Here is a 72,089-nt window from a genome sequence, read left to right as displayed (position 1 = left end):
CAGCGGTGTGTCCACAGAGTCCAGCTGGGCCTCTGAGTGTGACTGAGCCGCAGTAATAATTCTAGTTGAAGCAGCGTTGTTGGTGTGAAACAAGGAGTTTAGTCTTGTAGATGAAGTGTGTGGCTCTTAAAAGAGCCGTTGTGTTGGCTGCTTGGTGATGGTGGTTGTGTTCACTTGGAGCTGGTGTACTTGGTGACAGCCTTGGTGCCCTCGGACACGGCGTGCTTGGCCAGCTCGCCGGGCAGCAGGAGCCTGACGGCGGTCTGGATCTCCCTGGAGGTGATGGTGGAGCGCTTGTTGTAGTGAGCCAGACGAGACGCCTCGGCGGCGATGCGCTCGAAGATGTCACTGACAAACGAGTTCATGATGCTCATGGCCTTGGAGGAGATCCCGGTGTCGGGGTGGACCTGTTTGAGCACCTTGTACACGTAGATGGCGTAGCTCTCCCTCCTGGTCTTCCTCCTCTTCTTGCCTCCTTTGCCGGCGGTCTTGGTTACGGCCTTCTTGGAGCCCTTCTTGGGCGCTGACTTGGCTGGCTCAGGCATCTCGGATCTGATACTGAGTTGTTTGCAGAATGAACTGAGGAGGGGGAGACTGCATTTATACAGGCTGCATGCAAATTAGACTGTGTGGCTGCTCCTCTGTGATTGGCTAAACCGCTCAGCGCCGCTGTGTAGTGTTTCTTTTCTCATCTTATTTTACACAAATTTGCAAAATCTGCAGAGGGAAAAAACCTGAAAAATCACCTGAATAATCAGCTCAACACCTGTAATATAGCATTAACCCTAACCCTATAAAATACGTTAAAATGCCAAAAATCATATCTTTAATTCTTTAATTATGTCAAGGACAAGTGTCATGTACAGAATCTAACCAGCTTTATTCCCAATGTGTTTAATGATTTGTTAAACTAAACGTGATTAAGATGTTCAAATAAAACGGCAGTATTCGTTTGCTATATACTCTTGTCCATACAAACAAAACCATGCAAATAAAAGGAGGTGATTGTGGAAGATAAATCGTGGTTGAAACATTTTCATCGTGGAATCGTGAAATGAAGACTCTAGGCCATGAAGTGGTTTTGTTTACAACAAACAAGTCATCTGAATGGATTGAGGAGTCCAAGCGGCGTTTGTTTAATGTGTGCTCGATTATTACGCAACGCTGCGTTGCGTTGCCCACAAAGGCCATGAGACATGAGGTTTTTCTGCTTTTTACACTAACTGAAGTCTCCCTTAATAGCGGATATGTGGAACACAACATGAAGGCCGTCCTATTAGAAACGGATGTTACCATAAAGAGTTTGAGACCTGCTAACGAAGGACATGAGCTCTTAGTGAGTATGTGTGCGGCTCTTAAAAGAGCCTTTGTGTTGTTGCAGTTGGTGGGAGCGTGTTTATCCTCCGAAGCCGTACAGAGTTCGGCCCTGCCTCTTCAGAGCGTACACCACGTCCATGGCGGTCACCGTCTTCCTCTTAGCGTGCTCGGTGTAGGTGACGGCGTCCCGGATAACGTTCTCCAGGAAGACCTTCAGCACACCGCGGGTCTCCTCGTAGATCAGACCGGAGATTCGCTTCACTCCGCCGCGACGAGCCAGACGGCGGATGGCGGGTTTAGTGATTCCCTGGATGTTATCACGGAGAACTTTACGGTGACGCTTAGCGCCTCCTTTACCGAGTCCCTTTCCTCCTTTGCCTCTGCCGCTCATTTTCACTGTCTGCTAGAAAACCTACAGAATGATTTCAACTGCGGGAAGCGCGAGTAATCGAAGGCTGACTGAGAACGTGAAAGAAGACAGGGGCTGAACGACTCTTCTTTGCTGCTTCATTGTCTCTGACGAGGAACCTTTAGCGCCACCATCTCATTTCTTCATGCTGACACTCATTTCAGTCTTCAACAACGAGGAAAGGCTAAAGTTTTTGTTTGTTTTGCCCCCCCAAGTAAAAGATTTTGTTTCATCAGCCTTAATTGAGAGGGAATTTGCAGAGAAGGTCGACTCCATTGTGTCTGAGGCCCTCAGTAGGTCGGCTGTTTTTGTAAGTGGCTCGGTGTCCAACGTCAGGTCCCTGTGTCTAATGGTGTCTCACGTGTCCAAATGTCTAAGAAGATGTTTGAACAAGGTGAAATTCCTGTGCCTGTGATAGTGTTGGCATCCAAAAGTCACATCACATGAGAAAGCCCTTGTGTCGCCACTAGAGATCCCATAAATCAAGGAACAGAAGTATTGTGACTCACTGCTGAGTGTAAAGTAAAAGATTTCTGTCTGCTCCGCCACTGAAGCTGTAACCAACATTTTACTTAAATGGTCCAGTGAAAACCAAGATACAGCAGAAGAGCACAAAAACTCTCCCCTGTCTGACGTCACTCTGGATGCTCAGGATGCAGCATCTGATATAGTCAAACTGATAATAGAAGACCTCCATTATGGCAGCGTTGACTATGTTGCTGGATGCAGCCAGAAGACCAGTTCACCCAGACATCATTTTAATTTGAAGCCAATTTTGTACAGGGTCAGAGAATTTTTCCTTTCACAGGCCAAACCTTCAGAGAACATCACCAACAGATTTTCTTTCTTTGCCAAGAAGCAGTATAAGGAAATGATGGCAGAGCTGAAGAAAAAAAAAAAAATAAGACAGAAAACTCACAGTTCCTGGTTAGTCTCACACAGGATTCAGGGTCCCCTCACTTTAGAACCAGCCGAACACCTGAACCCAACCGTCCATTCAGCAGGATGGAACTCATCAGCGTAGGATCAAAACCCTCCAAAGTAGGTGCTAAGGCTATCAAATCTGATGTGGACAGCTTGTTTGAGACATTACACCAAACAAAGAATCCTCAGGCTCAGCAAGACACTGGAAGACATCAAGTCCAGCAGAGAGCTCAAGAAATTTTCAAAAGAACTAGTAGATAAAATGTACTCTCATCTGGCAGCTGGGCAGACAGATGACATGCCCATTCTTTCAGTGGGCAGCCATCTTTCTAATTCGGTCATTAACCAGTAACAGCGACGCCGCCCTGCCAAAGTTTTCACGCTGTGGAAAAGTTCTTACAGAAGGTGCTTCTCTGGGTGGACAGAGAAGAATCTGATAAGAACAGCTACAGTGAGGAAGTGTCAAGTGTACTCAATGAGATCGTAGATGTCATTGCAGAAATGCTGTCCACATCAGGAGAGGAGGACGAGCTGGAAACAACACAGACACCACGTCCTTGTGAGGCAGCACCATCTAAATCTGTCTGTGTTGCGATGTTGAACAAAGGGGTTGATGGTCATGAGGTGACCTTACAGAGAGTATCTCCTGACAAAGTCTACGAGCTTGCATCTGTTTCTCACCACAGTCCTGATGGGTGTGGCCCCCATTTGGGTTTGAGACCTGAGGAAGCAGCACAGTCAACTGAGCTCTTCTTCTGTAAGGACATGACTGACATCTTCATGACTTCTTTTCCTGAGGCTTCCAACAAAAGTGCCCAAACTAACCAACGTCATAGATGTTGTGTTCCTGTTGTCTAGTTGTGTATTTATTATGAGATAAAGTACATATATGTATTTAGGTCTTGTTTGATTTTCGCATCATTACGTCAAGAAGAGCTGGACTGTAGATGTAGGTCTGTATTTTGCCAACTTAACCAGACAACATAGTGTATTTTCTTTTGCCCAAGGTTTGGAAAGAAAAGAAGCAACAGTTTTTACACACAAGATAACAATCCCCTTGGCACCACAAGATAATTCACAAGGCCTAACGATTTACATGGCATCTCCAGAGAAAGTCACCATGCTACCTGTTAATCTGTAAAGAGAGATGTCTGTCTCTGTCCTCAGACACACATTCCTGCAGCCCAGGGACACATTTCTGACCTCCAAGTCAAAGTTACAAAAGTTTAAAGTCATAAACTTAATGAGTTATATAATGATTTACTGAATGAGTTTCATGGTCCATAAAAAGCACATAAAGTACATATTATTATTTTTCTATCAATTACACAATAAATTGAGTGTTCAGTATTTTGATACAAACCCTGTTCTCTTTAATGAATTTGTCTCAAGTATTCAGAAATCAGGTAGTTTATTTGGAGTTTCTTGATTCCCTTTTAGGACCAATAAGTAAAATGAAAGTGTCGAAGTGAATGATAATATTTTCTCATGTGATCACTGATCACACGAGAGACTAAATTTGTTTATGCTGTAGGACAGAAGGATCCAGAAAATCATTCATTCCCACTGCCATCAGACTTTACAATTCATGAACGATTAGAAGATAAGATACCAAACAGCAGAATTTCTCTCCGAGGATTAATCATCTCTGTTAGAACACTATTGTGTATTTCAATGTATGTGCAGTATGGGACTGAGAGAATAAAACAGTATAACAAATATCTACACATTCATAAAATGGGATGCAGAAAAGGGCAGAACCAGCAGATGAAGCTGTTTGAATATTTCTATCACATGGTGATGAAATCGAAAGGCCATCTGGATCCTCTCTGATTATGACAGAATAACATCATACAGTATGTGAACGCCATCTTATCTCCAGATGTTTGTGATATTTCTTCTGTCAACACATCATATAATATTGACATAAAATATGCGTGCCTCCATGCAGGACACTGTCAATATCACTCACCGCAGATACTCACCGTTTATGACTGATCAATATCGATAGACAGTATGTTTGCTATCAGTGGAGGAAACTCTCAGATTGGACTACTAGTCATGTTTGGGATATTCCTGGAGTTGAATGAGTGTAAATTCTCCCTGATTTTAACACGTTCCCATATTCACCTCTGTTCAAACATGTAGTTTATTGATTTGTAATTCTGTTCTGAATGTCACACACAGCATTTTTACAAACACTTGTTCTTGTTATTGATGTTAAGACCCAGAAATTGAAGAAAACAATTGAAGATGATCAGTGTTTACAGCTCATAATCTAATCAGCCATTGGAAGGCGCTGATTGTGAAATGTACTGAAACTGTCTTCTGCAGTTGAAACTTGTCCATTTTCAGGCTGGACATCTTATCATTCTGAGGACCAGCTTGTCTGTAGATTTTATACATCTCATTGGAGTACAACAAAGTACTCTGAGTATTTTGTTACCCACAGTATACATGACATCTACGCAGCAATACTTCCACTTGCTTAAGACTTGCTGCTATTAACCACAATAAAATAAATCTAGTGTAACCTTTCCCTCAGTCTTCCTGAGTTCCTTCTGGATTAGCAAGATTCGGGAAAGGAGATTGGCAGTAGTATTCAACATGAGAGCGATTGACCCCCCAGCCCACAGTAACACACAGGACACAGAATGGTGCATGACTGTGTATAATCAAATATTACACAACAGAAAATTTTCAGCTTTATACACATCAAAATAATAATGCGGTTATTCTTACATGATAGAAATGAAAAATATTTGCTGAACCAGGTAAGTATCAGTACAGAATAAAAAAAAAAAAATAAAAATAATAATAATATATATATATATATATATATATATATATATATATATATATATATATATATATATATATATCTCAATTGTCCTTCAGCGTCCTCCAGGGAAAAACGTCCCTATCCTTAAGCCTACTACACTGAGTGGCAACGGGTGATGCAGGTTGCGTCAACCGGGAGCGTCTGTACAGCAGAGGCGGCAAAATGGGTCACAACTGAACTGAAGAATTCGTCCCTCAAAAAAACAAAAAAACTAAACAAAACAACAACAACAACAACAAAAACATACTGCACAACATGCAGCGCAATTATTCAACAGTTCTGTTTAAATTACTATTTTCTTTCACAGTGCAGTACATTACATGGAACATAAACATGCAACACACCCGGAACACAATAAAATATGAGAAACACACGTGAAACAATATATCAGTTGCTATCTGAGCTACAGTGACAGCGTGGAGCTGTGCTCGGGCCTGCTAGGAGCCACGGCTGAGCTAATAGCTCGGAAGACTGCCAACTGCTAGTCACAATAAAACACAATGACATATTATGACCATATCACATAAAACATGTTCCGATTATTCTGACTGGCTTTTGTTTACTGGTTGAATCAGTATGATCCTGCTAATCGTGCTAGCCGAATAGCTAACTCACCAGAATAGTTCAGAAGTTCGCGAAACGTGGTCAGTGTCGCGTGACCAATTCCGGATACGGTGGGTAAGTACTTCTCCGTGTCCACTTAAAACAACAGTTCTTTGCAGTTTCTAACGATTAATAATCACTTAGGATCGACACAAGGATACCTAGCTCAGCAGCAGTTCTTTCTCCTCTCTATCCCTGTTGGCCATCGCTCACCTTCACACACCGAGAGCTGCAGGTGGTGCGTTCAGGTGAGTTCGGCAAAAACTGTAGTGCCTTCAAGGCGGTTTGTACTTTACATTTGTACGGAAACTAACAAGGGTTACACAAGCAGAACATTAACTCCAGACTCTCTAGAATCATTTATGTTTAAAAATTTTGGCTATTCCAATCACAGACAGAGAAATTAGGTTAAAACATATTAATGGAAAGACAATTTGTTTTCATTAGGTCTCAGTTAATTCAATAAAGCAAGACTTCTAAAAGACATTGAAAATCTGCAAAAATGGCCCTTTATCCCACTTTTATGTAATAAAATCCAATTTTAAGTTTTCTATATATTAAACTCATGATCATACCTGGGCTAAATATGTTTTGTCCTAAATGGCCTTCTGTAACAATCATTAGTCAGACAGAAGGAAGTGATCTTCATAGTAATGATCACATGTACGATTTTCTTCCATAGGAAGTGAACGCAGCAGGAGCCTTGTCCTCAGAGCAGGAAACTAGACTTTCTGCATTCAGAGTAGAGACATACAGAGACACTGCCGTTGTGAACTAAAGGTAAGCGCACATGCTTTCACTCATATGAGTTGAACTTCAGGAAGAGTATCAAGCTTATTGTTCTGCTGCAAAATTTACCTGTGTTTCCAGGATACAGCTCCATTCTTTACCAGCTCAGAGAAAAAAGTAATTGAAGTGACATATCACCTTGTAATCCTGCAGTAGAAGTACATCGATTAAAAAGAGTTGATTATTGTATTTGTTTCTGTACAGTTTTAAGCGCCCCTCCCCTGACTTTTCTTCACAAACAAAAACTGAACTCTTGGTGGACTTGAAGTCGCTGACTGTGGTTTATTATCTGACTGACCCAGTTGAACTCACGCTAATGTGCAGTGGACTGATAACGCTGAGGAGCTGATGAGTGCCAGTCCCTGTCCAACGTGCAGCTGATTCACCATCACAAAGACAATATGAGTCAACTGCATGTGCTGTGTGTTTATATTGTGAAACTACCTTTTTTTTTTTTTTTTAGTCGGACGGAATTGTGACTTTTGATATGAATAATCAAACAGCTACCAAAAACACACATACTTCACAGGGTGCCCCAGATATAGCTGAATACACTTCAATAAAAAAACAAAAAACAAAAAACAAACATCTTGAACTATTAATATAATATTCATAGGCGAGTAAAACTGAATAGAAACCATTTAGATGTTCATTATTCCTAATCTGGATAATCTAAACTTAATCTAGAAGTATACATTTGATTCAGTCATTGTGGTAGCAGCAACACCGTATCCACTGTGATGTGTGAAGCGCCTCTTTTCAAATTTTTGCTACCAAACCACCAGGACTTTTTAACTGTAATATGTCTTCTTTCATTCAGCTATATCCCATATTGCCAATTCTCTTGTACATATCTGCTGGTATTGTACATATCGAAAGGCCTTGTACATAGCTGCTGGTAACTATTTCTTTATATGTTCTATCCCTGTGTGCTATATTCTTTCCCACATATGGTCAATACTGCTGTGACATCAGCATCAAAATGTGGCGTCCATACTTCCTGCTGGCAGTGTTCACTGGATGTGTGGACTTAGTTGCAGGCTTCAGTAATGGGAAGGTGAGTGCAGCCTGTGGAGACATGGTTCCTCAGCATGGCCATGATCCCAGCCCAGACCCCCCACCTTACAGCATCACTGTGGACAAACCCACCTTCAGGCCTGGGGAGAACATCACAGGTGGGCTGTGGAAGTTTAGTTTTACAGGCCATGCTTTGACAAATTATCTCTCATCCTCATCTCCACCTTCCTTTCATCCACAGTATCTCTGCAGGTGTCCTCCACTGACTCCATGTATTTCAGGGGGTTTCTAATAGAAGCTCGGGATGCTGGGAACCTGGACTCCCCGGATTTGGGAGTCTTCATCCTAACTGACCCTAATGAATCCCGGCTGTTACAGTGTGGCCACACTCAGGTATAAATGATTTATCATGAAGGAGCTGGAAGGGCACTTGCCCCAGACTCCCAGGGGAAAATTTACATGATGCATTCAAACTTTAGTTGACCTGCTTCAAACTTTAGTTGACCTGCTTCAAACTGATGGGTCAGTTGAGGCCGACTGACCTCTCAGTGGTTATTCTTGCCATTCCTTTGGGTACATTACAGTAGCTTCAGACTGCTTTACTTTTTGCACACATTATTGTGTTGCTGATTTAATTATAAAATGATATGTTTATATATTTTGCCAGTGTTTTTCAACAGATTTGTGATGCTGGTGAAAACCAGAACCAGAGGGATTATATTTTTTTTTGTCTGGCTGTTATTAGGATACAGGATGGATTGGTTAGATCATGAAATCATGACAACATATCTGGACATGATGTAACACTGTAACTTAAGAAAAAGAGATTGTGGCTGTATTCATTAAGACTTGACTGGTTGCTGAAGGCAAACAACTGCAAAGCTGGAATTCAATTTACACAATTAGGTGTACAAACAAAACAAATGCAACAGGTTCTGGCTGGAATGAATCTCTATCTGTAAAGAGAATTAGACTCTAATTTTAAATAGGCCTATTTTGGTAACACAAAGGACACATCTACCCTTGTATAATATATGTTTTTATAAAATTCTAGAAATGAAATTAGTTTGGAAAAGAAAAGAAAATGCGTTTTCACACTGGGTGTCCCAAAGAATAAAATGCTGCCTTTCAACTGTTATTGCACATTATTATTGTGCAGATATGACCTATAACAGCAGGTGCTGCAAACAGAGGCATCTCACTGGAGCAACATTATCTCTTTTTTTAATGAGGTTGTTCTTTATGTGTATATGTTTGTGTGTGCACGTGTGTGTTTGGTGCTGTGAATCTTTGCCTTTTCAAGGGATCTGGGGTGAGTCACAGGAGAGCCTCACGAAAGACTCAGGTTGAGGCTGTGTGGGAGTCACCAAAGAGCCCTCCACAACAAGTCCAATTTCTGTGAGTGGGAATTACACTGTGCGGATTTGAGTGCAACTACAGGCCCACACACAAAATCAAACTGTAGTCTCAAATGTATTGACAGGTGTATGGTTCACACTTGTGGAGATGGAGATGCTGTTTCATGCCATGTCTCAATATGTGTGTCATTTATTGTTGCAGCGTGACAGTGGTGCATGAGTATAAGGTGTACTGGGTGAAGATTGCAGGGCCTGTGGTGTCGCTGAGAGGAGCGACTGCTGCTCCACACACTGTTGTTCCTGTTCAAACCACAATTCCCACCGCTCTGTCCACACCGGTCAGTGTCTGACATCAGCACCCATGACTAAGAATGTTGATTAGAGAGTGGTTATGCTTTTCTATTTTATTTGCTCGCCTACCTGACTTTACAGTGATGATAAAATACAACTCCAAGTAATAAAAACTACAGCCACAGCCTCATTTGTCATTCACATAGTTGTAGCTTCGTCTGCCCACATTTACTCTCTCTATTATTTCTGCCTGGATGGAATTTAGTTAAAGGCACATACAGCTCTTAAATAATCCATCATATTTTTTCAGAAACCATGTCCCTATTACTACAGCAACAGCCACACTACAAACAATATCCAAATTTATTACATCATGGCCATTAGGAATATGAATAACAACTCTATGAACTGAACGTTATACTTCTTTCTCCTCAGTTTAGCTCAGCGGGGTGTGGCCACAATAAATCTTGCCTCAGAGACCCAGTGGGCTGTCAACCAGAGTCAGACCCCCACTGTTTCTTCCTGTCATTTAGCAATGATGAAGCAGGATCAAGTGTGATGTTTGAGCTCAGCGGGCCTGCTCAAGGTTACATATCCTTTGCCCTGTCTCTGGATAAATGGATGGTGAGTTTCATTTGATTTACATTTTTTCAAACACTAACTGTAGAACATCTGCCTCTGAAATGGCAGAATTATTACCTGAAACGCCAGCAAGTCCATATTTGTGTTGATGCGTCATGCTGAAAGCAAAATTAGAGCTTGTGCTTGATATCCCAGTACTGCTCATAGACTGATTTATTTCTCATTTCAATGTAACAACATGGAAGCAAAATTGCATTTCACAGACACACTGGCAATGAAAAGAAAAATAAATTGCTGCAAAAATCCAATAAATAAATATGATAATAAATCCAGACCATACAGTTACATAAAAATGAAGTGCATTCAAAGTGTGTTGATGTGCAGTGGTGTTAGGGGCGGACAGGCAGCACATGTGCCTCATTTAACAGTCTGATTGCACAGGGATTAAAAGATAGGTATTAGCTAGCTATTAAAAGCAAGGTGTGTGGTTCTGGTCCTGATAATCCAGTACCTTTTACCTGAAGATAAAGGGGAGAGAGGCTTTGAGAAGGGTGGGTAGGGTCCTTGGCTATGTTGCAGCCCCTGCGGATGCACCTCTGTAGGTGAGGCAGTGACGCCCCAATGATCTTCTTTGCTGTTCTTACTTTTCTGTCGAGCCTCTGCCTCTCCTCCCCTCTGCTGTTGCCGCAGTGATACAGCACCTGAGGAGGCTCTCTATTGTACCATAGTAAAAGACTGTCATTGCTCGGGGGGAGAGGTCCACTTGTGTGTTGCTGGGCTACGGCTGAAGTGTTGTCTGTGGAGGTCAAGTTATCAGTAATATGGAATCCCAGGAACTTGGTGCGTTTGACACAGCAAACCCCAGAGATGATCATTGCGGTGTGTTTGTTTGGTCTGCCCTCCAGAGATCCACAATCATCTATTATGTCTTATCTGTGTTAGGTTTGAAGTTGTGATTTGTGCACCAAGTTACCAGCTGCTCCACCTCCTTCCAGTATGCAGACCTGTCCTCGTTGTTTATGAGGCCCGTCACTGTTGTGTCATCTGCAAATTTGAGGATGTCGTTGGTATTGTGACATGCCGAGCAGTCGTTTATGATGTTTATACTTTATCCATCAATCGCTGTGGCTGCACTGTGTTGAACGCTGAACTGAAATCAATCAGCAGGATCCGGCCGCAGGCATTCCTCTCTTCCAGATGGGTCATGGTGAGGTGAAGCAGGGTGGGCATTGCATCCACTCTAGACCGATTTGCTCTGAATGGAAGCTGAAGAGGATCCAGGCTGGCAGGGAGACGTGATTTAGTGTGCTCCATAATTAGCCGCTCAAAACACTTCATGGTGATTGGAGTGAGAGCGACTACACGGTAATCATTCAGACAGTAGTGGGTAGATGTTTTGGGCACAGGCACAATGGTGGCACTCTTAGGCAAGTTGGTACAGTGGCTTGGCAGAGAGGTGATGAAGATATCAGGCATGAGCTGACAACAATTGATAAATGAAACACTTTATAAAAAAAGGTTAAAAATAACAACAACAACAAAACTATGAATATAATCTGGCCAGTCATTGCTAAGAGTTACTTAAATGGTATATGAACATAATTTCTAAACAGCGTGAGTGTGTGCATGTAAATGTGTCTGTGCTTTTAGGGAAATGATGTCGTCTATTTGTGTGTGAATAATGGTGGCAGAGTTACCATTAACGCAGCAATTGTGTCTGGAAGAACACCCCCAGAGCTGGCAACAGAGGTACGCTCGGGCCTTCATCGTCGTCATCATCCTCATCATCACCACCATTAACAACGGGCAGAAAAAGTGTCTGAGAGGTTTTAGAAAGTTGTTTCTGCTGTACCTTTGTTTCCAGGATGCTCTGTGGGGTCAGGCCTGGACGCTAGCAGATGGGATTATCCAGTGTCGTTTCCATAGGAACATCGTTCTCCACGAGAGATTTAACCTAAACCAGAGCTACTTCCTGTTTCTAGCACATGGTAGATCTCACCAAGGTAAAAAAAAAAATGTTAGCCTTTTTCAGAGTGCACCCCCCACCTTTATGTGGAAAAAGTTTTGTTCCACAATATCTGTTAACATGGCATTGGTACGTGTGTGTGAGTGTGTGTGTGTGTGTGTGTATCTGTATATAAATTAGGGGTAAGTAGGGGGGTTCGGTCCGAATACACACATGTACAGCATGTACCAAAAATATTACCATGCTAAAGCAAAACGGAACTCCTTGCCACTCCTAGTTTGAGCTTGAGCTACCCAAGCAAACCATTTTAGCACGTACCATTACCACAGAGGAGCATGAGGCTCGTATAGGGAATGTAAGGCCACATGTTATTTTTGAAATAATTGAGCAGTTTGAATGTGAAATTGAAAATGCTTACATTATTTTATACATGCCACAATTGAATTGAGCGCTATTGTTATTGCCAGGCAGAGGATCATGTGTGTTTTCGGCTGACTTTCTATCTCACTTGCGACAGTCACATGACTAGGAATAGTATAGATTATTTCCCCTCATCGGCCACTGGAATAGATCAGGTCATACCTTAACCCTAACTGTGTTTCTCATAGGTTTGATCCACAGGCACGATCGTCAGCCTCTCATCTCGACTGATCAGAAAGTGATTACTGGGCGTCCAGAGGATCTAAGTGGCTCTCGCTCCCCGCTGCTCATCAAGTTCCATGGTTGGTTGGCAGACATTTTCCAGCATATTTTTTACAGTCCTACAGGCCCATGTAAAAAGAAAGAATTTCACTTTCACACAGAGTTTATAAATTCATTATTTTAAACATCTTTTGATTGTCTAGAATCCATTATCTCTAATGAATAGGCCTGAATAGAAAGGTTCACTTTTTGATTTAAATTACCAAAATAGGTTATCAGGTATCCACTCTATTCTAATGTATGCATCTTTATGTTTAATTGGTTGATTTAATTTGATTTATACATTGTTTTCAGTGAGCATATATTTAATTTTTTTTTTTTGTATGTTTGTTTTGAAATATAATACCCAAGTATTTGGTTGCACCCCTGTCTCAGCTGTGACCAAGGCATTCTTATTTTATTTAGTCTCCAACACAAACAGAAGTGGGAAACTCAAAATGTTGTTTTTTAACCTGGTGTCAGGCAGGATTAGAGGTGAAACTGCTGGATTTAAGCTTTATATAATTTCATTCCAAGCAGTGAGTCAACATCTACAAGGTCTACTCCTGTTTTCCTTTATGGTTTTAAAACAGAATATTATGAATCACAGACTAAATTGATAAATATCATAACAAATTATGTTAAAAAAAGCGTAGTGTCACTGAATTTGTGAGAAAATATATAAAGTAAAGACTTCGTACAAACGAACATGGCAGTTGACTATCCATCCGTCTTCTACTGCTTTTCCGTTTCTGGGTCATGGGGGTGCTGGAGCCAATCCCAGCCAACGTTCCAGGCAAGGGGTGGGGTACACCCTGGACAGGTCACCAGTCCATCGCAGTCCGCACAAAGACAAACAGAGATGAACAACAACTCACACTCACACTCAGACCTACAGACAATTTAGAGTTGCATGCATGTCTTTGGATAGTGGGAGGAAACCAGAGGAAACACACGCAGGCACGGGAAGAACATGCAAACTATGCACAGAAAGCAACCAGGCCTGCAACCAAACCTGCAACCTTCTTATTGTGGGACGACACTACGCCGCCGTGCTGTCCCCACTTAGGCAAAATACGAAGGCTGTATACAGTAGGCACTCATGAATCATGAATGAGTTGCCTTTCAGTATTTAGAAATCAGTTCCTGTTCCTGTGCTCTGTCCTCTCAGGAGCATTGATGCTGGCTGCTTGGATGTGGACAGTGAGCACGGCCATCTTCATTGCTCGTCACTTCAAACACCATTGGCCTGATGTGACTCTGCTGGGACAAAGGCTCTGGTTTCAGGCGAGTGCAGCCATATATTTCTGAAATATTTTATTGATCAATCCAGTCTTGATGTTATGTGTTATTTGAACAGCCGTCTTTCTTTCTCTCCATGTAGCTCCATCGAACCATGATGGTCTTGGCTGTGGTCCTAACGAGTGTAGCCTTCATGCTGCCTTTCATATACAGGGGGGGATGGAGCAAGGTAAGTGTGTGTTATGTGCATGCTTGTGTTTGTGCCCCCTCCATGCTCGCCCACCTGTTCCTCCATCTGTCTGAGTGGCTCTTAGCATTTCTAAATCTTAAGCTGTGCATCTTTGTGTCAGCCCCACACACGTTTCCACAACAACTTATTGTGGCATCCTGGCTTGTTGCTTTTCCATTTTCCAGTGCCAGAGATGTTTCCTGCTGGGATAAAAAAAAAAAAAAACTCTTCTTGACTTTTTTTGTGAACTCCTACCCATTTCCCATAGAGCCTCGCTCTGACCAAAATGTCAGCCTTGCAGGTTCCATCTTACTATTCAATAGTTAATGTCTGCTCTGTACATGCAGTTCTGAAAGGAGATGAACCCATTTCGCCTTTCCTTCCTGCAGCTCCACTGTTACTTTGGTAACAACCTTTTCACACATACCGATTCAAAAAGGCAGCTGAGTAGTTGTTTACAAATTCAGCTTTGATTGCATATTTTCTCACATGTAGCACAAAATGAATTAAATGTAATGGCAATGTGGTTTCACGCATCAGTTCTTATTCGCAATGATTCACAGCCTAACTTACTCCACTGATTGAGTCCCTGTTTGTCAAATTATTAATGTGCTTTTTGCTTTTATTATGAAACAGAACATTTTACAAATGTTATTCTATTTTTCTCTGAGAAGAAATATTATGGTGTTAACATTATTATATGATAAAATATACTGCTCTGTCAGGGTGCACTTTCGAAGTGGGTGGGTTGGGATAGAAAGGGTTGTTGTTTACTGTGGATATGTTGGCAGTTGGTTGGTAATAAGGTAAAGTTTTGTTTCATATTGAAGGATAAAAATGGAAGTAAAGGCATCATAAGAAAAAGCACAAAATCGGAATACAACAAATATATCGGTGGAGTGGTTTTGGTTTTGGCTAATTTCAAACAATCTGAGCAGCACAGTGGCTAACAACATTCTGCACTGTTTATCTTTAACTCTACACACCTCTAGTTGACCAGCTCCTGCACATCGAACTTAGGCAAATGAGAATGGCATTATTTGCTTTTCACTTATTATTTTAGTTATTCATGAAAGTTTGAACAAATGTCCATGGCTGTGTCAGTCATATTCTGTGCGTCTTAAGATTTTAATTGCGCTGCAGTTAGCAGTTAGCAACACCAATCTGTGTGTGATAATTACAATGAAATGATATGATTATATATTATGTTTGTATAGTGTGAGTCAGAACAAAGTCTAAATCCAATGTCATTTCTCATGAAGCCTGTTGCTGTGAGTCAGTTTTCCCTGCTGTATGTGGAGTGTTAGTATGTGCTCGTTGAGTCTCAAATGTGATTTGTATGTGTGTGAATGACTCAGCTACGTTAATCACACACTGTTCTGCTTTGTGGGTGACACAGCTTCAAACCCATTCCAGCGTTTATTTGTCCTGACTCAGTACCAAGGCATCATAAATGTGATGAAAGCGTTTTAGATATAGAAGCGTATGGTGCCACTCCTGTGAAGGTGTTGGCTGGAAAGCAGACAGACAGAGGAAGAGGAACACAGCAGGAACACAGACTGAAGAATCTAGAGGCAGGTTCACAGAGGGGTCACATCAAGTTAAATTTAAAGTTAAAGTTTAAAGTTAAAGTTCTGTATGAGTGAAGAGCAGTTCAGTTTTCAGATATTAAGTATAACATAGTTGACTCAAAATGCTGGAGAAATTTTATAAGAGCAGCAACCTCCCCCAAAAGACGTTTTTCTACATTAAGGAAATATTTATTTCTATACAATCATCATAACTTGCTGTTTATATTTAATGGCGGACAACACTCCATCAAATGGAAATATATTTCAGATAGTTGTAGATGATACACGGTGTCTATGTGATCTGGATAAATTTGGGCCTGCATTTTAAGATTCATAAGAATTACAGTGAGAATGACACTAAATGGTCAAATGCCGTTCTCCTTTTCTTATTATTGTTTGAACTATTTCTACATTTACAGCTGCAATTAACGCATCAAATCTACAGCCTTCTTTAATATAAGGTTATGCAAATCAGCATTAAATAATCAAAAATCTGTAAACCACTTAAAAAAACTTTCCGTTCAATGAGAAAACAGTGAAAATGTGATCATTTGCAGCTCATTATCTTCAGGTGCCAGTTCAGGAGAGGACAGCAGTTGAAAATCAAGGGCAACTCTTCTCTGTAATTCTAACTTTTTGCTTCAGCCAACATACTTTTTGTTATGATCGCTGTGATATATTTTGCCTTCTTAGCTCCAGTTTAGAATTATCTGCTGATCACTGACTTAAGACACCTGGAGCCATCCCAAATCCGAAAAGTGCTCTCAATCAAGATAAATTTGCTCTATGAGAAGTAAAATCAAAGGCTTAAACCAGAATTTCACTGGTAACAGGCAGGCACACAAAATGGTTTATTTTCAGCTATCCCACATTGATGTTGTTTACCCATAATTCTGCCCCCAACCCTGTTGAATTTTTGCAGTGGCCCCTAGAGGTCTACCTTTCCCTGCTATATGACATCAGGACATAAAGACTGGATCTAAAAGCAGTGAAGTGTAAATATTACTATACAATACAACTATGCATGGACAAAGTGACCACTGCATTACTTATATCTTAACAGAATGTGGATACTATGTGTGTATGAGACTGTTGGTTAATCATGTTGCTGTGGTGTGTCTGTCTCTGGAGCAGAGACATTAATTTTAAATGTGCGTCACACATAGTGTTACTACACTTTTCCCTTCCACATTACATCACCTTCGCTGTCTGACGACATCCATCTGAAAATATTCCAACTGTGTGTGTGTGTGTGTGTGTATAAAAATAAATAAATCTGTTTTTTTTTTTTTTTAATTGGAGGGGGGACTATTAGATAAGTGAATTAATTAAAGCTGTTCATTGAATTAATTAATTTAATGAGTTTTTACTCACAAGCTAAGCTAACCGCTGCTTCTGTGCAATGAGAAATTATTATTAACATTTCGGATGTGTACAATGGAAGTTTCACCTCCTCAAAATGGTCTGGGTACACAACATGTCTGATGATTATTACACCTGATTGAAGAGTTTTAATGAGTCCAAATCACCCTAATTCATGTAGAAGTGAATGTAGACACTGTCAGACAGACTATAGCTGTTTCCTCCCCCCTCAGCATGCAGGCTCCCACCCTTACATAGGCTGCGTTGTCATGGCTCTGTCTGTCATCCAGCCAATTATGGCAATGCTCAGACCAGTCCCAGAATCTCCCAGGTAAGACCAATCTCAGACCAAATTCGGATAACTTTCTGTGTTGCCCATCCACTCTGTTAACTGAACTTATGCCAGGTCCTGTGTCAATTCTTCTGCAGGAGGATCATCTTCAACTGGCTCCACTTTGGAGCAGGCACAGCAGGCCAGATACTTGCTGGTAAGAAGAATGAGCAGAGTGTGTGTTTTGGGAGAAATAAATGCAATTGATGCAAGATGCTACGGTGTGAAATGTTGATAATGATGTGAAGGCTGGTATCATATCTACACTGACAGCAGTGGTCAGGGTGGACTGACTAAAACCAAAACTGAAATTTGAAGGATGATGCTGGTGTCATTTGATACTCTTGTTCTGTCTACAGTTTCCACAAAATAACAATGTTAATCTGTCTCTCCAGACCATTTCTACGAACATTTCACGTGTTTTGTTTCCCTAACCCTGCTAATCACTGATATATTTCACATCTTATTGACAATCTAAAGTTTGCATTACTTACTGTTTCCAGCAGCAGGACATAGGCTGTGGATAGGTGGAGGAATAGGGTTTTTGAAGCATCACTTTACTTTTGGTATTATAATTTAGTTGATGATTAAATATTTAGGAATCCATGTTCACTCAGCATGAGAGTGTATTTCCAACTTGAGCACTGATTGGCCCTCTGGTTCTCCCTTCCTCACAGTGGCCTGTGTGTTCCTGGGATCTACTCAACAGGCGCTGCTGTTACCCAGCCCCTGGTCTACCGCAGTGCTGACTGCTTGGCTGCTGTGGATCATGCTGGCGGATCTCCTGATATTAATCCACTCCTGGAGCTTCAGATGTAGAGGTAGTAAAGGCCATTAATGCAGAATGACAGACTGAGTTGGACTTTGTTTTTTCTTTACCCGCTTCATGGCGGTGATTCCGCTTTAATCACCAGCTTGACTGGTCTTCAACGCGATGGTGTCTCAACTGAATAAAGATGGAAAAAAGGTCCAAAAAGGTCAAAGAGTTGGGCCATCTTTGCAGCCAAGATTTTGCTGCATACACCTGGCAAGCTTATCCAAAGGACCAACACCTCCAAATGGTGTACAGTTTAGTTTTAGGAAATAAGCTGTAGAGATCAAAGCAAAACATTTTTTTTTCTGCTACAAAGTTGGACATTTTAACATCGGGATTTGTTTGCTTGCAGAGTCAAATTCAAGAGGCTTTGTTTTTAAACCTCATCGGTTGATGTCAGTGTTCAAGCACCCCGATTAGCCATTAGGACTCACTAGCACAGCAGCATGAATCCTCGCTGATGCCCCACTCAGTGTGCCAACTGTGTTCATCAAATGCACACTTGCCACTGTGGTATACTCTATGCGTGCTTTCAATTTTCTCCTGTTATCTGTGAATTAATTCTTATTGCCTGAAGTAAACAGTTGGTATTACCTGTTTGTTTCATTTAGCAGTGAGTGCTGTTGCCTGCAACAAGACAATCAATTGTTCTGTCTCTCAACACATTATAACCAAAGCCAAAAGAATTGTTAGCGTGCGTGTGTCAGGGGTGGGTGTATTTATGTGGGTGTGAGTGAATGTGAATGCCAAACAGCTTGGAAATGTCAGCCATCTGTATTCTCTTTTAATAAAATACCTAAAATGAACCCACACGTAATTTCAAAGGACAGCCATGGGAAAGCTGTTCAGACACGTTGCAATAATGCTCCAGGTTTCCACATTGGAGTGTTCTCGAAATAGATTTATTTTTACTAAAACCATATGTACTGTTTTGTATTTTTGTATTTTCTGCTTAACAAACATGTCTGAGTCTTTCCACAGGAAACAGCAACAGTGATGACAGAAAGACTTTTTTGTTGGCTCAGTATGACAAGTGGCCACATGGAGAGGTGAGATCTGCCTTTATTTTATTTTTTACTTTTGTTGTTTTTGGTATACACACACACACATTTATATTTATATATGTGTTTGTATATATCTCATACAAAAGAAAATGTATATAAAGCTTACTCTCTCCATTGACTCTTCAATATTTATTTTGAGTATTATTTCTTTCAGATTCCCAAAGTGAAGATGATCGTGTTAGCGGTCTTCCTAATAGGGAATACAACGTTCCTGGCTGAATTTCTAAAAGCTATTGCAAGTTTGTAACATAATGAGAGGTAATCATCTGTGAGAATATTTTATTTGTTCCATAAAGTGTATACATATACATGTATGTGTATATTATTAAATGATTGGTTTGGGGTGGAGCAGCAATGGAGGAGCAATCCTCAACAAGGAAAGAGAGAAACCCATTAGTAATCTGATTTAACATAAAAGGGATAGTAAACTTGGAATGAGAGCAAACTAGGATTAGGTTGGGTATCAAACACAAGTAGATTTAACAAGATGCACTGGTTTCAGTTCTATGCATCAGTGAATGTTGGTGCATTCTTGAGAAATTTTCATTCAAATATTGGACCAATAATATGGCTTAAAGTCTGTGCTTCTGTTTTCTTTGGTAGATACCTTCCACTAATTTTTAAATAAATTGTCGCACTCATTAGCAGGTGTCAACATACTTGTTTTGTTTTTTTGCTTTTTTTTAGCTTCATTAAGTGTTACACTTCAAACAAAATGCCAAGAACTATTAATGTTAATGGGGTGCTTGCCACAGTTATTCAACCATCATTTGCTGAAGTCTCCAGCTCTTTGCCCATTTTTGTATTAGGTGAGGGTTGGACTGAATCATGCGCTGCCAAGATGGCGAGGGTGACCTTCAAAAGCACTTTTCAGAAAACTGGTTGACATCATGAAGGCTATGGTCAACTTTACTTTGGATTATTTCACATAACACATAAGCAAAAGTTGTCAATAAAAATACCTAATCAAATAACTAACATTAACCCCCCTCCAAGAAAAATATAATAGGGCAAAATCTTATTAATATTGTTAACACAAAACTAATAAGATAGTAAACTGAAATTGAGATTATCAATTCAATAAGCAGAACTGTATTTGGAATCATTACATTTAATTTATACTGAATCGTAAAGTGACACTATTTAAAATAAAAATGAGTCTCTAAACATAGTCACTTCAATTCTCATCAAATGACCAAATTATAGTCCGAAAGTAATTAATTGAGTAAGTCATTACGATGATTACGATGCTCATCCACATTATTCTGAGGATCCACTGACTTTTTTTTTTTTTATTCTAGTACAACCATCAGTTCAAACCTTCCTCTGACACATGACACAGGTGTTTTGTTTTTTTTTGTTTTTTTTTTTTTCATATAATGTCCAGACTATTCTAAATTTGGCAATGGATGTTCATGATTCCAGACAATCCATAAGGAAAAATTTTACTTTTGAGGACCTCTTAATCTTTTATCTTGCACTTGTACATTGAACATTGTGTGCAGACACTGATTATATGTATAGACATGGTGAGCCATCTCCATTTTAGACAATCCAGCAGCTTCTTTCAATACTGCCATCTGCAGGCTTAGATGCCAAAATTTGAACACACATTGCATGCATGTTACAGTATATCCAACAAATAAAGCAAGCCAACGTTCTTTATATGGATCTTTTATTGTTGCACTAATCTCCTCAGAACTTGCATGAGTGAGCAAAGTGAAAAGCTCCGGCACGTTTCATCACAGAGAGCCAGATAAACCGCAAGTATCTACGGCAGAGGCTTTTCACAGAATGTTTAAGCGCCAGCAAGTAATCCTTGGGACTTGTAAGCTTATACTTTAACAAGGAAGCATACAAACATGAAATGTAAAACAATGCTGTTTAAGGTCAGTTGAATCTAAGGTCAAGAAAGTACCAAGCTATTATAAGCTGCTTTTCAGAGTAGCTGGAATTATCAATGCTTTGTAAATAATACCAAACATTTCTTTATTAAAATCAGCAGATATTGGTGTTATAGTTAAGAAAATCTCTTTTGAAAGTGTGTTGTTTTTTGGTTTTTGTTTTTTGTCATGCAATTCACAATAAAGGGAACCACGAAGAAAAGTGCTTTAAAATGAATACTGACCTACAAATGCCCTGTTACAGAAAAACTCAATTACTAAATGTTTGAAAGACAGAATTTCAACATGTACAAGAAGTGTACATAAGTATAGTGCCGCCTCACTTTGCAGTTAATATTTATTTATAGTGCTATTGTATAAAGAATAAAATACTTAAATCTCTGGAAACATATTTTATTATGTGGAATTTCTAAAGATGTTAGACATTCAAGTTCCACATTGTCTCATTAGTTTTCAAGTACAGAAATACCTGTAGATATTGGATTGTCCCGTCATAGGTCCGACATAGTGATGTGGAGCATGTTCAGGCGCACAACTCAAACGGTTCTTGGTCCTGTATCACTCAGGGGAGTGACAACACTGAGATGTGCATTTATGTTTATTCTCACTAAAATCTTGAAATTCATAGAGTTAGGTGTACAACTTATGTATGTTGTGCTGATTTATGGCCATCCAGCTCACCCTGAAATATCATCTGCAGCAAAAAAGCATAGTACGAAAATACATTTAATATACACTGAGCAACGTAGCATTAGCTTCATCAAGACGTACGATAACATCAAAATTATGTTTTCAAATCGGATCTACATTTATAATGTGCAGAAAAGGTTAGCAAAGAGTGGACTCAACAGTACATTTATTTAACACTTAGGCATCTTAGCAAAAAAGCTTGCAAACACTTTCAGTTTACTGTCAGCAAATCATTGTATTTTATATAAAGTAGAAATCCAAATACAATCGTCAGGTTGTCCTCTAATGTGGGAGTTTTTGATGGCTGTAATCATACTTTGTAGACATACTGGCCATTTTCCTAACAGCCAAAGTAATTATTATTATGGAAAATATTATTTATAGTCATTGCAATTTCCCCCAGCTGTTCATTAGCATCTTTCAGATCATTGTTTTGGTTTGGTTCTTCTCAGAGGTCTCAACAACTGACTATCCAGTAGCACAGAGCAGCTGTTTTCAGTGAAAACATTTTCATAAATCCAGTGCACGCAACCAATGTGAGAGTTGCATTTAGCCCATATTCACCTCAACAATTGGTAGAGACAAAACCAGAGTTAAGAGGATGAATATTTATCTCCCAGTGAATAATTATGGCGTTCATTTCATCCGATACGTAACACTTTGAAGAAAAATAAATAGTATTATGTTGGCAACAAATCGATCACTTCATTCATCTCACTGCAGAAGCATCACTTTTTGATTAAAGTGACCAATAACTCTCTCACTCTTTTGCAGGGCATGTGAGCACTGTATTAAGCTTTATTAAAGGGCGAATCAGGTACCAGAGAATAATGAAAATCAATTTTCATCCAGCAGGAGGGTTCTGAGCTGCTTTCACTCCTGGACTGGCCTTTTTAAAGAGTTCTTCAGTATACCAGAAGCAGGTATGCAGTTATTGAATATTATTGCATGACATAGTTATTTGTGATACCTGCACTGATCAGAGGATTATCCCATTTACACCGCAGCCACTTCCTGCGGTTCAAAGTTATCCACTATTAGTTTAGAAAGTTTTTGTCAAACAGTAGCAGCTCTAGCCTCGAAAGAGCTGAAACCAGCAGCCTCCAGCTTTTCAGGTTCAGGGTCACTGTTGACTCAGATATAATAAGGACATGGCAGAAGTGTGTGGGTATCTGTAAATAATACACACCCTCTGGCCAAGATGAACGATGTCTCTGGTATAATACGCTGTGCTATCTAGTCCTTTAGAACTGTAACCTGGCCACAAACGCTTTCATTGTCTTTTGCTATTTTTGCCCGAAGCATCACAGAAGCAGAGAGTTTAGGTTATGTCACAACATGAAACAAACAATTGCAATGCTGAATCTAACTTGAATGACAGTAACGTTGACAATCAATGCCCTTATATGGCAAACTGCTGACTTCTCAGCTCCTCCTCAGTCATTTTTCGTGAACTCGCCCGCCTCCCATCGCAGAGCCATGGCACTCTTGCGTCGTCCTCCTATGTAGGCCTCTGGAAACTGACAAAAACAGCTAACTGTTGACCTGCTGTCAAAGCACTTCCTCCTCCTCCTTCACCACCACCTCCCCTTCCACCTCCTCTTTCAGGTTTTTAGACTGAAGGCGGAACAAGCAAATCAGTTTTGCATGGAAACATTGCATTGCTGTTCACACTGACCAAGCTATCATTTTTTGCCTTTTTCTAGATAGATGCATCTAAATCTACGTCTATAACACAAAGCAAAAAGCATAAGAAATATTTGGATTTGGGATCGTGTCTGTAAATTAAGCGTTTGAGCAAGAACTTACTCTGTGGTCACAGGATAAAGCAGAGTGATCCATCCTGTAGGGTGTTTTCATTGGCGATGAGGGAGAGGACTTGCATTTCAACGGTACATCAGCTAAGATGAAGACCGAAAGTCATTGTTAGAACACATCTACACATCTATACACACACACGTAAATGCAGAAAAATGGCATCCAGTGTTGTAAATTATGTTCAGCTCACATACCTGAATTGTCAAACGCCAAAGTGTCCATGTGATTTGAGAGCACCCTGTCTGTATTGAATCTGTCTTTGTGGTACAGGTTTGCTCTCTCTTTCCTCAGCTCTTCCTCCCTCTGTTTCACCATCTTAATCTCCTCATCCACCAACGATATTGTGCTTCTTGAACGCAGCTTGAAAAAGGGGTTGTTCAGGAACATTTTTTCCTGGGGCTGCTCGCAAGCTTTGTTGAGGGAAAACTCTGAGGCACTGCGAATAATCAGATTGGATGTTTCTAGGATGATGATACTGGAGCTGTTGTCCCCAGAGCGCCACTCGCTGGACTGAGCTTCTGCGCTATCTTTGTTGTGTCTTGGGCTAGAAGTAAAGTCATTGCTGGGATCCAGTATAATAACATTGTTTGCTGACACCTCGTGTTTGAGTTGTTCTTTAGTGGGCGAGGAGGTGATGATGAATGATGGCGTCAAGGGCGTGCTTATGGATCTGGGGATACTTCTCGATGGAGCACAGTCGGTTGATTTGCCCATCCTGGAGAGACTCCTTTCTCTCCTGAAGTTTTCCTCCCTCTCCATTGATATGCGAATCTCCCTTTCAACTGGTGTTTCTGGGTCATCGTAAGGAGACCTGTAGCTGGAGTCATCCAGGCCAGAGTCCTCTGAGCAAGGGCTGAACTGGGTATGGGGATAATCCCTGATCAGATTCAAATTCTCCAGATCGTGTGCTTTCTTCGGAGTTCTTTCAATGTTGCGGACCGGTGTGTACATGAAACTGTGGCTGCCGTGGAAGCTTGGCTGCTTGGTAGTAGGCAAGACAATCTTATTTTTGGTTTGCTCCTCCATTTCCCGCCATTGTTTCCGAGCCAGCTGGAAGTCCACATGCTCTGTGCTAACGTTCTCACTCTTGGTCTCCTGTATAACACAGAAGTCCTTGGGTAGCTTCTTGTTCTGATCTGCATTGATGTGCTGTTGATGGGTGTTCTGGTTATGACTGGTGTCTCTTCCATTTTCACTCTCGTCTTCAGAGATTTTGGACAAACCTTGAAGGCTTAAAGGGTTATGTTTCACCTCCTGTAGAGGTGCAGAAAAGGAAATTACATCCTCAGGCTGTTCAAGAACATCTTCCACTTGTGGAATCCCGAAACAGACCTCTTCACAGTTATTGTCTTGCTCTTCATAGTCTTCTACGTCAACCTTTTGTACAAAAAGTTCTTGGGCACTCAGCTGAAGACTGTCCAAATAGGAATCATCATCTTCTTTGTTTATTGAAGAGGAGAAAATTGCTCTCCACTTTTCATCCGTGTCACTATCTGAGGACGCTGCTGCAATTTCGACTCTCAGACATTCCTCCATTTCATCAGGGTCAAGATCGTGGCAGGATTCATTGGAAACATCAGACATTGCCTCCTCTCTAATGCAGTGCTCTAATATTGACTCCTCTGTAATGGGTGGCTCAAACAGAGTCTGTGGGTCTTCCTCACTGTCTACTGGTAAACTATTATAAGCCTCATTTTTAGGATTTAACTCAAGTTCCTCAGCCTCAGACTCTGGCGCTGGGTATAACTCTAGCTCAGGGTCTTGCTCTGGCTCAGGATATAATTCTAGCTCAGGGTCTTGTTCTGGCTCAGGATATAACTCCAGCTCAGGTTCCTGCATTGGCTCTGGGTATAACTCTAGCTCTGGATCTTGTTGTGGCTCAGGATAAAAGTCAAGGTCAGGATCTTGCTCCGGCTCTGGGTACAGCCCTGGCTCAGGGAATGGCTCTGGGACAAGATCTTGCTCTGGCTCAGGGCACTGGCCCACTTCAAGGTTGTACTCAGGCTCAGGGTATTGCTCTGGATCAGGGTGCTTTATTGGCTCGGGGTATTGCTCGGGTTCAAGGTTTAGCACCGACTCACGGACTTGTTCTCGCTCAGGATCTTGTTCTGGAATGTCCTGCCTCTCACAGTGAGCGTCGGTATCATAAACACTATCAGCGCTGCACAGTGTGTCAGACACGGATAAAGCGATCAACTCATTTCTGTTGAGCTCTTCATGCTCTGGTTCTGGTATCAAACCTTTCTTTTGATCCTGGAAAGGCATTTCAGCGCAAATACTGGTCTCAGAACAGTCAGGGATGTCAGTCCCAGTGGTTCCAGTTGACAGGTCACTTAATATTGTGCCAGGCTTCACCTTAGCCCCAGGGGAATCTGATGAGTCTGTCTCTGAACAAACATGCTCCTCATCTGGACTGAAATCCGTCCTCTGCTCAGATGAATCAGCCACAGCAACCTCCACTTCACAGTCCATCAGCAGCTCTGATTGTTCAGTGGTTTCCATGGCGACAGAGAAGGAATTGTGATTCTCAGTGGTGCTGCAACCTTCGCTCAGCTCTTTTCCATCTGCCTCTATATCCACCAAGGTAGCTTTCTGAGAAAAGAGAAGAAAACGAGACACTCATTGCTTGGGTTGGAGAGGTGATTGCAGTATATACTTCATTCATTCTACTATTATCTGCAAAATTCTTTCATCTTCCAGTGTCCCCCTGTATGTAGCATGTGTTAGATTTTACATACGAAGAATACATTCTTTGCTTTCGTCTGTGTGCTGATGCCCAAAATATCCAGAAATGATATTATCAGCTGACAAGCTCGGGCCATTATTTGGACAAACTGTTAAATTTTCCACTCAATAAAACCCAGAATAATCAGCCAGTTGTAGCTTGACCACATACTGATACTTATTGTGATTTAAATACAAAATAACATCAAGACACATTTGTTTTGTATATAAAAAAAAAATAAAAAAATAAAGACTCTGTATTGCTAGATTGATGACCTTAATTGTCAGAGTTAAAAAAAAGTATTAATGTAGAACTCACAACAGTTATCATCATCATCATCATCGTCGTCGTCAACCCAATACAGGAAGGGTTTAATAATAGTTCAGATTGTTATTGTGACAGACCCTCGGCTAAAGTCATCCACGGGCAACACTTCAGTGAGCCAGGCGGAGAAACACTCTGAGATCTGACCGCCGTAGGAGGGGTAGTGCACATGACAGTGGTGATGTGTGCGTTTGTGTGTTAGGAGATGAGGACAGGGGAGGGGAAGCGAACAGCGATGTTTCTATGTTGCTTGTCCTTGATGTTGCTTCACTGAGCGAATGTGTCCCTAAGCGGGTTATGTGCAAAAAGAGCAGCAAAATTAGACGCCATTATATCTGTTCTTATGTAAGACTGCGGGACTGGGTCTGCCTCCCACACACTGCTGAAGTGTCCCTGCAAGATGATTAGCTGAGCTCTGCAATTCCTGTGCTTGGACGGACACACACACACACACACACACACACACACAGATTTACTTGCCAAGACAATACTACTGACCTCAGTAAGTAATATGTTTACTGATCATAATACTCAGTGAGATTTGTTTCTACGTTTTAAGATATAAGAATAAGAATATGACTGACTTTCCATTCAGCTCATGGTGACTAACTGACCTGAAAAACACACTGTTCTTACAATGAGACTTATGATGCACCTCATCATAATGTTGAAATGTTTTTTAGTCTCCATAGATCCCTGAGGGAGCTTTTTTTTTTTTTTTTAGCTTTAGCCAATGGAGTCTGTAGAAGGGTTATGCAAAATATAAATATAGTTAAAAAATTATCAAATCTCAAAACTTCAAATAATGAAATTCAAATTGTGACATTTATAGTGCTGCTGCATTTGTTGGGGAATATTATCAGTGGTAGATTAATCCACAGTTGTCAGTGTTAGGGGGCAGTGGGACAATATGTGTAAGTTTGAGTGAACTAAAACTGTGTGTGCGTACAGATTGTACGAGCAAGCAAGCCTAAACCTGCCAAAGAGTCCTGAGGATGCTATTTATTTTCTGATCTATGTTGGACTCTGTTCCTCAATACGGACAGACTGAATCAACACAATACAAGAAGAAACCCTTGACAATCAATGGAGTAGTTCCTCTGCTTCCCACAATGAGTCGAATTACACAATGAAAGAAAAGCTCTGAGCAGAAAGAGCAGCACAAAAGATCATAGAGGTGCAACACTGGCTACCTGCTTCAAAGTTCAAAATGTCAAAAATACCACCTGTTGACACAAACACAAAAAAATATTTCATTTGCTGTACTTTGCTACAGAAGCACAATATGAATAGGTTCTTGATTACTCACTGGCTCTCTGTCACACTGGGAATTCATGGAGAAGATGCTACCACACAAAATAATTCATATATATATATATATATATGAATTATTTTGTAGTGATGTATTTGGTTCATTCAAGCATATTTAGCTCCATTTCTGTATCAAACAACCTGTAAGTCCCACAACATAACACAATGAATAGATATTTATTCATGCATTCATCACAAAACACATATTCAAATTGCAGCCTAGTTGTCCTCAAATACATTACAACAGTTCACAAATGTTTTAATTCTGGGGGGAAAAAAAGGAAAAGAAACAGCTAAATGAAAGCTCTGGCCACATGACAATAACAATCATGCATTGTGTTTTGCAAGTTTTGCATTGTGTGCGCATAATAAAATGATCTGCAGCACCAGTCGGGGAAGTGGTCTTACTAATGATCAGATGACGATAGATAGAAATCTCTGCTAGAAACAACCCAAACATATATTATGTGTCACCTTCTGCGTTTTCTGCGCCCCCCCTCTTGTTTTTACCATCACCTTTAACGGGGAACAGAAGTCACTTTGTGATGTAAATAATTAACTGTGTTTGTGCTGTGGAGCACTTGGCGACAGTCTTGACCAGGCCCTGTGAAGTGTATAGTGCAATGTGAAAAATTAGTTTGAAATTACGATTGAAATTAATTTACATTGAATTAACAATATTTTTTTATCTCTCACAGTACAGACCAAAAGTTTGGACACACTTTCCTACTCATTTGAATGAGAAGGTGTGTCCAAACTTTTGGCCTGTACCGTAAATTCACAAACGGACATAAAATATAAATAAAAAACACGTACATTTGTTTAAACATTGAACCAAAAATAGCTTGAATTAAATAATGAAGCAAACCTTATTCCAAATTAGCTATCAGCTTGATTACCATTGTCATCATTACTGTCATGGCTGAAAATAGATTTTAGATTTTTTTCTGTTTTATGCTGCTCCAGGGCTCTTCTGCTGGTGTCTGAGCTAATGTCACAAAAGAACTGCTACTGCACTCCGAACCCATCTAGACATGACCTGGAGAAGCTGCATGTATGAGCACACATGTCTGAATCAGACTGGACATTAAACTTTAACCTGCACTTTAAACAGACTTGAACCTGTCAGCGCTCCAATACAGAGCAATGTAATGCCTGAGTGAACCCAACTAGCAGCAAACGCATTGGGGTGAGAAGGATGTTTATGACACATGGCAGCCAAGGGGAGAAGAAGAAGAAGAATCCTTTCTATGAGGAGACCAACATAAATGTCTACATGGCATTGGTCTTGGTAAGGAAACTGTCGGATATATTCAAGAACAGAGGTGTTGTAAATGAAATGCTGTGATTTCCACTACACACTTCATGCTTCATGCCTAAGTGACAACCCTGCATGATGTCAGCTGCTGTTTTGAAACATGTTGCCGAAGCTGTAGCTGTTGTCATGCTGGTATTTTTTTGTAACCAAAAGAAACCACATTTTGGTAGAGACCTCCTGCATTTATCCTGATGGTGTGGTACAGTCTGTCAATCATACGGTAGCCTCACCCCAATCCTTCCCCTGCTTTATGGTCTGTTCTCTTCTAAATGGGACCGTCGTTAGACACAGAGACTATAAACTTATCGGGAAAATGTTCACTGAGCTAATAAACTAGGTGAGAAGTACAGATGTTTTCCAATAGACTTAAATAAAATCTGATTTTATTTTATTTTACAACCACTTCATCAGTTGTCCCCTGATGTTCTTTGCATGGAACGCAGATCGGGATCACTTTGATTTCCAGTCTTTGGTCATGTCCTGTCCTCCCCTCCCTAAACCGAACACAGTATATCTGTTACGACAAAAATGACACACACAATCTCCAGCTGGGTGGTGCATCTGTGACTCTCCAGACACTGGCCAGCGCTCCTTTTAGTAAACGATTTAAAAAATATATACTTTTCTCTCTTGACACTTAGTGAGTACCTGTTGCTGTAACACTTTACGTATCATTCATGGGCAGCCTTACTTTATAACGACATTTTCGGGTGTGGAAATAGTTTGAGATCAATAGTGCTGTCAGCGCAAAAAGAAAAAGAAAAAAAAAAAAAAATGCTTTAAAACAGATTCATGAATCCGTCGTCACCATGAACAGTGCTAGATATTTATTATTCTACTCAACCCACGTTTTCTGAACCAGTCTACAGATTATATGACAGACTGTGACTGACTGGTGCACTAAGTAGAGACTAGAGTGGCTGTGCCTTGGAAATTTTGCTTAAATACTGAATATATTCAATTGAGACAGAAATTGCATGTTTGTGTTTTGCCTCACGGTTGCTTTTTCCCCCCACTCCATGGAAGGCTCTGGTTGAATCCACATTACGCTGCAGTTGAAGTCACATGTCCTCACTGCCATACGGCGTGCCAGCAGCTCACCAAACCCTGTGGGGCCTTTTCACTTTGAAAGCTCAGAGCATTTAATAGGATACCCACAGTTGCTGACTGCAAACATCACACTGTGCCAGCGCTGCTCCACTCCCAACCAAGTTTCTAATCCTTTTGGCCTCGTCTTTAGTCACATCTCTCTTTGGAACAAATATAGTAGGCACATTCCTTTCATCAAATCCCACTCCCCAGAGACTGGTATCAGTGTTTGAGCTGCAGTGACTATGCTTTACTTGCCGAACAATCAATAAAATCATTTTAGTGTAGCAGAATGAAACAAAGCAGAGTGAGCTGCTCTCTGTGCAAACTGGCAGTACGTCTGGGAACTATCGGAATTTCCATCTAAATGTACCACCCATCATTTATGCAATTTGCACAGAGCCCAACATCTCATTTTCTACTCAGGATAACACTCTAATTTCCCACATGTATCTATAGTCTGGAAGAGAATCTCTTCCCCAAACCCCAAATAAAGAAAAAGTGAGAAGTGGAAATTTCCTTTACTGCTTTGTCCATCAGTTTTACTTTGGCCCTGAATTTGAGATTATTAATACAAGTGCACAGAACAACGTGATGAATGTCACCTGTTCATGAAGGTGTGTGTGTGTTCCATTATTACTCTGCTAACAGCAGAGTTGAAACGCAATGCGCAAATGTTTCTGCACTATTCACCCGTGACATTCACCAACAATAATTTGACCAATCAAATCAAAATGATTTATATAGTGCCAAATCATAACAAAGTTACATCAAAACACTTTACACCTCGACAGGCTTGTGTAGTTGAAAAAAAGTCAAGCATTAAGCCCTTTTGGCAGCTACCAGCAGACAAACAGATCAGCAGTCAGACGTAATTTTAGATCATTAGAGCAAGAACAATGTGTCATGAGACACATGCTTCCCTGTAGCTTCAGTGTCTTGGTTTCATATATTCCGCACCAGATCTGGACTACCTGTGATTTTATCATTCAGTCAAGTGCGGTTCTGACATGAAGTCCACTTTCTCTGTATTTCTCACACGGTCAGCCTGCCAAATCTTTTCCATCTACATTTTAAATTAACAAATAAAATAATAAATAAATAAAAAACAGAGAAAAGCAACAGGTAAGGGCTGGTTTCTGTGTCTTGTTGTACTTTACTGAGCTACTTTTTATGACCCATTTCTGTTTGTTGTTGAGCCTCCTCCTGTAGCCTGTGAGTCAGCATCAGTCAGCTCAGTAAGACAACAAGCCACCTTCAAGTGGCTGTGGAACATATGATGGGAGCAAGGGAGGAAGTCATTTGATGTTGATATAGGACCGGAAAGTCTGCTTACGGAGTTAAACTAGGGCCTCATGGACATATGATGAGCATGACTCACAATCTCAAGAGCTCACTTTACAAATTAGAGCAGATGCAAACATTTTTCAGCTCAGGTTGAGGAAGGTTCATGATAAAATGATCAAGCTAATTCAGCCACAATAAGGTAAGTATCCTTCTCCACATTAAAGAGTACTGGGGAAATAGTGAAACCTTTACATCCCTTCCTTCAGTGCCCCTTTTGAAATTCGCATTGAGGCATTGTCAAGGCAACCAAGTGAAAACTAGACTATTTTTTTCATACCAGAAGCAAAACAAAGCTTTGCAACAACAGGGAAGGTAGCGTGACCAACCAAACAAATAACTCATGTGAGCCAGCAAAATCTTTTTTTCTTATGTCTTCATGGCTATTGATCCGTCTGCACAACAGACATTGCAGTTGATGATGTTGCGCTAACAAGCATAGAGGACTAGACAGTCTCCCATAGCCAGCACATGCCCTGCAGACATCTCTGATGCTGCTGCCAACGGTTTGGACAAGAAAGGAAGACAAATGTCCACAGGCAAGAAGTTACAAGTGACCGGACACACAAATGTGACACTGGTTCCTGCTTTAGCCATCACGAACAAAAGGGACACTGAAATATTTGCAGAGCTAACTTTACCTTTGTGTCAAGATGAAACAGAATAAACATGTCTGTCTTCATGACCTTCAACTTTCTGAGGTCATCTCCAATACCTTCAGTCGGAAACGTTTTTTAAAAACATTTCCCCCTGTGATGTTGGTGTCTTTATCCGTGACTGTGTCCATATGAACTGACAGCCTCATTAATCTTACTACATTTCTAAATGTTCTTCTTCTGACCCTTTCCTCTTTTGGCATTCATCTGCCATCCTCCATTCCTAACATTGTAGTGCAATTTTGTGTGATGGATGGCTAGAGCAGTCCTTTTTCTTCCCCAGGTAATCCTTAAATAACCCCATAAACATAGATAATCGTCATGTGCAGAGAGTGGAGTGTGTGTGTCTGTCTCCTCATTTTCAGCCCTCCCCTTTCCTGCAGGTGAGAATTGGAAGATTGGCTGCCACCTGTGGGCTCCAAGAGGGCAGAGGATTGGTTCACACATTGACCAGTTAGCCAACTGGGGATGAAGGAAGCTCTTTAAAACAAAGGCCTTTCAAGCTCTTGGAGGTGGAGGCCTATCCTTTTTTTTGTCTGTGGAACAGAGAATGCTAGTGAAGGTTTGTGGAGGGGAGGTAGAGCTGAGATAGGACCGGGGCACCCTATACATTCTGCACACACATGTAGGAAGTAATTGTTATGTCCACTAGGTTATGGGTTGGTGCCACCGTTGTAACTTTTGTCTTCTGTTTTCATGTTCTGGTAGTTAGGCCCGTTGATTTTCCTTTCATTCTCAGGAAGTGCTGAGCTAGGCCCGGTTTTGTTATATTTTGTTTCCTTTGTTTGGCACAACCCCCACGGCTCCTCCTCCCCTGAAACTTTGCATTCCTTCATTTTTTGATTTGTGTATTTTACAAATGATTGTAAATAAACACCCCTGACCGAGACCTCCTTGATTCATCTTTATTGGTTGTCAGCGTTACTGTTTGTTCCCTTCTGGCAGAAACGTAACATAATGAATGGATGAATGATCAGCACACAGTTAGCAGACCACGAGGAGACAAAATTAGACAAAATTAGACAAAAAATGTACTCCACTTTTTGAGAGATCAATAAAAGCATTGTCTCCATCTCTTTTCATCCAGAAACAGCCACTGGCACCACATTGCTCATCTGTGAATGATTTTAATAACACATACACGCACGTATCTACCATAAAGCCAAGAATAAGAAAATGAACCATCAATAGGTTGAAGCTGACTGCAAGCATGAATGGACAAACTGCATAAATGCAGCAGCGATCAGCTAAAAGGTTTGACGAGTGTGGGTGTCACAGACAAGGGAAAACAGTTATTATGGGCTACGGCTTGATAAGAACTCAATAATCAATGTTTACCTTTGCTAAAATCAGCTATATATATATATATATATATATATATATAAAACCCCTCCATTATCTTTGCCACTTACCCACAGAGAGGGCAGAAAAACCTAAACCTGTTGCCCGTCTATCACAGCACTTACATATAGAGACAAATGATCAGACATTCTAGCATTAGCACCTACAGGCAATTTCAAAAGGTGATCATTTGATGTAAACGTGCAGGTCTTTGTACTGTGGGAGTACAACGGAGTACTTAGAGGGAAGCCACATGGGACTAGGGAGGAGATGAAACATTACAAAGAAAGGCAAAATAGTAGAGCACAGAATATATTATATTTATGCAGAGAGACTAATGAGCAACACCCTCCGCGAATTACAGAAGGGAGAGAAACAGACGCTTTAGGACTTAATACTGCAAGGCCAACTGTTTCTGAGTTTCCAATCTAATGCTTAGAGAGGCTAAATCCAACCAGGACTGCACCGTCCACACTTTATCTCTTTTTTTGAATGAATTCATCCCCTAATCTGTCAAACTGCCGCTTTAATTACATGAACAACACAGCTGTCTGAACGCTGTGGCAACATTCAACTATGTTACTTTCCAATTTCTTTAAAATATGAACTGAAGTACTGAGGCGATCATCAGGAGACTCAGTACAAACCATTTGTTGCCATCGCCACCACCTGACAGTGAAACATCACACAAAAGACTCACAATACACCCTTGGACATCAACAAATCCATCAGTGCCAAGTCCTTTATATTATCAACATAGTCAATGATTTATGTCTGCAGCAAAGAGAGTTTTTAAAGGCCCTGTATCATTAAAAAAAGATCAACAGTTGTTTGTGAGATTGAAATAGTCCCACCCATTATATTTTCTTGCACTGTAGTGCAAGTATTGTGAGCAATATTCATGACAACAACTAAACTTCCTCCTTCCCTGAAGATTCACACTGACAAGTTGAGCATTTTCCAGGTACAAGTGGCTCTTTGCAAACCTGACTCCCTGCAGTGTTGAGTCATGGCCAACTTTCATTCATTACAACGCTTAAGTGAACGTCCATCATTATTAGCATCGGATGTCTGACCAAGTTTTTGTCATTATTATCGCTCTCTCTGTCGTTTGATGTCAGTTTCATGCTTTTGTTGCAGATTAGACAGGGAAAAAAACTTAGTCTAAATGCAGTGAGTATTTTCTACAGTCTGCAGGCTTTAGATTCTTCTTTTTTGTGTTCAAATGGCTCTAGATTCATAAATATTCTGAGAAGATTAAACCTTAAGTTGGACTGATTCCTATCCCAAAAGTACCACAATTGTAGCGCAACAAATGCGCAAAAAGTTCTTTATTCCTGAAAGTTTTAAAGTGTCTCTAAATCAGTTATGAATTATTAACTCACAATGTGAAGAGCTGGTCATCTTCCTCTCATCCACTGAGCTGAATTGTTTCCTGAATTGATTGAGGCAAACTGATGCACTGAGCTCATTCATCTTTAACAAACACACTGTATTATAGTTTATTTTGACTTAACTGTCACATCATTTATATTAATCTGCCCCTAAATATAGTTCCCCCAGCACAGTCCACTCCTGTTCGAAGAAAAGCTATTTTTGGTTACATATTGATACTATTTATTTATTCATAAATGTGGTATTTCACACTGCATGTAGTGGAGATTCAATTGAGGTTCAGTCAGCAACCTCAGATCTTGTTTGCATTTATCACTGCATCATTTTTTTCCAAAGTGTGCTGTAATTTTCTTATATAATTTTATGCAATCATAAGTTCTTCAAATATTTTCATTCATTCAAGATCATTCTTTCTAAATTAAAAAAAATCTTCATCATCTCCATTAAATGTTACTTTGCTGTCATCTTAATGTTGTATTTTTAAGGTATTCCATGTCTCTGTGACGCACTTTGACCTGCCTTGTGATTTGCTGGTTCGATATAAACTTATTTTATTGAACAGCTGATATCAAGAGAAACAGGCTTTAACTGATAAAAACTGGTAAAAACAGTAATATATCATTAGGAAAGAAAATAATCATTAGGTTTTGGAAATGGATGAATTGTACCTTTAACTCACATAGTCAATCCTCTTCTCCTCTAACAAACATGCCACAGAGCTAATTCCCACCTACCGTCATCAAGCAGTACATCATCCACACAGAAATCATGTCCAGAAAACAGTGTCTGAATATGCAGGAAAACTGAAACTATCTACACACACAGCTACTACATGTGCTACTGTCTGCCCAGTGGAGTGCTAATTCATTGAAAGCAAACTTTGATCGTGTTCGATGATGGACACACACAGTCACAAAAACACAGGAGTATTGACAGAACTGTCATTAAGATGAGCCCGAGAGTTGGGATGAGGCTCCCTGCGGCTGTTTCCTAATGACACGGAAACACTGTGACTCCAATCCAAACAAAAGTGCGTGTTGGTAGTGAAAGTCATGACTAAACTAAAACTAAAAACTTTGGAGAACAGCATCAAACAGTGATAAATCAATTACTTTCAAATCATTATCAGCACTGGTGGCAATGATTGTTGATGTCATTCATAATATAACTCTATTATTTCCCTCATTACATAAAGATTCATGTGTTTCCTGATCAGTGGTTGAGATTTTAATCAAAAGTTTAAAAAGCTTTATTTGATTTAACTTCATTCAATGCAATTAATTAAAGAGAAAGCACACAACCAAAATAAGGACAGGAGGCAGCATACAGACTTCATTACATGCTCCCCTGGAGTCCATCAAAGACTCTGCTCTGGGAAAAACACCCAGTGCATAGTTTAAAATCTTTAACGCATCATTGCATCTTCTGTCTGTACTGAAGTTAAAAAAGTTAAAATCAGTTAAAGTCATTTAGGTGTGTAATCAGATTTACAGAAAGGTGGCACAGGTAGAGCAGTGTCGCCTCAGAGTGAGAAGGTTCGGGGTCCAGACCCCAGGCCTGAGGACTCTGAATGTTTTCCCTGTGCCTGCATGGGTTCCCTCTGGGTGCTAGAGTGCAAAGACATCATGTTTGGGTTAACTGGTGACTCTAAATTGTCCGAAGGTCTGAATGTGAGTGTGAGTGGTTGTTGGTCTCTGTCTGCGTCTGTGTGTTGGCCCTGTGATGGACTGCTGACCTGTCCAGGACGTACCCCCCCCCGTGACCCGGAAATGGAAAAGCTGTATATGATGAATGAATGAATGAAAGACAAAAGCCCAAGACTGACATCCGTTCAACCACTGTGTCACTGTCATCACCGCTGCTCTTTGGAAACACTACATTGGAGAATGACATGACTGTTAGAGGTTTTCTGTCAGTGGAAACAGATTTGAGCAAACTGATGCTGGTTGCTTGCATGGTGAAGTGAATTTCAGCCTCCTGTCATCATCGTGATCCTGCATTTGAGGGCCAATGTACAAGATCACTGAAATCACAGAAGTCAACCCACTCTGGGGACAGTCCTTTTCCTCTTTCTTCAGCGAGGAGCAGCAAAGACATTTATCTTTCCCTAAACTGTCACATTGTGGTTGTGAGACTGGAAATGTGCTGGCTTGAGCAGGAGGCTCTGAATCTTTTTAAAAATGGGAGAAAAGGGGACCTTGGAATGAAATTCCAGCATCTTTTACCAGTGATGCGGAGAACAGTCGGGGGATGGAGGATTGGCATCTTAATGTGCACGAACACATGAAAGGAGCATCTTTGAGCTTTTTTCTGCTGGATCCTGCAATGTACCGGGAGAATAGACTGTCGAGTCTGCACTCACTGCCTCTGCACAGTGATCATATCAGACAACTACCAAGTTCTCAGTCCACACAAAATCTATTCCATCATTAAAACTCAATGGATTTATGATTCAAGAGTGTGTTTTTCCCTTCCACACAGACTTTAACCTGTCAATAACGCAATGAAAAGACGTGGACTATCTGTTCTACTTCAAAGAAGCAGAAAACTGAGTGCCCTCTCACTCTCTCTCACACACACACAGTTAACAGATCAAGGCAGAAACTTTTGCAATCTGTTTGATAGTATCATCATACATTACTTCTCTTGACATTGAACACGAAGTGCAGAGGGGAGCAGCCAAGCCATTATCTGAATCCCAAAGTATTGGCTGTGTGAAAACTAGATTGTGTGTGTGTGTGTTTTGGGAGCTGGATTTGAATGCATACAGTTGTGTATGAAATGATTCATATTCATATGTGCACACATATGTAAATCTTTGTCGCAGACTGTCGCACACTGACATTTGCAAGAGTTTTCATTTACTGGTTGTGAAAGCTTTGAAAGCCCATCTCTGCCTGTGAGATGGGCTTGTGAGAATTCACATGCAATCACAGCAGCGTGCTTTGCAAGGCAGCTGCAGTGCATACCACCGTATTATTCTTTTATTCTAAAATACACACCATCATTGTTAAAAAAACGAATAAAAAAGACATAAGTGAGCCACGCTGTTGCACTAGTGCCCATCACACACACACACCATCGAACAACACACACTGTAGGTTAAAAAAAAAAAAAAAAATCTACAGCATCAAACGTTTATCAATCTGCCAGTGGAAATGGTCACAAACTGAGATTTTTTATTTTTTTTTTTATGCTGTAGAGCCATTTGATTTAAAAAAAAAAAAAAAGAGAAGTCAAACAGGGAAGAGGCAGCGTTGGTGTAAGATTTGCAGAACATCAGAAATGGATTAACATTATCCTCACCCTTCATGCGCTTGATTTAAAAAAAAATCACCTGATTGGTGTAGTACATGTTTCCTGTGTACTTAAACAGCACCAACCTGGGTGGACCTGTTAAAGGTGAGAGATCATGTGAAAAGAATCTGAAACAAAATCCATTACATTTCCACTCTTGGCTTTCTTCCATCTACAACTTCACTGGATTCTGAAACTTTCTCTCATTCAAAGACACACAAGTTAGTTTACATTTTCTGAGATCGAGACTTCATTGCCTAGTGATTATTTTTATCAAGACTAATAAAAGCTGCTGCTGTATATGCAACTGAGCACCCAATGAATAGACACCTATTGTTTGACAGTGGGTGCATAAGACACACACACACACATACACACACACACAAATATGTATTAACATATTCATATATGTACAATCAGGTCCAAATTTAAGATATTCGATTGTGAAAACTTCCAATACCAAAATAAAAGCATCCTTGCAAGGACGGTTTAACCTCACATCTTATTCGCACCCTCTAAACCTACATGCACTCACACATGCACACACAGACTGCAGCAGCTAGTCGATACACAGCATATTAGCCCAATAATTCACATTTGCTGGGAGGCTTGCACCATCCTTCCAGCCACATCAATACCAAACACATGACATGATTTCCATTTCAGCAGATGAAGCAAAGGCAATCTATACTCACATAGGAAAATCTTTTCAAACTTTTGGATGCATGTGTGTGCGTGAGTGTGTTTGTGGACCTACCTGAGGCAGTATGGCGGGCTAATGCAGAAAGCTTTGCTCTGTTTCTGAGTGCAGCCTCACACTGGCAGATCTGCCCGGCTGCTGCTGCCTCTGATTGGACGGCTAATGGAAAGGAGGGGGGTGGTGTAGGCAGCCAATACTTGAGCTCGCTCTGATGAACACATACTCAGGCAAAAAGGAGCTCCACTTGTAGGACAAACTTTGGATGACTTGCTGGCAATTTTTCCCATCAATATCTGCACTGATGCAGATAACCTACTTTGAGTATTTATCTCAAAATCCTCTTTGCTCTGTTGGCTTGTTTTCCTGCTGCCTGACATACACTGGACACACATAGATTTTCTTTTGTTTGTCACATATAGAAAAACAGCTGTTGGTTGTTTGTGCAGGTGACACATTCTACAGTGTCAGTGTCATATGTCAGTGGCCGGAGACCTGCTTAGGTTGGATTAAATTGCTTCAGGTCTGCTCCTCTCTCCCTGAAGCTTAGTAATGGTGACTGCAGGGAGATGTTGCTATGGCTGAGTCACAGAGTAGCAAGCTCCCTAGTTTTGCATTAGCTGAGACAGTGAATGCAAGGACAGCGTAGGAGTGATGGACCAGGGATGGAGTGGTGGGAGGAGCAGAATGGTTAACTGAGTCGAGATGCTAGTGATGGGGAGGTCACAGGATGAATGGCATAAAATATATGAATAAGTGCAGGGAATACACCTCTACCTCTAGTTACAGTTACAGCTGAAGTTATAGTCAGGGCAGATTTAGGTAAACCTAAAACAATCCCTTACCTCTGAGGTAACTCCCATGATGCAGTGAATTATTTCTCTGACCTTATTGTATGTGTTTCACTTTTTTTTTCTTTCTCTCTTGTAGTTTATAATTCTTCTTCTCTCCGTCCATCCTATCTTTTATTTCTTAAGCTGGAGGATCCAGATATGCCACAATAATTATGATTATGATGGGTAGGTTGGCACTGTTTCCTTACAACAGGGCCGCAGGTTTGGTTCCCGGCCTGCGGCCTTTCTGTGTGGAGCTGTCCAAAGACATCATGTTCGAGTTAACTGGTGATTCTAAATTGTCTGTAAGTCTGTGTGCGTACGTTTGAGTGGTTGTTTGTCTGTCTGTCTGTGTGTTGGCCCTGCAATGGACTGGTGACCTGTACAGAGTGGCCCCGCCCTCACCCAATGTGAGCTGGAATTGGCTCCAGCAAACCCCGCGACCTGGAAACTGATAAGCAGTAGAAGCTGAATGAATGATTATGATGATTACTGACATATTGACACATATGATTGGCACATAGCTATAGATATAGTATATAATTCCACTGTTGACAACAGTGTATATATAGTGATCTCTTTACCTCTTTTTTTTTATTACTATTACTCTATTACTCTCACTGTTACAATAAACAATTAACAATGTATCCAGCTGTTGTCAGTCTCTCTCCTCCCCCCGCCTCTGATGCCCACCATTTCTTTCTTCCCTCAAACAAACCTCCCCGCTGTCACCAAGTTCTTGAGCCTTGAAATAATGTTTATTACGATTTGGAACAATACAAATAAAATTTGAATGGAAATTTAAATATGTTCACATAAATTGTCATTTCATCATACAATAATCCAGGCCAAACATTGTTTACAAAAGATTTTGACTTCTGAAGAATAATCTTTTTTCATGTTATAATCTACAGCTACAAAATATTTAAATTTCAAATATGATCATAACGCAAGTTGTCACACTTACAAGTATCAGCAAGTACTGAACTGAGCATTAATAATTAAGGTAGTTGGTCTTTACTGCTGTTCAGCCTGCACTCTATTAAACTGAATTTTGAATTGTTCCCTTTCCACACTCTACGACGCTGTCTTTCTGAAGACACTGAGCTCTTTAATTACATCTCAGAGTTTATGATGCACAAAATGATTGAGCAAAATAAACTCAGCCAATTTTCCTCGTCTTCTGGGCTGTTAGATCACCGCGACCTGACTCACCCTGATATGTCAACCACCTTCTGAACATTGCTGCGCCCAAACTTTGTTTGAACTGTTGCTGTTTTCCTGTGTCTTCCTAGGTCAACTTTTCCTTAGACTGCAATCAATTTTCAACCAAGTAGTTGTAGACCAAATCATGTTTCTTCCTAAACTGAATTACCATAGATTCTGGCCCAAAATAAATAATTATAAAAAACTACAGATCCATTGACCTCAGTCAGACACAACACTGCTTTTTAGCCTGATAGTGAAACAAACTTAAATGTTATATTTGACTCTTGCTGCTGCAGTTTGATGAAGAAACATAATAATAATAAAAAAACTGTGAAAAGTCAGAATGATCTTATAATTTATCAGCTTGTTGTTACCTGCAGCCTAATATTTTAGGAAGAAGGCAAAACATTTTACCTATTTATATATATATGCAAGATGAAAGTAACACTCATACATCACTAATCGGATTAGTAATGTGTGCTGGATTTGCTTTGACTTCTAAAGGCTTGTTTCTTTATTATCAGCCTGACCAGGATGAAAGCTGTCCTCTGTTCTAGTTGACTGAGTTAATGTGCTGTACAGTACTAACGATGGCAGTTGAGGACCATCAACAGACAACTCAAAGTTTGCTCTCCCACTGATTTGGTTGTCTAGCTTACTTATCTATCATATTCATAAATTTTTCTTCCTAGGGAATCGGTTGATCACTTGGTTCGAAAGTCAGACAACAATAAGCCAATTGAATCCATTTAAAGCAGAAAATAAGTATTTTACCTACCATTTAATTTGAAGCGAAAATAGACTTCATGAATTACTGCCTTGGAAGAAGAGATAAAATTTTAAGCCTCTTAAAAAAAGGAATTAATAAATTAAATAGGAATAATACTAATAAATTGAACAGAAAAGAAATTAAGACTTTTCCCTTAGCAAGTCCTGTGAAGGAGGGTCACAGAAGATGGAGAGACGGATGAGTGACTGGGAAACTGAACACTGAGCTTTCAGTACTAGTAATAATAGTGGATGGCCCTGAGTTTCTCACTTTTCAGATTTTTCTTACATAAGGAAACACTATTATATAACTGTATCCTTTCAGGACAATATCTGAAGTGCTAGTTTTTTTTTTTTCCCCATCCTCTATGTTTTTCATCATACCACAGAGAGAAGCAGAGAGGAGGAGAAAGCGACCAAGGACGAGTGTTTGACAACATTCAGTCCTCAGCCAGGATTCAGACAGAGGAGCTCAGACATGCACTCTGGCCTCTTTTGAGTGTACTCATGCTTGATTTCATCTTGAAGTATCCTCATTTTGGTCCCAATATATTTCATGAAGGATGTGAAAATGAGCAGAAAGAAACTATTGACAAACAACACTTTCACCATCAATCGCTGAAGAAATCTCTTTAATCACAAACTATAATGGCACACAGCTCAGTTAGTTTAGTAAAAAAAAAAAAAAGTCCTGTTCCCTAATGTAATTAAAAAAAAAAAAAAAAATCTTTCAAAATAAGCAGAGATTGACTGTTGGTAAGTTGTAACAAATACCTTTATTAATTGTTAAACAATTATTTAATTCTATGTCAAAGAGCAGGGACGTCTGAAAATCCTACAAATACATGATAGTTGTAGTATCTCACAACCCTCTCTCTCACTATTTCAGAGGCAGAAATAATGCCCCCCACATAAATAATCCAATCTTTATGAATTTCATTCAGGTTAGCAGATGTGTACATTATTAAGGTGTCAGTAAAGGCTTCCTTCCAATCTAAATGCTATAGATGGATATTTATACCAATATCTTCATATTAGTCTCAACAGCATTAATACAGGTTTTATTTAATTAATGAATCTGTTGCAGTTTATAAACATTAATAAAGTATTTTGTTTTAGCAAGATAAAATAAAACAATACGCTGATAAGGGACTTAATGTGACTGTGTAATGCAGGCAAGTGTGCCAGAAGGTGGCAGTAAAGCTTTCTAAATCTCCTGAGCAGGGAATGACTGTGGCTGTCATACTGTTTTTCCTCCATCAGGACAAAGCACAGACGTGTCATGGAAGGCAAAGACGTGGACTGCAGGTTCCGCATTTTCACAAAATACACGTCCTAGTGTATGAGTCATGAAGAAACATGGGAGGAAAACAAAGACAGGAGAGAAAACCATAATAAATCATATTCCCGTAGTCATTCTTCAGCAACCCAGCTTCTTGGTCTTATCTCCCAGTTGAGCAGAACTTCATATTCTCCATATTGATGCTGCCTGTGCTTGCAGATTCACACCCCCCTCGATCCTGCAGGTAGGGACTGTGCTTATCCGGCTTGTGGGTGAACGTTGGCTTGGGGAGCTCCAAATCATCCCAGTGTGTGTAGGCGTCTTCGATAACGTTCCTGCAGCCTGTCACTTTGGCTATTCCGACTTTAGGTTGGAAGACTTTGCTCTTGTATCCCTCTGGGTGGTACCAGAGACACTCCTCACCACCCCTTTCACTTTCAACGTGCTCAGCCTGCTTCCTGCCATCATCCTCATCGTCGTCACTGTTAGCTATGACAACCAGCTCAGCCTGAATGTCTTCTTCCTCATCTTCCTCAGCTTTCTCATACCCCATGAAGATCATGGTGACCGCTTCCAACTCAAGCTCAACTGGTGTGGTGGTGAGGTTGAGAGAGGTTATACTCTCGGCAGAGAAGGGTGAATGTCTGTTAAAATCGCCTGAGCTTTCACTCAGAGCATCAGGGCCAGTGTCAGACTTGTGGCTAGCCCGTGAAGGACTACGGCTGTCAATAGACCTGTAGACCGGTTGCATGGGTGCTGGCATTTCTTCAGACCTAGATGTAATTGACACCAGAGCTGGTGGGCTTGGATTGCCCGTATCCGTCCTACTATTGGCGAGTCCATGTTGAGGTTTCACACCGAAGTCAGACTGCGGAAGTGGAGTCTTGTCACTCTTGTGTCCTTGAAAGTGGCTGCAAACCAGCTTGGTTTCTTCTCCAGATGTTTGGACTCTTGAAGTGGAGTCTTGCTGGATAGAACTAGATGTTTCACTTTGGGTTTTTCGTCCCTCTAGGTCTTGTCTGTGCTGCTTTTCCTCTAGAGGCACTTGAGATTCATTTGTAGGTGGGATTGCATCCTGCAGTGGACCGGGACTCTGCTCTGGGGTTTGCTTCTGTGTTTTGTTTTGCGTCCTGGGTGTGGAGGGCCTGCTGCTTCCTGTATAGGGTGCAGAGTACACAGGCTGGTGGTACTGCACCTCGGTAGGCACATCCTTATCTGTAGCCTGCCGGAGCAGCTCTTCTACCTCTGTGGGTGTCATCTCTCCAACTGCTTCATTGTTTATTTCACCTCCATTTGGGTGCAGTGCATAGACAGACTTCCGCCCATCGTCATACACTTTCAGCCCCCTACCTTGGATGGTTTCTGGAGTGATGGTTGTTTTAGAGACCACCTGACTTTTTCCTGTTCTTTTATCATGCTCCACACTGATCTCCATTGCAAATGTGGCTGGAATGGATAAAAGACTTGGATGAAGATCTCTTGATACAGAATACGCCCCCCCCCCAAAAAAAAAAAAGGGAATGAAAAATGAAAAATAGTAGCCATGTATGTATCATGTAATAACATCTTGTCAACAAATTTCTTGGCAAAATTTGCATAATTAATAAGATAGATAAGGCCCTACATGGGGGGTCTTTTAACACATAACTGCAATGTCACAAAATGCCAAAGCTCTGCAGCTACCAAAGTTCTCAGCGGGTGAGTCAGCTCATGGTCTTGATACCTTTTTTTGAATTTTGAATGTTCTCTGTAATTATGCGCAACTTTGATTAATCTGAATGTAACTGTTTTGTTCTGTGATTGTCTTCTGATTGGAGTGACTCGAATTTGACTCTGTCAGCTCCCCTCACTTGATTCATTATGTGACAGTGGAATTTGGATCTATGACACAACGTATCTGCCTTGTGTGTTTGTGTATTTTCACTTTAAATCTTATTTTCCCCCAATCTGAGGAAAATTCTGCTTTCTCTGACATCAGTGAAACTCCAGTGTGACAGGCTGGAAATGTTTTTCTCTCCTCAAAGTGAAATATAAATGCTTTATAATTTGCATCCTGATGAAATGTAAAATTACAGCTTTTAAAACAGCATAATGGAATGAGGAGACGTTTTCAGTCAGAGCACCGAATCCTACAAAGACAGCTTCGCCTCAACAGCACAAAATGCATGTCTGTAAAACCATGACGCTGGGAGAGCTATGTTGGTGAGAGTCAAAAATCCCACAGCAGCTTGAATTAGATAACTTTTCTGTCACATTTTGTTCCACTTGTCTCTCACATTTTCAGCCCATTGTCCTGAAAGCTGTATAGACTGGAATATGTTATATGAGGTCTGTACCTTTCCTTAGTTCCTCACTTCCAGGCTTAAATACAGGAGGGGTTTTGGCTGTTGGCTTTGGGATGAATGACGATATATCTGGGAGGGGTGACGAGACATGATACATAACATCTGAGGAGAAGAATATCATAAGTCAAATACAAGAAAACACAATGGAAGCAATTAATTTCAAACTGATTAGTAAATAATGATGATAGCATTAATAAAGGATTTATGAATTTTAATACTTTTTGCCCATCTGCTTCATTGCAACTGCTTTAACTCAGCCACACTGAATAAGTTACTGCTAGCATTGTTAGCCAGTGGCTAACAATAAAGCTAGCATCGGGTTCTACACCAGGTGGAGCACAGAGCTACACTGATGGGTGAAATGTGAAGAATTAGTCATAGTGTGAGTCAAACCAAACAGTTCAACCAAACACACTTTCTACATCAGGTAAGATGATTTTTAACATGGGGTATGTCGAAAGGTATTACAACAATGTTTTGCCTTATTAATAATAATAAAAAAAAAAATAATAATAATAAAAAACAAAAAATTGCAGATGCTGCAATTTAAATATTGCATGTGCTTACACTGCAATTTCCACCACACACTTTGTGCAACCCCATCTAGTAACTAAGACAAATGTGTATTTTAGAGACTCAGGCCTGAACGAGATGCTGTCGGCCAAGCATCCCTATCATGCCACTATTGTTTAAGCGCTGATCACAATACAACGAGTAAGGAAAAATATTGATATTTCTAAAAATTAAATAAGTATGTCATTATTTTGCTTTAACAGTCTGAAAGAAATACATAATTGCAATTTATTAAAGTACATTGATGCATTACGTGAAAATAATGGGCCAAAAAGTGAGTAACCAGTATTTCTGGCAGGGTCTGAATGATAAGCAATAAAAGTTGAAGGTTAATAGTATTAATGTGTAAAGATGAAATATTATGACGATATAAATTACAAACATTCATGCTTTGTTGAGATAAATATTAGATCTTACACCCTCAAGGATGCAGCTATAGCTATAAGATGGAGAAAACCCAAGATGGTACTATCATACAAAGAACAAAAACAAAAATGGTAGGCAAAAACACACAGCACACCGAAATGCTGCAGAAATGTTTACCTGCCTTGAAGTCTGCGTTTAGCTCCTACATGTGAAGACAGAGCAGTTGAGGGTCAAAGTGGTGAAAGCAGCAGGAAGTCCATGTCACAGCAGAGCTACAGATTAATGGTGTTGAGCATCAGCAGACCACACAGTTATTCCACTTTGCCTCCAAGACTGAGTACAGGCAGCAAGTAGAGCACAAATCATGCATATTAGTGCTTGTACAGTGCATGGCCACCATGTGAGGGACCCATTTACCTGCCAACCCATTCACTCAGAGCAGCCTCTTCTGAACCAAAGCACACCCACACAGTTCTCAGTGAGTGCATCACGTTAGAAACAAAGCAAAGATTAGAGGAAGTGTCGCAAGAAACATGAAGGGATTAGAAAACAATGAGACTTAAATTCAGTGAAGTATGTTCACAGAAAGTGCTTGAATTTCCTCTGTAAATTCAACCTTTTACACCCCACGGAGCCAGAACTTTTTCCAACCTCCAAGGCCACTGTGGAACTATTGTGTTAAGTGTTTACTGTCTGAACTGTCTTACGGTTTAAAAAAGCTGCAGTTTGTGGCGCTCTACATTGTTGTGCGCCTGTAGGACGCCAGATGCCAACACGCATTACATCCACAGGAGGGCCGTTCCATGGAAGGTATACTGTCAAATTAAAACTATTTCACATTCAAACCCAAACCCTAGCCATTTTTGTGGTGGCTGTGGCTGTATGAACATTAAATAATTTCCTGTCACAATAAGGTAGCATGATGATTGATTTCACAGCTGGTAAGCTACAATTGCCTTACATGATGTAAGGCCATTGTTGGAAGTTGTTGTTGCCGAAATGAATACCTGCGGAAAACAACAGGAAGTCCACCTAACTTGGTTGATTGAGTTTAAAATCTAATTATGCTACTTATTGTTCTACAGCTATGTTAGATTTTGACATTATACACCAACCCAATAGCTGTGTGGTCAGGGTGTGTTCCACAACCACACAGCTGCACTCTTTTCTGAGTGCAACTCTCCTTCTAATTCTGGTCAATTAATAAAGGCCCTAAGTGGCCAAAAGAGAAGTGAACATCCACCACATGATTTAAACTCAATCTAAAATAATATTAAAATACTGCCTGGTGTTTAGTTTTGGTTGTACTGCCATCCACTGTCATTTCAATGTGTTCACAGCTAGAGGTGCCATTTTTACCAACTGCCTGTGAAGCATACAGGGCCCCCCCAGTGTCTGTTCAGGGCAGCTCTAGCATCGGCTCAACATACAGAGAGAGGTAAGAGCAGTTTTTCACAATCACACACCCATGTTAAGGCTTTATTCTCACTTCAGCAATAAGGAGACGACAGTTTGTTAAAATACTGTCGAATATCATCAGCATTATTCCACCCCTCAGTTAGTAAGGAGCACACAGTGGTGTCAAAAGCAGTCAGCTGACTGGAGCCTACCTTGATGATGTCTTCAGCCGTCCTCTCCACCTCTTTCAGTCGCTTCAGAACAACCTCTTCATTGGCAGAGATGTTGAGCTCCTGTGTCTCCAAGGCCTCTATCTCCTTCTCTATTCTGCACCAGAAAATAATAAACTGTGTTTGATTTCTGCAACAAACACCTTAATTACCTCTAGCTCTTAAGAGGTATTTGAGTACCTTTCAATGAGCAGGAAATCACAAATTCAGTGCTTGTTTTTCTCCATGGCATTCTGGGTAGTGTTGCTGGGTTTGCTTATGTGTTTCTATTACAGAAAAATACTGTCAAAGGTATGACTTTTAAATGTGAAGGTGTAAGTGTAGAAGTAAATATCTGGTTAATTACTATGTCAGTGTTGTGTCTCATAACCGTAACCACAAACTTTACTGTAATGATGACACCAAAGGTTATCTAATCCAAATGAAGTGTGGTATTTTCTACACTTAAAAAGTAAGCTTTCACCCGTCTGAATGGTTGGCTAATTTAGCCCTCATCCGTTATCAGCTAAAGCTGGTTAGTGCAGGATTCAAACACGCTCCAGGTGGTCCAGTGAGGAACAGAGATGGAGTGGAATTTCAGAAATTTATATAGGAGCTTTGTCACCATTAGCATAACATCCACACACAACCACCCACAGCAGTTTGTTAAGTATAAACATGTGGTTCTGAATAGCTATTATTGAACAAGCACACAATTACAAAATCCAGCCATATGCCTATGCATATTAAAACAACATCAATCAAAGTAAATAAATCACAAAACAACAAATATTGATCTCTTTAGCATCAGATACAAACGGCACGTATGTGGATGCACCGAGACAGAAAAGCATAGAAACCTCCACACAACATCAATAAACAGTGTGACATGCTCTACAAATGCTATAAGAATTAACTAGCAATCACACTCTTCACTTAATAGGATCTCGTGTTCATACAGCAACATCAGTCCCATTTACACATAAAGTTAGCATTAGCATACAATTAACATCGCCATTAATCTAGCAAAAACGTGACTGTAACAGCGAATCCTGCATTTTATACAACATACGGCTTCAGTCACATTCCACAGAAATGTCCAAAATTAAATACTTACAATTTTTAATGCACGCACAACACTTTGGGAAACTTTACGAACTGCTCCTGAATGAGATGAGGGGCAAGTGCTGCCAACTCCTCAGTAAGGAAAGTAGCTATTGGCTTTTCGAAAAGTCGCTAGAAGTTGATACATGCCGTCGTCACCTAATTAGGGCAAGGCAAGTTGATTTGTATAGCACAATTTGACAACAAGGTGATTTAAAGTGCTTTACAGAGACATTAAAACATAGCATGATTAAAGTTTGAACAGAGAAGAAAGAAAAGAAAGAAAGAACTATGACCGACAGATAATATCAGATACAATCAGTAGTTAAAACATGATTAGATTCTAAAACTCAGGTACCAGTAGATTTGGAGTTGGTCAGTGATTCCTGCTTCCTGCTTCTGACATGGAGCAGACGTTTCTCTGCCTGCTCCTTGCTGCTTTTTTAAGCTTTTTTTTTTCGCTTCTAAACTTATCTACTTCTCCTACAAGTCTTGGATATGATTTTATTCTTTTTCTTTTAAGCAAACCAAGACTTTTTGAATGTTTTTTCTAAAAAGTAAATCATGTCTCCTGGAAGTTGGAGGACGTATCACAGGCAGGGCACAGCGAGCTGAAGTCATTGAAACCGACTGGCCTTCACTTCCTACGAGACAGAGGAGCTCGTCTACCCCTGTGCATGGGAGGAAACAGGACTGGACAGCCTTGAATGAGAAGCTTAACAACAAACCTCCAAAACAACCGAGTGTGAAACTGCAGAACAGATTTGCTCCACTGTTGAAGGACTCTGGATCTCTTTTGGATGACCATCCATCCCAAAGCAGCAAGGCAAGGACAGAAAACCTGCTAAAAAGTAAAAGCCCACAGCGAAAGCTAAAGGCTGGGCCTGAAACTCTGATTCTGGGTGGCTCTACCGTAAATTCTGTACAAAGGATGTGCGGTAAGAGCACTAATGTCTTTTGCTTTCCTATGGATATGGTCAATGATCTGAAGGAGAGATTTTTTGAAATTGCAGATGAATATCCAACTGTGACAAACATCGTTCTGCATACAGGGTCAAACAATGTGTCCAAGCAACAATCAGAGGTTTTGAAACGGGACTTTACTGGGTTATTAAACACAGTGAGCTCTCTGAATGCAGTTGTATTCATCAGTGGACCTGTACCACCCCTCAGAAGAGGACAGGAAAGATTCAGCAGGTTGTCGGCACTGAATAAATGGATTTTATCAGCATGTGCTGACCATTCAGTGCATTTCAATAATAATTGTAATATTTTTTGGGAATGCGGGCATCTTTTTAAGGCAAATGGATTTAATCTGAACAAGTCAGAGGTGAAACTGTTCACCTCCAACATATTTTACTTCCTGCGTCATCCATCTGTGCTTGGCACCAAGGCTGAGATAAACGAGGAGAAAAAAAAAGATCCCAACAGAAACCTTGAGGAGAAACTCCATCTACCCCCACCCGGGAAGAGCTTCAGAAAGGCATCAGAGGCAAGAAGAGGTTACTTATTTGTCCTTATTTGCCCCAAACCCTCTCATCAGCAACAATGACCAAGACCAGGACCAGGGACCAGGAGCTTCCCCAGCCCCCCAAACCCCTGAGAGGTCATCACAGTCCTCGCGCTCCCTTTCTCACTCCTCCCCTCACCTGAAATTCCCTGAGCAGATGATGGAACAGGTCAACGCTGGGTTCAGATCTACCCCCCAGCCCAATTTCTTTTTGTCCCACATAAACCCCCCACCAGAGCGGCCAAAGGTGTGCCACCGAGCCCCATTCCCACCAGAGCAGACGAAGCCCTGCCGTGTCTCCTCCCGTCCCTCCACACCTCCATCATGTCTCCACAGTCTGATGTGTGATGTGTGGAGGGTCCGGGCTACGAGGATTATGGCAGTTATGACTTTTCCCAGGACAAGCTGGGACACTGTTTATTAGAATGTTTTAAAATTTCTGTACTTTTAGGTGACAGAAGGAGAAATGTGGCCTAGTCCAAACACAGAAAGTTGCGGCCTAAAGATCTTTAAATAAAGTAAACATACCTTGTGTTCCACAGACTGCTCCCAAACACGAGGGGGCAAATAAAACCTCTAAAACATTTCAGTTGGCTTTATTAAATGTTAGGTCTTTAGCTGGGAGAACATTTTTAATTAATGATTTTATCACTGAGCACACCCAGGATTTTATGTTTTTAACTGAAACTTGGTTAGACCAAAATAACCCCTCCTGGTTATAGTTTTATCCATCAGGCCAGAGCGAGCAGGAGAGGAGGAGGGGTTGCAGTCTTATTTAATGGACATTTTCAATGTAAGCAGTTATCTCCTGGAAATTTTCAGTCTTTTGAATATGTAGCTATACAGCTGAAGGCCTCATCCAGAGTCCTGTTTCTGAATGTTTACAGACCCCCCAAATCCTGTGCACTTTTTTCATGACCTCAGTGAACTGCTGTCTATGATCTGTGTTGACTTTGACCGTATTGTTGGTGATTTTAACATCCATGTGGACAACTCTCAGGACAAAAAGACTAAAGACCTGAGTAACACTCTGGACAACTTTGTCTAACAGATGCCACGCACAATAGGGGACACACTCTTGACTTACTTATCTCTGAGAGTCTGAGCATCTCAAAGGTTACTGTGTCTGATGTGTGCCTGTCTGATCATTCCTGTGTTTTCTTTGAGAGTATGATTTCAGTGCATACAAATGTCTCAACAGCAGTGAGCTCAAAACGGTGCATAACTGAAAACAGTAGTGAGATCTTTAACTAGGTCTTCTCTTTTAACACCTCCCCTGTCTGGGGGTTCAATCAATGAGCTCGTCAGTAGCTTCAATGCTAAAATGTTATGGACACTATTGTTCCCACTAAGGTGAAGGTTATCTCTGGAAGGCGAAATTCCACACTGGTGAAAAATGGGAAAAGAGAGAGTCGGAAAGCTGAGCACAGATGGAGAAAATCAAATCTCCAGGTTCATTATGACAACCATAAAGAGAAACTTCACTCCACAACTAAGGAATGCAAGGAATCCTACTACTCTGACATTATTACCAAAAACAGTCATAATGCTCGGGCCTTATTTGCCACAGTAGACAGGCTAATAAACCCTGCTGTGTCAGTGGCAGCTGAATTTCATTCCACTATGGCCTGCAATTTCTTTGCCAAGTTCTTCACTGACAAAATCCAAAATATTAGACAAGCAGTTGGTACATCAGCCGCAGGTTCAGCGCATGTATCGTGTCCACCGAAAACAGATTTAAACACCATGACACAGGACATCTTACATCAGCTGAACTCCTCTTCTTGCTGCTTAGACATCCTGCCAACAGGTTTTTTATAAAGGTCTCAAAGGTTTTGGAGTCAAACCTGTTACAGATTGTGAACTTCTCCTTAATGTCAGGTGTATTTCCAGAGCCATTAAAAACAACTGTACTTAAACCTCTGCTGAAAAAGACACAAGACAAGACAAATGAATAACTACAGGCCCTTCTCAAATCTCCCATTTTTAAGTAAGATAATTGAAAAAGCGGTTTTTCAACAGCTCAATCACTTTTTAACTCAAAATAACTGCTATGATGCCTTCCAGTCAGGTTTTAGACAGCACCACAGCACTGAGACTGCTCTGACCAGAGTGTTTAATGACATGTCTGAACACAGACGGTGGAAAAATGTCAGTCTTAGTTTTACTAGATCTCAGTGCTGCATTTGATACAGTTGACTCAAACTATTACTCAAACGACTGGAGAACTGGGCAGGTCTTTCTGGAACTGCACTAAACTGGTTCAAAACATACTTAGAGAACAGGAAGTACTTTGTGTTAATAGGTAAGTTCCCCAAGGTTCCATCCTGGGACCTCTTCTGTTTAACATTTACATGCTCCCACTGGCACAGATTATAAAGAACAGCAAAATAAACTACCATAGGTATGCAGATGACACGCAGATATATATTACAATGTCTCCAGGAGACCAGGGTCCCGCACAGGCTCTTGGTAAATGCATTGAGGAGATTAATGACTGGATGTGCCACGCCATTCTCCACCTAAACAAAAACAAAACTGAGGTAATTGTCTTTGGAGCCAAAGAGAAATGATTACAGGTCACCACAGAGCTTCAATCTATATGCCTAAAAACCACCAACCAGGCCAGAAATTTGGGTGTAGCGATGGACTAAATTTGAAAAAAAAAAAAATAAGGCAATAAAAAAGTCAGCCTACTATTACCTTAAGAATATATCTGATGATCTGATGTTCCAAGAGGACATGGAAAAACTAGTCCATGCATTCATCCTTAGTAGACTTGACAATTGTAACAGCATCTTTACAGGTTTACCTAAAAAGTCAGTTAGACAACTGCAGCTCCTTCAGAACTCTGCTGCTTGAGTCTTCACTAAGACCAAAAAAGTGGACCACATCAGCCCAGCTCTGGGGTCTTTACATCGGCTGCCTGTCCATCAGAGAATAGACATTAAAGTTCTGATGCTAGTGTATAAAGCTCTGAATGGTCCAGGACCAAAATACACAAGTGACCTCCTGACCTAGTATGAACCTTCCAGACCCCTCAGGTCATCAGTCCCCAGAATCAGAAACAGACATGGAAAAATTGCATTCAGCTTCTACGCTCCACATGTCTGGAACAAACTCCCAGAAAGCCTCAGATCAGCTGAAACACTCAGTGTATTTAAATCCAGGTTAAAGACACACCTATTTTCAGCTGCATTTGAATAAGCTCAGCATTGACCATTGACCATAGGCGTGAAATTGTAATGGATGCTTTAGGTTAGAGGCTAACGTCGGAGAGAGACAAAAAGTGAGTAAAAAACACCGTAAATATGTTTACAGCTATAAATAAATGTTCTGTTCATTTAAATAGGCCATTACTTGTCTAAATAAATAACTTGATGACTTTAAGGCTTTGTTGAGAGTCACGCTACATTGGCTAAATCAGTTTAGTCCTGTATTTTTTAATAGTAGAATATAAAATATGTAACCAAACGTCCTTTTATGGGGAAACTTTACATTTACATCCAGAGCAGGATCAGCGGTGGCTTTGATTCATTAGCAGTCTGGACGCTAATAGAGGAGTGAGGATCTCCTTTTTGCTCTGACTGCCTTTGGGATGGGGCTAATGGCAGCAGCAGTGGGTGGAGACAGGCCACTAGGTGTGCAACGTGATTAGTTAACTGTGACAACTGACTGGCAGCTGTATTAACAAATAGAGAGCAGCTAAATATAAACGAAAGATAACACAAGATGCTTTAATAAAGTGCCTATTTATACCCAAACAATGATCTATGCATCAACTCGACCAAGCTGTCCTTGTGTCGAAACATTACCAAACCGTGTCCTCACGCGAATAGATTTAAAGTCAGTGACGATAACTAATGGACACATATTTGTGGCTAGCACTGCATTTAATGTTGTTGTACGCCAAATTTTCAGTTACAAACTGAGTCTATAAAGCACTGATCTCGTTTAAACAGCTCAGCAGACAGTTACCTACCACTGTTTTATCACCCAACAGTCATTTGTGTTGCTTCCTTTGCCTCTAATGAGTTTTGAATTTTGAATTTTAATCTGGATTGACGACAGTGCTCTCAGTCAGCACTGCTAAAAACTGCTGGTTCGGTCACTGACAGTGGTGATTCAGCGTGGTTGGTTTGCGCTGGTATATTTCGTTTAGTCTGTCTTGTTCTCACTTTAAACCTACACCTTGATGAAAGGAAAGCATAGAGCTTGTAAGAAAGGTTTTATTTTATACAGACTAGGCTGAAGATCAGGGGTAACAGGGTTGCCACTGTTGGGGATCCAGCTCTATGGACTCATCCGAGAAGCTTAGACAAGAAAATGACTGCCTGCCTTTAGTCATCTCTGAAAACATGTCTTTAATGTGTGACTTTTACTAAATTTTCTCATTGTTCCTTTTTTTTTATTGTTATCTCTACTGGGTTTTGTGGTTTTTAGCTGCCTTGGTCCCTTTCCATTGCCCGTTCAGTATGGCTCTTAATATTACTGTTTTCTTTTAATCACCTAATATGTGCAACAGTTTTTTTGAAAATTGTTATCTGACTAAAATTGTTATGATTATATTGGCAATAATGATTATTATAAGTAGTAGTAGTACATTATGTATTATATAATTTAGCCATCTGTCTATTTTTGGGCCTGGCCACAATAGTCTATCCTTTTAACCTGGAAAGTCCATGGCTGGCTGGCTGACTGACTGACTGATGATATTTCCAGAGGGCTTTTGCACTTTTTCCCCTGACATACACTTTGTATTAATGTGCAGTGTTGGTAACTTCACACATTGTCTTTACACTTGGAGGGTTGCTTTAAACATTCTTTATGACTGGGAGGGATCGTTGATAATGAGGCTTCTTACAAACTGCTATGACCAATTCTACATATCAAACCAAGGATGTTTTAAATAAAGAACTGCCTCTACTAAATGTTTATACTATAATTATATAATACTATAGCTATACTGTCTGTGAGAGACAGCTTAACAAAGACAGTCTGATTATGATGATGCTCCCTGGTAGTCCACCTGGTGGAGCAGTACCTTTCAGCCACAGCGGCCCCTGTTTGAGTCCTGCTTGTGTTAAATTTGTCAGAAAAAATGATGCTTATAAAATCAAGATTTGACCTTAAAGGTATTAGGTTTTAATCCTGTTAATTAGTCTATGCTTACATTTGAATTCATTTTTTTGTTGTTGTTGTTTCTTTGTTTTTTTGTTTTTTGTTTTTTGACAAACACAAACTCATATGTTAGCAGAGAATATCCACCATTTTGCCCGAACACGATATATTGTTCATATGAAGTTTTCACCAGAGTGACTCCAACAACTGCAGCAATTCATTTCCCCCATCGGGATCACTGAAGTGTCTTCATCTGAGCCAAATATAAATGCATTTCACCCACATCGTTTCTCCTGCCAGTTTCTTTGCCTGTCATGTCCCCTGTGTGGGATGTGCAATAGCTTCGAGGTACGCTCATGTCCAGCTTACCTGAGGATGTTGCTTTGCAGCTGATCACTCTGCTGTTGTTCATCCTGAGCCTGAAGCCTCATGGCTTCCTGTTCCTGCTCTGACTGCTGGCTGAGGCCATCCATCAACCACTGCTCCCTCAGGGCTTTCTTCTGTTGGTTAAACACGACACGCAGGAACCTCAGGGTTTTATTCACATTTTAAAGTTGCATGTGTCATAGGTACACCTGGCTGGTCTCTCGGCTTCCCATCAGATTGCCTGGATCTCCCAAAACCTTGTCATTACCCACCTATCCACTAGATACCCCCAGAGTGTCCTATGCTTTAGCCAGTGCAGCAAGAGAGTACAGTACAAAGGTTCATAGCGAGGGCACAGCTCAGACTGGATCACACTGCTGTTACTGTCCAGTCTGCATGTGATATATGATAGAAGCGCTGATGAAAATGTTGCTTTATTGCTGTCACTGTCTTCATGTTTTCAGGCAGCAGAGAATCTCAGCCCTTTCAGGCTTTGTATGGATTCCTCTCCTTTCACTTGATCACGGTTTGTTCAACTTTGTTACGTTTCTATTTGACCAATTTTAATGCCACCAATTATTAGATTTGAAATGACTCATAAACATGGATCAGAGGCTGGAGGAGGCTCACTGACAGTCATGAAGGTGAAGCTGCTAATGCTTTCATTTGGGCCGCGGTGAAGTCGGCGCATAACAATATTACAAAGTTACCTAACGCTACTGCAGAGAGACTCTGGGTAATATTTGTGAAATTAAGGGCTGGTGTTTTGTGTTTGTGCACAGAAATGTCACTAGATAGTTGAGCTTTTATTAGCTCTGAGATGGTAAATGAAATGAAAACCTTCATCCCAGTGTTCCTCCCAGGGGCTTTCCTAGTCTCTGCTCTGTGCCTGCTGCCAACACACTCATGCTCCATGTAGTGTTTTTTATTGGATGCAATAAGATGTTGAAGGGTCGGTGTTCTGTTTCTACCTTTATGTACTGGAGTTTTAATTTCTCCTCTTCGATCTGTCTCCTTTTCTTGGCGATGTCCTCTTGGATTCTTCTTTTGTCCTGCATGGGGCAAGTCAGACACATCTTTGCTTCATGTGTTCATTTTACAGCATGGAAAGTATTCCACCTGTTGTTTTCTCATGCTGACACATCAACCTTGAGCTGACAGCTGTACAACAGCTGCCATAAATAGCTAAAAAGCGATACAACCTTCATGGCTTGACCTAATGTACCTGTTGCTTTTTTATTTGTGTGTTTGTGTGTCAATTTGTCTACTTTCTATTTCTCAGAGAGGAGGCATTTCCTGTATGACAGTTAATTGACCAAAAATCAAGTACGTTTATCCGGCCTGAAAAAATCCCAGATATACATGAAAAATTGGTGAGGAAAATCATTCAATTACCATGAAAACACAGGTCCTGTGTCCTGTGTCAAACTATGTGGGGTTGGGAGGGTTGACAGTGGGCTAAACTCAGGTCCTGGATCCTGAATCAGTGTGGCACTAAGCCCCAATGAAAGGGGATCTCCTTGATGACGTCTGCTGGTATTTATGGCCCCTTCTCTGTCTGGGTGATGTCAGTCTGCTGAAATGTCTGGACCATGAAAACCATTTTACAAAGACAACTGGCTCCATTAACTGGTAAAAAGATTGACTCCCTGATGTCAGGTGCAGTTTTCAAATGAATCCCATGTGTCATTAAGTCTATTAAACATGCAAAAGATTGTCAGCAAGACATCAGTGTCCCAGTGATGCTGAAGTATTTTTTTGGTGAATCATAAAATACTCCTTTAGCAGTGTGGTAACCTTTGGCGCACTGACTTCATGCGAGTTCAACAGAGTTTGGCTGAAAATAATTACTCTTCAAGTAAACAGTGAGTTTGAGCTGATATTCAATAATATCTAAGTTTAAGATATTTTCCATAATATAAAATACTACATTTTTAATCGTCATTTTCTTTATTTTCTTTTCTTTCTTTTCTATTCTTTCAGTTTTGCACAACTGCTCTCCTGATCGGCGCGACCCTCATGTCACTGTTTGCTCACTGTAAATTGACATGTGACAAATAAAACTTTCAGCTGCAACTAAGTGGGAGTTTGTTAATTTTTTGTATACACCTGAAAAATTAAATACAATCATTTATTCATTCATCTCGTATTGCTTATCCGTTTCCAGGTCATGGGGGGTGCTGGAGCCAAACCCATCTCACATTGGGCGAGGTACATCCAGGACAGGTTGCCAGTCCATCACAGGGCCAACATACAGAGAGACAACCACTCACACTCACACCTCACACCTACAGACAATTTAGAATCACCAATTAACCCAAACATGCATGTTTTTGTATGGTGGGAGGAAAATGGACTAGGTCTGAGTGTGAGTGTGAGAGGTTGCGTGACATCCTGTCCAGGGTGTATCTCCACGCTCGCTCAGTATGAGCTGGGATTGGCTCCAACACCCTGCGACCCGGAAACAGAAACCGATAAGCAGTTGAAGATGAACGAATGTGATTGGCTTAATCATACCAACTGGTTTTCTCTCAGGTGGATTTTAATCACATTAATGACAGATGAATGTTTTGCTGCCTTCCTGCACTATATCAGAGGAGCTGACCTGCACAGTGAGAGAAACAATACTAAAGGTTTTCCTCTACAGCTCTGTCTTCTTGCAACATCACACCCACACCTACTTATTTTCAGACTGCTTGGTAACAAATCCTGTTTTAGTGCTGCATCATGGCATCCTCCTCAGACTGAATATCATTGCACTGAATCACTGGGTTGCACTTGGTTAAACTGAGGGAAACATCTACAAGAAGGAAAATATTTGCAGAGATTTCACTTAAGGTTATAGTTACATATTATCTGCAGCTTTCTCAGAGTTTTGACTAAATCCTGCATATCCCTATATGATATCAAAATTTCTCTGCCACTGGTTTCAAGATTAAAATCCATCCGTCATGTTGGTTTCAGATCTATGTGGACTGGAAAATGAAGTAAAATTACCTTTTCTGTCTGAAGTTTTTACAAGACCACTATGCAAAGGTAGGTTGGATAATACTCACCCTTGCCCTTGTATGATACTGATGCATTATCAAAAAATAAACTCCAAAGAGAACGGGATAGAATTTTTTTGTCAGTTTAAGAAGGCTTACTTACAGGATTTAATAGAAAATACTTAAACATTTAAAAAGTAAGCTAGTGAAATAAGAGATCAGATTTGAAAAGAGTAAGACAGCAACTACAAATTAAAAATGAAATAAATCCAAGTATAAAAGGATGTATGATGTTGTTGGGATGTTGTTTTATTAAAGAAATTTTCAGAGTAAATGCCGACAAATTACAGGCTAACTTTAGGCTCCAAAGAGTTTGATGTTAAATTTTTAATGTTACTACTTTAAGTTGTGAACTTTATTTGTATTGGCAGGATTGGACGAATGGTGCTGCCACACTTGTGATGTAACTACAGTAACCAGTGCAACTGAATGCAATCTCATTTGCAGATCTCTTGTGTGGACAGGCAGATAAGTACGAAAGGTGTCCATTAGTTAGAACTGGTCCTTACCGTGATGGCCTGGAGCCTCTCCTTCAGCAGGTCAGCCTCCTCCATGATGGCCTGCAGGGAAGACAAGAGCACATGACATAGGATTAAGTAGAAGTGTAAGTAACAGGGTGAGGCTCTAAACTCGGGAGCTACAGTGTGTACATGAGGAAATATGTATTGCTTTTCCATATTACATGTACAGTACAGGCCAAAAGTTTGGACACACTTTCTCATTCAAATGAATAGGAAAGTGTGTCCAACCCTGTACTGTATCATAAGCCCGTGTGCATTTAGCAAGGATGACAGATCAATCATTAAAATGTATTTAATTACAAGCTGCAGACTGGAAACAACAACAGAGCAACGTCAGTTAATGTTGGATACAAATAAAGAATCCAATCATCGATCCAGGAAGGCACTAATCTTAGGAATGGGAATTCTTTGTTTGATTATATTGCTGCAACCAACACAGTTAATAGTCCATTGTGGAGTCTTGTAATTTAGAACACGTTATTCAAAGGGGACTGTTAGAGGCCATTTTCAGTTGTGTAGTCATTCTTTCTCATTTGTTTTATTCTTTTAAGAGCTTCAGGATATTTGATGCATTGCTGTTATTGTATCATTTTAGAAATAAAATGTGCTGTTACTTTTATGCAGTGTGAGAGTGTTCAACTTTTATCAAGGCTGCCATAGTGTGTGGGTTTTTTTTTTTTTGTGCGTGTTGCTTCTTAGGAAACAAAATTGCACTTCCATTGAAAAATGTCATAGTTTTAATAAAACCTTGTTTATTTCTTTCTGTCATTCGTTTTTTTTTCCTGGTTTCTTCCAATCCTGTGTCTGTGAACACAGAAATACATCTACCAAGTGACAACAGCCCAATGGCACACCCATACTTTTTGACTGGCAGTGGTATGATATTTGACCTGTCGCTACATACACAAGCCCACTTTGACTTATGATGCTAGAGGGTTGCAAAAACAATCTTTTAATTTTGTCAGTGCGATGACATCAGGTCGGGGATGCGCATGTGTGCCAGACACCACAACTCCACATTGTAGTCACATCGCACAATGTGACACAGTTTTTGTTTTTCCACCAGTAATTTACTGTCTGTAGTCTGGAGCTCAGTTTGTCATTTTGACAGGTAGATAGAGAAAGAAAGAGAAGTAACATATGTGTGTCAGACATCAGAGGGGTGATTGATGACTTGAGGAATGGCTCCGTGACAAAAGGGAATGTAACATGGCCGTGTTGGTACCACGTCATAATGGATGACAGTGAATCAGCTGAGAGTGGAATGGCCACAATCTATCACTGTGCTGTTGAGAGAAGAGGACAGGGTTCAGGTCGGGCTCAATAAGACACATGGTCTGATTTAAATGGGATGCAGGAAGGCTGAAGGAAACAAAGAAGAAAGTTTGGACACTCCTAAATCAAAACGTGACTGTGAATATATATATTTTTCACTTTGACTTCAGGGGGTAAGGACATTTGCCACTCCTCCTGCTATTGGGCAGGGGATTAATGGAGATGGCACAGAAGTGCCAATATCTGGGTCACCAAAGTGAACTGCACCAGAATCTCTGGAGGAAGTGTGAGAGACCATTAACATTTGTGACACTCCTGAATACTGGGGATGTTGGTGGCCACACCCAACTGACCCGGGAAGTTAAGAACTTGCTCACTCCAGAGTGTGGAGCAGGATTTTTTTATATGATGTAGCACTGACAAGAGTGTTGTCCTCTCACCTTCTACACTGTTGTGGCTACAGTACATGCTCCATTGACCACCATAGGTTCTCCTTCCTTTGTGCAACCATCCAGTTTTACTTACTCTTTGAGATGCCCCATTTTCCCAAAGGACATTTATTTGTTGTTTTGTGCAGCCAGTCTGCTCTGACTTCATTTTAAAATCAGGGGACCTTCATAGACAATATCCCATTCCTACTGAATCATAGCCAGATATACAGATGTTTCCATTGCTCAAGTCTGACTTCACCATGGTGATAGGTTTTGGTTGTTACCCTGTGGCACTTGCTAAGAACCAGAAGATTTTCTGTGTGTGCTGCAGAATTTCTTCAGATGAGAAAGTAGCATGCGATACTGAGTGCCAGGAAAAACATGAACAAGCCTGTCTTTGCTGTCTTGCTCACCACCCCTGCTCCACAACCCGTAGCTGCTGTATTCATGGAGAATATTGTAAAAATGTTGCAAACAGCATCTTTTTACAGGAACACATACATGCAATTTTCATTGCAAAATATGAGTTCATCAGTGATTCCTAACCAATGGGTGCATGCAGTCTTGCTTGCAACATGCAATTAGCACCCCGATTTATCAAAAACACAGATCCATCTGTCCCACAGTTTCTAGTTACACAGAATCCAGAGGCAGTGCAGGAGGTAGTATGTCCTTTACTATGTCCTTCAGGTAGCAAAGCACAAAAGTAAGACATTAGTCTGTGACCTGTTTGTATACTGTGTTTGAAAATCAAGCAGGATACGGAAATCTACACTCAGTAAACATTTTACTGGTGCGCACACATACGACCCTGTAGCATCAATCAAATGTTAGCATATCTTCAAGCGTCAAGAAATTGAAAAAAATAGAAAGTGATTAAACAGCAGTTGTGGCATGTGCAGGAGTCTGGGTGTCTTATTAGACCCTAAGTGACATGTACAGCAGGTCAAGGTATCGCTTGATGGATTGTGACTGTGGTCACCTTGTGGTCACTTTCAATTACTGCGGGTTCCTCTAAGCAGCAGATAATTAAACTAAATGATGCGCTCAGAGAGAACGCAATCAGTAAAGAGTTATCACAGCTCTTTATCTGCTGTCCATTGTGCCATTAAGCAGTGCGGGGTATCTGTGGAGGTCAAGAAAGGGTCTTGAGGACCAGGAAACTTGCACATTCTGATTTCTCCTGGGCAGAAAGCGAAGTTCTAAGCTAAATTCTAATGTGACATAAGCATTACTCGCACAGGGTCTATATGGTTGAGCCATCGGAAAGACATTCTTACAAAGCATCACCTTGCCCCAAAAATGTATTAATATATAATAATATATATTTAACTTTTTTTCATTTATTTGATCATTCTGTCTACCTATCACCACCTATATGCTCTGAGCAGACACCCAGTCCTGACTTTTTTATTTATGATTTTTTCCCATCTGTTTGAAAAAAATGTATTAACCTGTATGACCTGATCTTGGAAACTAAAGACAGACTGATTGTTGATCCAAAACATCCAAAATCAGCTTTAGAGAAATCATCCTCTTGAGTACTTCCTTCAGATCCACCACACAAAACGCTACTGTGATGTATTCTACTATTGAAAAGTCATTTGGCTTAGACCAAACACCTAATCTGTTCACTGCCAGGGAAATGGTGAGCTACTGGAAGTACATACATAGTGTGACCCTCAGTAATAAAGAAGAGACGTTTTTTTGATATTGTGCTAGTATTCACACTGCTAGTAGCATGTGAGCTGGGTAAATCTCATCCAGTCCATTTATATTCCTCTTTGCGTCCTCATGGTATCAAAGGGGCTCAAGTCTAATACCACTAAAAGGTGGTGAGTTCAAATAGACTCCATCAAAAAAGTGTTGGACATGGCATTTTCAATATGTCCTCACCAAGGTAATTGTGTCTCTCTCACAACCGTGGGACAGCAGGTTTGAGCAATATAGTCTATTTGTTTTTGAATATTTGTTCTGCAGTGTTCGATGAAAATAATGAAAAATGGAAGTTCAGAAGAAAACACTGAGATACAAACACATCTAAATTCATTTGAGTTGTAGCTTGTTGATGACATATGACATTTTCCTTCAGCTACAACCTAGAAGCAAAACAAACTTTGATCTGACATTAACTCCTGTTTCCCGACTGACCCATCACTGGCTTTACACCACCAAGTCACCAAACTAAACAAAGTCAGTGTTTTGTCTTTTCCCTCAAAAATGATGTTTACTGATCTATGGCGCTAGGATGAAATAATTTCTGAATGTCTTCTTAAATTCTTAAAACAATGCTTCTCCCAGTGTTGCATTTAAGGTGACTTGACTTCTCAAATGAAAAGTGGGGACCGTCTTTTCCAGTTGTGCGGGAAGAATGTCTTTAAAATGTCCAGTGTTCTAATTCATGAAAAAAAATCATTTGTTTGGACAATTGAAACTTGGCTCTCCAGTCCCTACCTTTGACAAAATCATGAAGTCCAACTGTGTGTCTCAGTTGTTTTTGTTTGTTTTTTTTTCTATTTATAATGAAGCTTACTACAGATTAAAGCAATGCGCTTGTGTTTTTACCCTTAAAATAGGTATATTTATTTGTTTGCTCCCTGTTTATGAACTACTAACGAATGGTTGAGCTGGCTAACCTTCTCTCTGCCAACAGACTAAAGCCAAAAAAAGAAAAATCTTCTTGCATAACTCTTCTGATTGCTTGGCTACATTTGAAGCTGATAAAGAAGGCAGTCAACCTCTTCTGCTGGCCAAAACAAGCATAATGTCAGACATCTGCATGCCTGCTCTGCTGATCATCTTCAGCAGTATGTTTTTAATTCATTGGAAAGTACTCCCTGAAGGTCACCTCCAGCTGCGAACATAGACAAACAAACCTTGTTCCAGTTTGTTGTTGTTGTTGGTGGTGGTTTTTTTTTTTTCAGGGTCCCTGAAAAGCTGGTCACTGCAATCATAATGTGCCCTCTGAGTAGCAGTGCGTTTAATTTACTGCTAGTCAGTCAGCCTGATTTCAAAAGAGGGAAAAGCAGGAGTGTTTTAGAGAATGAAAATAGCACCTAGAAAGGCTTTGTAAATTAATTCATTATTTGAAGAACATTTATCAGAACCTGTTATTTGGATCACTTTCTTTTCCTTCGCTGCCTTTTTGCTTTCAGGATATCTTCGAAAAAACCTTTATATATCCATCTAGCCAGTGAAAGACAGTTTCCCATGGCAAAACTAATGCTACAATGCGTTTTCACTCGCAATAATTGAGTATACCAACATTACTGATATTGCGTTGAAATATAGGGAAGCTTAGGGATATTTCTGACGTTGCAAACCATATCCAACCAAGTACCAATGTCCATACAACTCCCTGTGTCAGCTGGGAATGCTACCAAAGTCGCACTAAAACATTTTGACAGATTTTTGAGCGCAGTGTATCACATAAAATTAGTTCGAGGTCAGTAATTACAACAGCAATTCATACATAAGGTGCACGGGATTATAACGCACACTGCCGATTTTTGAGAAAATTATGGATTTTAAGTGCGCCTTATAGTGCTAAAAATACGGTACATTAATATTGTTCTCTAGCGCTGAAGACAACTCATTGTGAGAAAAGGGCTTATTAAAAAAAAGAACATTTTGTTGACTGAACTTCTACATTGGAGTTCAATGCACTTCTGCTGATCTATATATAGATATATCTATATATATCTATATATAGATAAATATATATAGATATATATAAAATATATATATATATATATATATATATATATATATTTCGAATATGTCTTGAATATCTCGCACTGGAAGCAGAGAGGTCTGTCTTGGACACCACGTGTTAGTAGGCATCATATTTTTGCACATTCAATGCTGAGCCCCCTAACACACCCGCACACCTACTGCCTAACAACAGCCTTTCACTCCCTCTTGGCTTATCCAGCCACAGAATCCACATAGAACTATTTGATGTTCATCTCATACCACAAAATACCATTCACCTCAGCATTTTCCCTAAGTAAACAATGACAAATCTTTTCCTTTTTATGCGACCATAATCACAACACAGTGTCCAGGATTTCCTTTGACCAATCCAATTTATAATCTACACCTGCTTGCATAATGTCAAGGATGCTCTCAATTAGAAAATGGATGGAGAAGTCACAGGCAGCTGGCATTAGTTTCCTGTTTCTTACCAAGTATGGTTTGAATGTAATGATCAAATTAATCCCATTTGCAACAACTGCCAGTAATGGTTTAGTCAGACAGAAAGCAGAGTGGATTTTCTCTTCGAGTCAGTTTCACATTCAAATTCAATTCAGTTTGATTTGTGCACCTCAGTGTACCAAGAAAACATTAACTAAGAGGACACCATCAATGGAATCATGGATTGAGTCTGATGGAGTGTTTATACTCGGCTTGAAACTTTTCAAAAACTGTGGCTGTCTGTTGCGTCCCTCCAGTGCCTTCCCTGTTTACTCTCATCTCCACAGGCTCAACTTTTCATCAAGCCTTCAGTTATGGACATTTTTTTTTTACTCAAGTTGCAACATTTCTAACTGAGTGCATCTATGAATGGACCTATCTGGGGATTTTATTATTATTAGTATTTTTTTTTTTTTTTTTTTTGTCAAATCACATCTTTCCACTCACTTTATATGCAGTTGCTTTTGCTTCTGCCTGAACAGTTCTGGCAGCTTCTGACAGGTGAAGTTCTCATCAATATGAAATGGCAAACGTCATAATTTGGTGTTAATCAGCATTAAACCACCTGCCAGGATTCCTGTCCCCCAAAACAGAAAGCTGACACTGCAGCAATCCTTGTATATATACTTATATTCCTCCTCCACAGCTGAACTTTTCAGTCTCTTCCTCCAGTTCCTCACTGTCAGTGTGTGCAAACAGAAGCATGTGCTAAAGTGTTACTGATATTGGCACAATCCTGAGATGTTTTGCGTATTACCCAATAGCCTTCATCCAGGAAACGATTGGTGCAGGATGAACTCCACAACCATTCTGAAAATATGAAAAACTGATTAATGGACCGTTGCATTATGTAGTTTGGATGATGTATTTGTATTTCTGTTTTGTTTGTTTATGTTGGAATAAATCATTTCTCTGGTGCCACTATCTCATGGGGAAAACCCGCAGGAAGTTTAAATAAAGTTTGACATTGGAGTGACAGAGGGAAGAGGGAAGGAGAAGTGGCTGCTGACAGTCATACTGGCTGGTTAGCTTGTCCACCTGTTGACACTATGGAGTTCTGATCTAGCACTGCTGAAAATAGAGACGCTATTGGACCAGCCTGACACTGTGTACAAGTTGGGGCCTATGTCAGTTTTTGGCATTGTTTCTGAACAGAGTGGACGGTGGCAAGAAAACCCACAACACCTGCCAATCATGTGGAAAACACGTGGGCACACACATTGTAATCAATAGCATGTCCAGTGGAACCGGATTTAGAAAGAGTCCAGATGTGTTTGTTGGTACTAAAGGGGACTAAAAAAAAGAGAGGCTAAAGTTAGAAGGAACACAAGTTGCAAAAAAGTTGATAATAAATGCACTTGGCACAAATTAATGAAGGACAGCGCCAAGTGCCATAGTAGTTAAAAAAGCAAAACAAAACAGTCCTCTAATTAGGCACAAGTACAGTCACAGGAACAAGCTACACATGCTGCTTGGGCAGTTCCAAAAACTTCTTGGCTTGCAGACTTTCACTTCTCACCCTTCCTCGCGTTGCGTTCAGAACAAAGCAAAAAGCTGAGGTAGTGGTTTGGACAACAGGGAGCTGTGCAGTATTCAGCCAGAAAGAAACATTTAGAGGATTAGCTTTGATGGGAAATTACTGAGTGGAAAAAAAAAAAAAACTGTAACACATGAGAAGTCATCAGAATTTACCAATAGAGACAATATAGTAGAGAAATCAGTGCATAATGGAAAGTACTTTTCCTTAATCCAGATGCAATTAGATAGGAATGCCTGTGAGATTTTCATCTGGCAATATTTCAAGGCAAATCTGTGATTGCTATTCTGGTTCAACATATTCAGAACATCTGCTGCCAACTCTCTCCAACAACCTTGCATCATTTGTGTAGTCTCTCCTCATAGATGTTCACGATTTCCAAAGTTAAAGAGGAGTTTGAGGGAAGAGTTCATCCCCTGCAACAAAATTTACACACGTTGCAGTACTATTTCCACTAAGGTGGTAGGTAGGTTGGTACATTGAGACAGTCTCAGTGGAGGGTCTACAGCTGAGGCTGACTCCAACCCGACCTTTGACAAGCCACACAACATGCCTTGCTCGTTACTCTGTCAGCCTGATGGACGCATCAGTTTGTTACAATCGCTGCAACACATACTTTGAAATGCCGCCCATTTTACATGCATTATCGAACTGCACTGGACTCCGGCCAAACATTGGAGTACAGATGTCTTCACAACATGTTCCATCATGTTGCTGGAGTTGTTCTGACACCAATATTTCCATTGTTCCTGAACTTGTGTATCAGCCATTACCAAGTACTGGCCCATTCCTAAATCTGTTGCTGTTCCCTATTGTTATAAAGGTCAGGTTTTTATAAAACTTAAACAGCAACGTGAATGACATTTCTTTGTTACGAATTTGACTGTCTAAAAAAAACATACTAAATTCATCTCCACCCAGCAACGATTACTAGTTGATTGATTCATTCCTTTGAAAAATCAGATAGAACGAAGTTATATTTAAAATTTCAATAAAATTATTAATGATTAGTGCAATGGTAGCTCAAAAACAAAACAAATACAGGACTCTATAATATAACACAATATAATAAAATATAATATATTTGTATCTTTGAGGAATTATTTCTCTCTTTTGTGTGACGTGTCCTAAAATGTTCAATTGTAGTTGGTGCTGAAACTGGCAACATTAGTGCCTCCCCAACAGAATAGTCAACAGAATTATGAATTCCATGTCATCATATTGCTGTGCAGTCTTACATCCTTGTCAAAATTTAAGCATATATTTTGGCATTTCTAATAGTATCTGAATCACTATATATTATCATAATTGCTGATTACACTTTCGCAGTTTCAAATGCTCAGAACCTGTTTACTCAAATATTTTCAATTTTACTGATAGAAATCATCTAAGTCCCCCATTTGTAACCAAACCAAATTGAAGAAGGGAAGTGCTCAAGGAATTTAATAAAAAGATCTGTAAATTACTGTGGGGAACATACTGTGTCTTACTTCCCACACATCCCACACTACATTCCACTAATCTCAAACTGTGAGGCTTAGTGGCGATTTTATATTTAAGCCCTCCTGGTCCACAGCACCCTGACATAATCGTCTGCCTGTGGAGTTATGGTAAAATTCCTACAGCTCTTTCTCTTAGTTAGACCAGTCTGTCCATGATCCATGCCAGAGTCTGGTCCCAGTGACATGACCCTAATTCCTCCATTTGTCTGGTCATTCAGCCAAGGTCCTCCTGACGTCTAATCCCTGCTCCTCCATCCTTAATCTGATCTCTGATGGATTAATAGCACACAAACTAACAGCAGATGCCTTCGCATGTCTGCAACATAGTCTGCTGAATGCCAATTTATCAAGGTGAGACTGGCTTTAGTTTAATACTCACTTAGTGTTATTGACTTAAGATAGATACAACACTGAATGTTTTCTTATGCCATCCTTGTATCTGCTCAAGAATCCAAAACCATTCTTGGAAACACGCATGTTCTTTCCATCTCCTCTATGACAACATTATTAGCCATCTGATGTCGTCTGATTTTTTCTGTCAGGAGCAGCAAAACAAATACTATAATATATATCTAATTAAGATGATGTGGGTGCTATGATGTTACATTTTAGCTCTATTCTGGGTATCCACCAGCCCCAAATGATGTGGGCGGCCTGAAGTTGAGCAGAAATCAGAGGGTTACAATAAATTTATTCCTAGCATAGCTTGCTTGTCATGCATTTTGTTTGGTACAGAACCACTTGATGGGTCAATGGAAGGATGGATCTTGTTTAACGTGTGCAATGATGAATAAGAGCAAATAAAATAAATAGGAATAATGATGGTGATATGATTTTTAAGAGTAGTCACGAGGTCCTTCCTAAGATCAGATCTGCTGGACAATGTTTCAGTTAGATTTCTTCTCTTACAAGATGCCAACACGACAGCATTTCCACTGTGGTGTATTTGAAGAACAATGCATAATTCCCCAGTTGCTAAAATTGAAAAAAGTCAAATTATATTGCCCAACCCAAAAAAAAAAATCACCAAATATTGAGCCACAATGTACCAACCACATTTATGGTAGCATTTATGAAGTCACCTTGTCGCAGTTTGGTTCTCCAATCTGATGCTGCAGCTTTATCAACATGTGTCCTGATGCCTTCAGGTAGCTGCAGGGATTTACAGAGCTAAAGAAGTTTTATTCCACTGTGAGGGATACACAGATACTGTAGTAAGTTTTTTAGGCTGATTTAGATGCCTCTGCTGGCTCCGGTGGGATTCATTAATGTAATTCATTTACGTGTTATTTATTCAGTTTTATTCTGTCATTGCTCTATTGGTGACAACTTCACCAAAGTCCTAAACATACAGTATTATCCACGTGCTGCCTCGTATAAATGAACCTCCCACCTGTCCCCCCCTGTGCACCACGTTCCTTGTGCTTGGCACCAAAATGCCAAACAGATGGGAAAGGGGAATCTGAAGGTCAGGAAATGACCCACCTGCTGAAGTGCTACTTGTACTGATTCTATTTGGGTCAATCAACTGCTGAATGATCAACTGCCGCTGGAGTTGGGGGGATTTAAACTGGAGGCAGGGGGAAAGCAGTTCTAGAATAGTTCCTGAACTCCCTTTCTTCCAATAAAATGTAATTTCTTCCATCTCTAGAGGTATTGGAAGCTCAGTTGGGAAGATTTAGGCTAGAAACCTCCCCACTGCTTCCAGTAATGATTCTAAACTAGGCTTTTTGCTGTCTCCAGCTCTGAACATGAGAACATTCATCTGTTCAGCTCTCTCCCAAACTTGTGAACAACTGAATTTCAAATATGTTACCCACTGTAAGGACTAAAAGGAAATCTTGAATTGCCTTCAAACCTCTGAACTGAAGAAAAAATGGATCTATATTACATCACTGGAGCTTGTTCAATGCTGGATGTACTTTTCACAGAGGCAGCAGCAGTGCGTGTTCTGACGCTGATGGAAGGGCGAAGACGCCCTTTGTGCCACAGCTCTGCCACATGTGCTGAAGCGTTGCTCTGAACGGGATGAGTGGGAAGGAAAGGGCGCAGGGTGACTGGTTTCTCTGCAGGCAGCCCACAACACCAGCGTGCATGTGGGAGTGAATGTGTCACTGTGTGTACATGCATTATTCACACCCACAAATAGCATATCATTTTCCTGTCAGCTGCTTTCTTTTTCTTCTCAAGACCATGAGGTATGACAAGATGTGAAGTGATGACTTTATAGCGTCTTGCTCTTTGAATGCTTGTGTCCATCTGTGAGTAAAAGTAGTTGTTAGTTAGAGTCGGACCCCCGCTGGGATGGCACAAGCAGCCGACAGCTTAGAGGAATTAAAGGATTAAGGAATCAAGAGACCCCCATTGCTCATTTTAGCTCCCTCCCAACAACAACCGATTACCTCTGGGTGACTGAGTTAGTAGTATAGGAGAAAGTATGCACAGAAGGTAGTTTACGACATGGTAGTAATCTTCACTAATCTCTCTGAAATGATTACACACGCAGATTCAGGTGGACAGAAACCGCGATGGAGAGGTGCACTCACCGGGTGTGTGCGATGCCTTGTCCTCAAGCAGGTGACTGCAGAGATTGTGTGTGAATGGTACAGCTCACTCTCGTAGCAGATCCAACATTACTGAGCCCAGGGTTGTGTCTGTAGATTGTGTAGGCTCAGAGAGATTCAGACTGCCTGGGAAGACTCTCCCTCCCTCCCGCCCTCCCTCGCTCTCTCTTTCTCTCTCTGTCTTTATCTGCTTGCTGTCACAGAGCCCAACCATGTGCCTGAAATACCTCTGCCAAACAGTTGCACCACAAATGTGGACACACACACACACACACACACAAGATTTCGCCATCAATTTCTTGTGCAGATATATTGTCACTTCACTACTCTAAAGGATGAAACTGAAGTTAGTCAATCTTTGTGTCAGTCTCCAAATTCCATATAGCGATAAAGTTCACATTCTGCCATGTAAATGTCATGAGATAACTCAAGATGATTTCATTAGAAGAGAAAAACTGGGCATTTTACAATATAACGCTCCATGAAATGACCTGAGCAAGTTTTTACAGCAAATATATGTGTAATGGACCTGAGCTGGTTTTAACTCAAATCCACAAGTTCCTTCTGAAGATAAAGACATCACAAAGATACAGTTGAATCCCCAAATAGAAGAAATTCATTTGAATAGAA

General features: G+C 40.4%; 3 protein-coding genes across 5 annotated transcripts; 1 reads left to right on the top strand and 2 right to left on the bottom strand.

Annotated features, from left to right (window-relative positions):
* Positions 1-170: 170 nt before the first annotated feature.
* On the bottom strand, positions 171-545 carry LOC115060616 (histone H2B 1/2-like). The gene has a single exon (XM_029528574.1). It carries the CDS (start codon positions 543-545, stop codon positions 171-173), a length of 375 nt encoding a protein of 124 aa, XP_029384434.1.
* Positions 546-6,788: 6,243 nt separating this feature from the next.
* On the top strand, positions 6,789-20,663 carry frrs1b (ferric-chelate reductase 1b). Of its 3 annotated transcripts, XM_029529602.1 has the most exons (17): positions 6,859-6,875; positions 7,089-7,305; positions 7,860-8,059; positions 8,143-8,294; positions 9,205-9,299; positions 9,462-9,597; positions 9,986-10,174; positions 11,783-11,881; positions 11,997-12,135; positions 12,707-12,820; positions 13,951-14,066; positions 14,164-14,250; positions 17,417-17,514; positions 17,613-17,671; positions 18,192-18,335; positions 19,310-19,377; positions 19,547-20,663. In XM_029529602.1, exons 2-17 carry the CDS (start codon positions 7,286-7,288, stop codon positions 19,637-19,639), a joined length of 1,809 nt encoding a protein of 602 aa, XP_029385462.1. In that variant the 5' UTR covers positions 6,859-6,875; positions 7,089-7,285; the 3' UTR covers positions 19,640-20,663. The 3 variants fall into 3 exon arrangements, 2 of the variants coding, with proteins under 2 accessions (XP_029385463.1, XP_029385462.1); XM_029529603.1 differs by lacking the exon at positions 7,089-7,305 and having other exon boundaries at positions 6,789-6,875; XR_003842323.1 differs by lacking the exons at positions 6,859-6,875; positions 17,417-17,514 and having other exon boundaries at positions 6,886-7,305; positions 19,547-19,611.
* A 22,177-nt stretch (positions 20,664-42,840) lies between these two features.
* On the bottom strand, positions 42,841-71,572 carry palmdb (palmdelphin b). Its single transcript, XM_029529434.1, has 8 exons — positions 71,442-71,572; positions 59,942-59,992; positions 57,357-57,437; positions 56,389-56,519; positions 48,288-48,402; positions 46,855-46,879; positions 45,730-45,840; positions 42,841-44,839 (listed from the first exon to the last, which is right to left on the bottom strand). The coding sequence occupies exons 2-8, from the start codon at positions 59,984-59,986 to the stop codon at positions 43,554-43,556; spliced, it is 1,794 nt and encodes a 597-aa protein (XP_029385294.1). The 5' UTR covers positions 59,987-59,992; positions 71,442-71,572; the 3' UTR covers positions 42,841-43,553.
* Between the last annotated feature and the right edge of the window lie 517 nt (positions 71,573-72,089).

The sequence above is a fragment of the Echeneis naucrates genome, chromosome 20, assembly GCF_900963305.1.
Source record: "Echeneis naucrates chromosome 20, fEcheNa1.1, whole genome shotgun sequence".
NCBI lineage: Eukaryota > Metazoa > Chordata > Actinopteri > Carangiformes > Echeneidae > Echeneis > Echeneis naucrates.
The sequence above is the reverse complement of the archived record's forward strand: the minus strand, read 5'-3'. Positions and strand labels throughout refer to the sequence as shown.

Excerpts from the sequence above, each read along its gene's own strand:
- LOC115060616 (XM_029528574.1), bottom strand. The coding sequence starts at position 545 with ATGCCTGAGCCAGCCAAGTCAGCGCCCAAGAAGGGCTCCAAGAAGGCC.
- frrs1b (XM_029529602.1), top strand. The coding sequence starts at position 7,286 with ATGAGTCAACTGCATGTGCT. Across the intron at positions 7,306-7,859 it reads ATGAGTCAACTGCATGTGCT|CATCAAAATGTGGCGTCCAT; the intron begins GTGTGTTTATAT and ends CTGTGACATCAG. Across the intron at positions 11,882-11,996 it reads CCCCAGAGCTGGCAACAGAG|GATGCTCTGTGGGGTCAGGC; the intron begins GTACGCTCGGGC and ends CTTTGTTTCCAG.
- palmdb (XM_029529434.1), bottom strand. The coding sequence starts at position 59,986 with ATGGAGGAGGCTGACCTGCTGAAGGAGAGGCTCCAGGCCATCACG. Across the intron at positions 56,520-57,356 it reads TAAAACTCCAGTACATAAAG|AAGAAAGCCCTGAGGGAGCA; the intron begins GTAGAAACAGAA and ends TTTAACCAACAG. Across the intron at positions 44,840-45,729 it reads AAGTGAGGAACTAAGGAAAG|CCACATTTGCAATGGAGATC; the intron begins GTACAGACCTCA and ends TATCCATTCCAG.